This window comes from Wyeomyia smithii, chromosome 1 (genome assembly GCF_029784165.1).
Source record: "Wyeomyia smithii strain HCP4-BCI-WySm-NY-G18 chromosome 1, ASM2978416v1, whole genome shotgun sequence".
NCBI classification, from domain to species: Eukaryota; Metazoa; Arthropoda; class Insecta; order Diptera; family Culicidae; genus Wyeomyia; species Wyeomyia smithii.
Window position 1 is genome coordinate 190501434 of NC_073694.1, and position 72089 is coordinate 190573522.

Below are 72089 nucleotides of genomic sequence, written 5' to 3' on the forward strand. Positions count from 1 at the left end.
CTTCTCGGATTAAATGAGCGCGAGTAGCGGGGAAAAAGACGGATGAGGATGTGTTCAACAAAAGTCTCTATTGGCGTTGACGGTGTTGCTGATATTTGTTTGGTTTCTGCGTGCGAAAAAGAAAGAAGGAAATATTTTTGCTTTTGTCATCACGCACATTTTGACAATTACATACGAGAGTTCACGTAGGTGCGAACAGCCTTCGAAATCTCTTTCAACGCGAATAAACCGAATTAGAAAATAAAGCAAAAGGTCTCTATGCATGTTACCTGTTTTATTTTTTTTTCACAAAGAACGCAGGGTATTCTTTTAGGCGGATCTTTTTATTTATATTTGATTGATAGTTTAAAGACGAATATTTTTGTTTTGTTTCTGCCCTGTCGTGTTTTTCTCCAACACTGGTTTTATGAATACTACAGCGTTCCGATTGTAGAGTAGTTAGGGGCAAAAACTACACACGGGGCAGAAATTCGCAACGGGGTCCTAAAGTTTTAAACGGTTTTCTGATTTTTTTATATCAGCTGGAAGAATGCAATTTTCTGAGCAAAACGTGATTTTTAAAAAATGTTCAGCATTTTCCTTTGATTTTCAAATGAAGGATAAAAATCTGCTCGAAATGCCTAAAATGACAGTTCACTCATATACCGTACATGGGCGAAACGTCATCTTAGACCTTTCGAGCAGTTTTTTTATTATTCATTTAAAAATCGAAGGAAAACGATTAACGTTTTTTAAAAATCACGTTTTGCTCAGAAAACGCGGCTTTTTCGAATGATATATAAAAACCGGTATAGCTTTAGGACCCTATTGCCTTTTCCAAACATACAAGCAGACTAAACTGGCAACATTGTATGAATTTGCAGCATTATAATGTCAGTTGATCTCACATGTAAACACAGAGAAAAATCCGTTTAAATGGTGTGATGTTATGAGGTGCGTTGTGTTTTGAGCTGTTTTGATCGGAAATCACAATTTAGCTGTTCGGAAAATACAGAAACTCTAAAATTACAGAACCCAGAAAGCTCTTGTGTAATTGTGGTTTATATGGTGAATTTGCTTCGCCAAAAGTCTTTTGACAATTGTAATATAAAATATCTACTGATTTTATCAAACGAGTTGTAAAACTCACTGGGGGGCAAAAGTACGCACTAAGTTTCTGCAACCGTAAGAAAAAAATTGTTTGACTATTTTAATGATGATCATTTAAGTTTTTTCTCAAGGTAGATGATCCAATAGTTGTAGTAGCACCAATGGTTGCGGTATCACATATTAAACTTCGTCTTTGAAACTAATTACAATCGAATTGCTTATGCTACATCTGGAAGAAACAATAGATTGAATATAAGTACATATGTTACCATAATAATGTTTACTGAAAATATCCAAATAACTGAAAAAAAAAATAACAGGAGGGTTGTGTGCAAAGCCACGACCGCAAGGTTGAAGTAGAATACTTTTACAAGAAAGATAACCCGGCTGCTTGTGTGTCAGTCATTTTTTCTAGTGAATAAATGCTGACTAATCAGATCAATCGAAATTTGCGCTTCAACAAAGATTGACCATTTTCAATAATATAGTAAGTTGCTTGTCATGGTTGGGGCTTGACAGTTTTTAAATTTTGAAATTTTTTCGGATGTCGTGCTCATGACTGAAGGAAAAGATAATTCAGTACGTTTTGAGACACGGAGCTGAAGTAAAATTTATAACTTTTACAAATTTAAAAATGTGAATAATTAAAAAATATTACTTCTTCAATCAAGTTTTTATTTCATCCTGAAATGGACAATTTGTTGTTCATTCTACTATCGGATAAGATGCCGATCACATCTTTGCGTTATCACTGACAGGGCGAATAAGGTATTCCTTGTGATAAAGTAAACAATGAAATGCTGATATAACACTCGAAACTAGACGGCTCATGTGTTGTCAAAATGAATAAACTTTTCATTGAATGCATTTACTTGTGCCCACTATCGCACAGAGACTGCATTACACTAAAGTGCCTCACTTCATCAGCCGCTATCGATGCTGAGATCCGCTGCAACTAGTTCGCTATCCATTGCTACGCCACAGTCGTGGCCGCTTTCCGCCATCCCTGGTATCCACTGCACTGCTAGTGCTGCTGCTAAGGGAGGACGACTGCTGTTGTCGCTGTCTAGAACTATTATGAGCGGCTTCGGCTGAAACAGGCTCTAATATAGGCCAAATAGCATATTTTCAATTGCAAGGTATATGATTCTGTCGACCGTGCTTGGGAAGCAATCATATAACGACCAATCAGAGGTCGAATTTTTCGTTTTGACAAGGCTTGACTATTTTCAATAGTACAATAGTGTGAATAATAAAATTAAAATTATCTTCGTTTGAGAAGAATCTTAGAAGAATATCCAATCTATTGCTGCAAGAACGAAAGAAATCCATCGAATACTAACCGATTCATTAGCATTTGAAATTGGACATATTTTTCACTTTTTTCGGTTTTAGATTTTCATTTCACATCCCTATGTAGCCGAACTTCCTGAGAGAAGTATTCTACTTCAAACAGCATTTTTGAGAAACTCACTCGGAAGGCATCACTCCCTATCAATTTTCTTATTTTTTTTTCAGAAAGTTTTCAAGATATGTGTCTGGTTTTAGTACGATTTCTACTCATATAATTATTTTCCCAGATAACAGTCTATCATAGAAATTGTTCCACAGGTGAAGTCCGTTGTTTGATGATCACATTATTTATAGATTATAATAAATTTTTTAAATGATTAAATTATACCGATGTTGGCGCGAAATAGACCCCAGTGTAGTCCAAAGTGTTACCGATTAGGATACGAGCAACCAAGGGAAGATCGATGAGCCGATGAGAACTTGGTCGTATGCTGACAGTGAAGGAGGAGTTGTTCTCCTCGGAGGGCAGCTTGTATGAGCGTCTGCTCTCCATGTTAGAGGCGGCTCAAATAGTGTCTGATCCGGAACAGACGGCTGAATTACGAAATGCGGTATCTCGCCAGCTACAACCAGTCGCGAGACTTAGCATCCGCAAGGCAGATGCCGTAATTAAAATACTACGAACAATCAAGAATTGAATACAGACCAAAACAATCGACACGACCTAGGCGATGAAATAAGGACGATGGTTGGACGACGAGCTCGGTACATGGAACTGTAGATAGCTACCCTGGGTAGCGAAATTGGGTCTGCTGGATCAGCTAGAACCCCATTACTTCAACACCGTTATGCTCCAGTGCTTTGCCGAAAAATAGAAATGGTACGGAGGATTTGTGGCTGAATAAAGAAACGTGTTGTCTCGAACGCTATACCCAAGATGGCAGCCCCATCACGGGACTCGGTAGCGTAGCCCTAGTAAGGCAACCTACATAAACAATTACACTACGAACATTCAAGAAAATATAACTCGGAACATTCGGTATGGACCTAGGCAACGAAAAACGGACCACGAGTGGAAACTCGGTACCTGGAACTGCAAGTTGCTAAATTTTGTGGGTCGTGCAGCTAGAACCCCGCAAGTTCGGCATCGTGGCTCCGCAGGAGATCTGTCGCAAAGGTGAGAAAGTGTGGAAAGTCCGTGGAGGCAAGGCCCAGTTCTACCAGAGCGGTGGAGCAACCAACAAGCTGGGAACGGGTTTTTGTGTTATGGGCAGAATGCAGGATCGCGTGATCAATTGGAAGGCGATCAACGAGAGGATGTGTCTGTTGAGGATTAAAGGTCGTTTCTTCAACTACAGCATCATCAACGTGCAGTGCCCGCACGAAGGTAGATCTGACGACGAGAAGAAATCATTCTTCGCGCAGTTGGAGGCAACATACGACGGCTGCTCGTCACGGGACATCAAGACCGTCATCGGGGATATGAACGCCCAGGTTGTTAGGGAAGCGATGTATAGATCGGTGATAGGGCCTCACAGCCTACACAGCGACACGAACGACAACGGCCAACGATGCATCAACTTCGCAGCTTCCCGAGCCTAGTGATTAGAAGCACCTTCTTTCCACGCAAAGATATCCACAAAGCTACCTGGAGATCACCTGACCACCGAACAACAAATCAAATTGACCACGTTCTCATTGATGAGCGATTTTTCTCAAACATTACAAACATACGCTCCCTCCGGGACGCGGTTATCGACTCAGACCACCACCTAGTAGCAGTACATGTGCGCTTAAAACTATCCACGATATTTCACACACGTCAGAACCGTCCTCCTCGGCTAAACATCCGGCAGTTGACCAACCCGCAGGCTGCCGAGAGCTACGCGCGCTTACTCGAGGAGGCACTACCTTCCACGGAAGAGTTATGTGCTTCGACTCTCGACGATGGATGGGGAAAGTTACGCTCGGCCGTTGGAGAGACCGTATCCGCGGCACTAGGTGTGGTAACGTCGAGCCGACAAAACGACTGGTTTCACGGGGAATGCCAGCAAGCGATGGAGAGGAAGAAAAGTGCTTGGAAAAATTATTTGAACATCGCTACAAGAGAGAACGCGATGGCTACGATTCTGCGGAGTAAGAAGCGCCAGCAGGAGGACAGAGATCGTGAAGAGCTGGAGCAACTGTTTCGGGCTAACGATACACGCAAGTTTTTTGAAAAAGTGAACCAATCCCGTAAAGGCTACACACCGAGTCCAGATATGTGTAGGAACGTGGAGGGAAACCTGATCACAAGCGAGCGCGATGTGGTTGATAGGTGGCAGCAGTTCTTCGATGAGCACCTCAATAGCGGAGCAACGGAAGGAGGCAGAAGGGAAGTTATCCTTGGAGTGCCTACATACGACAGTAGTGTCCCAGTTTCTGATATCCTGGAGATCGAACGCGAAATTGGGTCATTTAAGAACAACAAAGCCGCCGGCAAGGACAGGCTCCCGGCAGAGCTCTATGAACACGGAAAAGAGGCACTAGCAACGGCACACCACTGGGTAATCTCTAGGATTTTGGAGGAAGAGAGACTACCGGAGGAATGGATGGAAGGAGTTGTATGCCCCATCTATAAAAAAGGCGATCGGCTAAAATGTAGCAACTACAGCGGCATAACGCTGATCAACGCTGCCTACAAAGTTCTCTCCCAGATCCTACTCCGCCGTCTATCTCCTTTCGCGAAAGAATTCGTAGGGCAGTATCAGGCGGGTTTCACTCAAGTACGCGCTACTACGGTTCATATTTTCACTCTCCGGCAGATCCTTCAGAAATGCCGGGAGTACAACGTGCCCACACAATATGTTTTCGTGGACTTCAAGGCAGCGTATGGTACAGTCGATCGAGACCAGCTGTGGCAAATAATGCACGACTACGGTTTTCCGGATAAACTTACCCGACTTATGAAAGCTACCTTAGACCGAGTGATGTGTTACGTGTGCGTGTCGGGGACACTCTCGTATCCCTTCGAAGCGCACAGAGGGTTGAGACAAGGAGATGGATTATCCTGCACATTGTTCAACATTGCCCTTGAGGGTGTAATCCGACGGGCGGGCATCGAAACGAGAGGCACGATTTTCAGCAAAGGTAGTCAACTCATAGGCTTCGCAGACGACCTGGACATTATTACAAGAAAATCAGCGACGGCGGAGACAATCTACGCCAGACTTGAAGTGGAAGCTAGAAGAGTTGGACTAGAATTAAATGCGTCGAAAACCAAGTATATGAAAGGAAGATATGAAAGGAAAGAAACTAACATTCGCCTCCCACGGACGGTGGTCATGGACGGCGACGAACTCGAAGTGGTAGAGGAGTTAGTATACTTGGGATTTCTGGCAATAGCCGACAACAACACAAGAAAGGAGGTCCAACGACGTATTCAAGCTGGAAATCGAGCCTACTTTGCCCTTCGCAGGATGCTTCGATCCAGGAGCATACGCTGCCGCACGAAACTGACGATGTACAAAACCCCAATTAGACCCGTAGTTTTCTATGGACTCGAAACCGTGACGCTGCTCACAGAGGACATACGCGCACTGGCCGTATTTGAACGGAAAGTATTGCGGATAATATTTGAAGGAGTGCAAACCGAAAGCGGAGAGTGGCGTAGGCGTATGAACCACGAGCTACAGACACTACTTGGAGAGATTCCCATTGCACCCCTGACGAAGGTCAGGAGTCTACGATGAGCCGGGCATGTCGCGAGGATGCCGGACGACAGTGCGTTAAAATCGCCTTTCTTCAAGGACCCCACCGCACAGTGGTCGGAAAAGGCAATTTAACGAACTTAATTCATTTGTGCTTAAACGGTTGCTGTTAGCCAAAGAGAATGTTCAAAAAAATTGTTCACAAAAATATAACGGAAATGTTGATAAGAAATTTTTTTGATCATGGTCTACTATCATAAAAATAAAAAAAATAACTTTTGATACAGCGAAGATACATGAATAGTTTCTTTAGCAAAGTTGTAGAACATTTCAAAATATGAAACTTTGCAGAAGATATTAACTTACTATGACATCTATTTATTGAAATACAAAGCATTGTCGCTGTCAACCCCCCTTGAATTTAGTTTTTCTAGCATAACTTTTTAAATATTGTTTTTTTCATGAACATTATGTTCTAGACAAATATGACCAACATAAAAACATAGGTTACTCTCGGAGACAGCATGTTGCTACAATCGCTCTATACTAAGTTAGAGCGTTTTTCATTAAATAATTTCCCAGTTTTAAATACATATAGGGGAGAAAGCGGCAAACTGGTGCACATCATCAAATAGTTTTTTTAAAGCTTAGAGCTTGTACTATAAGCTAGTTATACTTTGATACTTGACAATTCATGAATGAATGAGTAGAGTAGAGAACGATAATTTGTGAATTTATGAAACAGATAACTCGCAATACTTTCAAAATTAGTGAGAACACTTCTTAGGTATATTTAGTTGTTGACAGCCTGAACACCGTGACAATATGCTTCATTCCACTAGCGAGTGCAAGGGGAGGGGAGAGGGTTTGATTTTTTGTTAATTTTTTTCATCATTTATGCTAATTGCAGGGTGTATTAAGTCTTAAGGGTGTTTTATTGATGTTGGTTTCCAACAGATTTTCTTCGTTTTCACAAGAATGGATTGGAAAATTAGTTATGCCTCTATCAATATGGGGCAAAATTGTAATTATATCACGTGAACTATTGAACTATTGAAAAATGTGGAGACATGTTTTGAACTCAACAGGCTAATATTGGTATTTTCGAACAGAGGTAATATCTAAAGGCCAGAAACCAACCCAAGATGTCAAGTTGACATTCTCCGGTTTCTGGACAACATTCCAAAATGGTCCAATACCACCCAATATAAATCTGAAAATCAAATCTAGACGCCATATTGAAATCCAAGATGGCGACTTCCAGTTTTAGAAAATTATCAAATACCACCCAAATGATACTCAGCGACCGAAAACCGGCTCCAGACAGCATTTTCAAAATTCCAAAATGACGCTTTCCAGTTTACAGAAAACAGCTTGATACGCCCGAATACCACCCAACATCGTTACTTTTGAAATCGAGATAATGTCCAGAGACCTGGAATCAACTCTAGATACTATTTTGAAATCAAAGATGGTGACTTCCGGTTTCCGAAAGTGACCAAAGATTACCCAATATGGGCACTCCTGCAATCAAGACGATGCACATAGGTCAAAAATCGTCGTTAGACGCCATTTTGAAACTCGAAGTGGCAACTTCCGGTTGGTGGAAAACAGCCAAAAATAGTCATTGCAGAACTGAGATGAAGTACAGGATGGCGACGTTCGGTTACCGAAAATGACCAAACACTACATTGAATCGACTTCACTGACCATTTTGAAATCCAATATGATGGTTTCCGGTTTCTGGAAACCAACCTATAATGACCGAACACCAACGAAATGATGCCAAGAGACCTTAAATCAACTCAAGACGCCGTTTCGAAATCCAAGATGGTGGCTTCCGGTTTCCATAAATCACCAAATACAACCCAAAAAGGCTATATCCGTAATCGAGATAATGCTCATATGCCAGAAATCGGCCCTTGACGTCATATTCTAATTCGAAGTGGGAATTTCCGGTTATTGGAAAACGGTCAGAAATTATCATTTAGGAAGCGAGATGATGCCCGGATACCGGATACCGGTGAACAAATCCACATGCCAGTTTGAAATCCAAGGTGGCGACTTCCGGCTGTCGTGAAACAGCCTTCAATGGCCAATCACCACCCAATACCGGTATTGCAAATGGTGCCCAGAGACCGTGAATCAAATACAGACGCCGTTTCAAAATCCAATTATCCGAAATCCAGTGTCAGAAAATGACCAAAAATCATCCAACACAGACATCCCCCCAGACACTATTTTGAAATTCGAAGTGACAACTTCCGGTTGTTGGAAAACAGCCAAAATTCGACAGTCCAGAACCGAGATGATGCCCAGGAATCGGAGATCAATCCAGACGCTATTCAAAAATGCAAGATGGCGACATCCGGTTACCGAAAATGACCATATACCAATGATAACCAGCTGCCGAAAATCGACTTCACAGACTATTTTGAAATTCAATATGGCGACTTCCGGTTTCAAGAACACCACCCAATATGGGTATTTCTGGAATCAAAATGATGATAAGAGACTTTTAATCATACAAGACGCCGTTTAGAAATCCAAAATGGTCCGCTTTTCAGAATCTTCAAACATCACCCAAAATGGGTATTTCCGTTATCAAGATGATATACGTAGTCCAAAAATCGACCCGTGACGCCATTCTTCAATCCGAAGTGGCAACTTCCGGTTGTGGGAAAAAGGCCAAAAATATTTATGTCGTAGTCAAAATGATGCCCGGTGACCGGGAAACAATTCCAGACACTTTTTTGCAAGTTAAGATTACAATATCCGGTTACTGGAAACTACCAAATACCACCCAATATAGGTGTTGCATAGAAGCTAAAAATTGACTACAGATGCTATTTTTAAATCTGAAATTGCAACGTTAGGATGCTGGGAAACAGCCAAAATTGATAACTCCGGAATCGATATGATACCCAGAGATTGGAAATCTAATCCAGATGCCATTTTAAAACCCAAGATGGTGAAATCCGGTTTCCACAATACCGAACACCAGGCGCCAAATCCAAGATGGTGATTTTCGAAAACACCCAAAATGTTGGGGGATAGTTACAGACATAAACATGTTAATACAAGATAATCCATCATAATTCTTGAACTCATCTTTTGTAATCGTTCTCTAATGCAATAATGCAAGCTATGTTACAAACAGCTTTATGTAGTTTTAATTTGCAGTTGTGGCTTTGAACACAACAATACAAAAAAAAAATCTAATTAATATTAAAATAAATTGGACTTTTACTGATACTATTGATTTAGCGGATTCTGAAATACAATCAAGTTTTTTAAAAGATTTTTCACTACAAGGCATCAACTTTTTCATTACTAGATTATCTTATAATGACGGAAATAATAAATTGTTTACCATTCAACTTCAACAATTAAGGTAGTTATCACAATGAATGGATACCCATTTATTTGTTAAACGAATACACTCTTCAAATTATTTTTAATCGAAATAAACGACTTCAATTTATTCATGTTTGGTATGTGGGTCTTTTTGCACGTGTTGCTTGATTAGAGACTTGGATAATGCTTGAGCTATTCCTAGCCAAAATAATAAACTTAGTATCAGAACACTCCGTAAAGTTTTCAAGTTTCTTTTCGAATTTATTTGTTAGAGTTTTGATAGAAATCAGAAAATTGTAGAAACATGATTCAGAAAAACAGTTCTTAGGGCAGAATACGTAGAGCTTTATAGATATAACATGGCAATGTTAATATTTGTTCAAAATTATGTACATTCGATAGATATGCGGTGGCTGTAAACCTAATGGCGCAGCAACGCGGGCCAGGTATCAGCTAGTTATAAAATAAAAAGGTAACGGGTAATTTAAATTGGGCTCGTGGTGCCATATACAATCCACAATTCGATATAGAGAAAACAATAGCCTACTGGGAACGCAAGAGCTTCAATTCAGTGGCTAAGCAAGCCAGGAAAAAAGGGTCCGTTCTTCCTGCAAGAAAGCAGCGACTACATTTTCAAATAGAAACGTTGAACGGAAAATTTTGATAAGAGAAATTTTGATATGACCAGCGAAAGTTAAGTTAAAAGTGGAGCTAAGTTACGCTGTGGCAAAAGGACGAGTCAAGTATGACAAATTAAAGCTGAATGTCAATCCAAACCCTCATATACACGACTCTAAGAGAACTTTTCTATGTCCACGTGCTAGGATCCATTACGACTATCAGCTCAGTATGATTTATATAGGGTGTGGAAGAAATGTATGTGAAAATGTGTTGGCGAGTTAAACAATCTAAGCAACGGCTGAACGTACAGCTGTGACGTCATACCACAAATGTTTCTACATTCTCTTATGGAGATAATTCATAGATTTTTATGTTTATGCTTATATTACCAATTTTTTTACCAAAATCGTTTCCTGAATAGGGGAAAGTACTATACACCTTCTTAATATTTTTATTGAATTTTGATACAAACTAGCTGCATTTTTGCGATGAAAAATGTACTTAAATTATAAGATTATCTTGAATTTTTTTTATCTTTAATATTTTAAAACTGCATAAGTATACTAACTTGATAATAACTTCCACCAAACATCTGAAAGTATAAAACGTTTAAACCAATTTGAGATATTGTGTGCAATATATTATTTTTATTTAAATAATTAATTCTGTATCTTTTTATGTTTTTTTTCATCCTTGGAACCGATTTTTTCATTTTCAGATTATTTCCTTCGAAATTTAAGTCTATGCATTTTTTCCTTAATAACTTCTGGCATGTGCTTCACACGGATATTATTTCATATTCACATATATTTGTTACAACTTTGTAAGATGCCGATGATAAGGAATCGTTTTACAAGAACATTCTTTGGCTGTCAGAAATCAATTTATCGAGTTAAGGCACCCATATTGTGCAATGCACCATAGTATTGCTCCTACTCAACAGCGTCTTCCATCCACTCGACTGATGGTTTCACTAATTAACCAGTGGAAAGATTTTTTATATAGTTCCACATTTTTCCATTTTTGGTAAACCCTTCGAGTTCGTACGTACAGTTTTCTGCTCTTTTTTACGAAGCTATACAGCTATAAGTGTTAATTAAGAAAATTTGTATGCCAATCGATTTTATGCTCTCGATTTTTTTTTTTTTTTTTAAGGGGGGATTTGTTAGTAGCTTAAGTAGAGAGCTTATCGTAGCAATTGAGGATTGCAACGATTTTTGTCGAAAATTGTTAATAATTTTATTTGACATAGCTTCTAATGGTTCAACACCAGTAAGTCTATGTAATTCGAGTGTACCAAACCAAGGAGGACGCTTCAAAATCATTTTCAGAATTTTATTTTGAATCCTTTGGAGCGTTTTCTTCCTTGTTGAACAGCAACTTGACCAGATCGGTACAGCATAAAGCATTGCTGGTCTAAAAATTTGTTTGTAAATCAAAAGTTTGTTCTTTAAACAAAGTTTAGAATTCCTGTTAATGAGAGGATATAAACATCTCGTATATTTGATGCACTTGGCTTGTCTACTCTCAATGTGCTCTTTGAAAATAAGTTTTTTATCATAAATTAGTCCCAAGTACTTAACCTTGTCGGACCAACTTAAAATAACCCCATTCATCTTGACAACGTGATTATTGTTTGGCTTGAGGAAAGAAGCCCTAGGCTTATGCGGAAAAATTATCATTTGAGTTTTAGAAGCATTGGGAGAGATTTTCCACTTTTGCAAGTAGGAAGAAAAAATATCTAAACTTTTCTGCAATCGACTGCATACGACACGAAGACTTTTTCCTTTTACGGAAATGCTTGTGTCATCGCAGAACAATGACTTTGTGCATCCTGGAGGCAAATCAGGAAGATCTGAAGTGAATATGTTGTACAGGACTGGACCCAAGACTGAACCTTGAGGTACACCTGCTCTGACAGGAAATCTATCAGATTTTGAATTCTGATAGACAACCTGCAGAGTTCGATCAGTAAGATAATTTTTTAAAATTTTGATTAGGAAAATTGGAAAATTAAAAGTTTGCAATTTCGCAATCAAACCTTTATGCCAAACACTGTCGAATGCTTTTTCTATGTCTAAAAGAGCAGCTCCAGTGGAATAACCTTCAGATTTGTTAGCTCGTATCATATTAGTAACTCTGAGCAATTGATGAGTTGTGGAATGCCCATGGCGAAATCCAAACTGTTCATTTGCAAAAATTGAATTTTCGTTGATGTGTGACATCATTCTGTTAAGAATAATTCTCTCAAACAGTTTACTTATTGAAGAAAGCAAACTGATTGGTCGATAACTTGAAACTTCAGCTGAGTTCTTATCCGGTTTTAAAATGGGAGTAATTTTTGCATTTTTCCATAATTTGGGAAAATATGCAATTTCGAAGCAGCAATTGAAAATTTTTACTAAAAATTCCATTGTGCTCTCAGGGAGATGTTTGATTAGTATATTAAAGATTCCATCGTCACCAGGTGCTTTCATATTTTTGAAATTTTTAATAATTGATTTAATCTCATTCAAGTTAGTTTCAATTATTTCTGCAGGTAAAAAATTCTGGGAAGAAATTAAATTAAATTGACGTGTGACTTCATTTTCAATTGGACTCACAAAATTCAAATTTGAGTTATGAACACTCTCAAACTGCTGAGCAAGTCTTTGAGCCTTTTGTTCATTGGATACAAGAAAACATTCACCATCTTTTAAAACTGGAATAGTAAATCTATGTTTAATCTCTTTCTGTAAATCTTTATAAATAGTTTTAAAAACAGGGTCACGAGAACGTTGATATTGACGTCTGCGGACATGTTTCAAACGAATTAGAAGTTGAAGATTTTCGTCAATTATTGGTGAATCAAATTTCACTTGAGCCTTTGGAACAGAATAATTCCTGGCATCAACAATTGCACATTTTAATGCGTCCAAAGCGGAATCAATATTCACTTCGTTTTGTAAATCAAGCTCATTATTGAAATTTCTCTCAATATGAGTTTTGTATCTTTCCCAATTAGCCTTGTTATAATCAAAAACAGAGCTCATAGGGTTTAAAACTGATTCATGTGATAAAGAAAAAGTTATTGGAAGATGATCAGAATCAAAGTCAGCATGTGTGATCAAATCACTACATACATGACTTTGATCTGTAAGAACCAAATCAATTGTTGAAGGGTTTCTTACAGAAGAAAAGCATGTAGGACTATTCGGAGACAAAATAGAATAGTATCCTGAAGAACAATCGTTGAATAAAATTTTGCCATTGGAATTACTTTGAGAATTATTCCATGAACGATGTTTAGCGTTAAAATCGCCGATTATGAAAAATTTCGAACGATTTCTGGTGAGTTTTTGTAAATCACCTTTAAAATAATTTTTGAGCTCGCGTGTGCATTGAAATGGTAAATATGCTGCGGCAATAAATAAAATCCCAAGTTCAGTTTGAACTTCAATTCCCAAAGTTTCAATAACTTTCGTCTCAAGATGGGGAAGAGCACGATGTTTGATTCGGCGATGAATAACAATTGCAACTCCACCGCCGGAACTCTGAATCCTATCATATCTATGAACCACGTAATTGGGATCATATTTTAATTTTATGTTAGGTTTCAAAAATGTTTCAGTAATAATTGCAATATGCACATTATTTACTGTTAAAAAGTTAAAAAGCTCATTCTCATTGGCCTTCAATGAGCGAGCATTCCAATTTAATATTTTAATTGTTTTATTTAAAATCATTGCTAAATTTTAAATTACAAACAATTTTAATAGTAAAATTTGTGCCTATTTGAATGGCTTCAAACATTGATTTTGCCTGCAACATGGCGTTCATAAGATCGAACATTGCCTGTTGCAAAAAAGAAAGTTTACCTGCCGTAATAGGCCCCAGGCAGTTGACATTAGAAAAAATATTTTCGGCAGCAATATTAGCTGGAGTGATAGGTGTACAATTATTTTCTAGCCTGTTTTGCTTACCCATATTAACGGTCATTTTCGAACTACCAACACTAGGCGGTATAATGTTCGAACTACCTGTAACCTGTGCAAAAGTTAAACGGGTATGCAAAGGAGTAGGTAAACTATGCGTCACTGGTACGCTTGGAGAATTTTGTTTTGAAGTTGGTTTTAATTGAGAAATTGAATTTTGTTTACCTTGCCTTGCCTTAACAATTGCTAAACGGACTGGGCATTGATAAAAATTTGACATATGGTTGCCGTTACAATTCGCACAGCGAAAATTTTTACTCTCTTTCACAGGACATGTGTCCTTTTTGTGAGAAGAGTCTCCACAATTAAGACATTTTTGGTCCATGTTACAGAATTTGGAACCATGGCCATAACGTTGGCAAGTACGGCATTGGGTGATATGCTTTTCACCTCCGCCATACTTCCTATAAATTTCCCACTTTACACGCACATTATACAAAGCATGTGCTTTTTCAAAAAATTTTAAGTTGTTAACCTCATTGCGGTTAAAATGAATTAAATAAATAACAAGGGAAATTCCAGTTCTCTGACTGTTTTCGCCTCGTGATTTTTGTTTCATTAGAATTACTTGGGTAGGGGCTATGCCAAGTAATTCTGTTAAAGTAAGTTTGATCTCATCAACGGTTTGATCGTTGGTGAGACCTTTCAAGACAACCTTGAACGGCTTGGCGTTCTTGGTGTCATATGTAAAAAATTTGTACATCTTGTCAGTTAAATACTGAACAAGACGATCACGACCCTTTACTGAGTCGGCTAATAAGCGGCATTCACCTCTACGGCCAATTTGATAGGTAACTTTAACGTCAGAAACGAACGTTGAAAGTTCCTTTTTGAATATATTAAATTCAGAAGAAATAGTTACCACAATAGGTGGAACTTTCTCCTTTTTTAAAGTTTTTATATTTTGTATAGTTTCATTATTAATAACTTCCATTTCACCAGCTTCTTGCTCAGGCAAAATATCAAAAGGATTGTCACTACAGACACTCGATGTGTCAGAAAGAGATGCCTCTCTTTTCCTCCCCGCAGCGATGCGAGGTTTCTTTTTCCGTCCAGCCATTTCAGGTGATACGAAAAAAGTTAAAACAAATGTTAAATTCAAAAGTAGGTAGTCTTGAGAAAGACTGATGGGAAATAACTTTCAGGTAATCTTAAAAAGACACACTGACAAAACACAAACTTTGAAGCTATAGGCAGTCAAAGACCAGTCCACAAGCAACCGAAAAAACGTCTGATCTGTAGGACAGTTCAAGACGCACTGACTTTTATGCTCTCGATAATTTCATCGATGTCAGAACGATTGCTCTGGGCACCATAATCTCGCAGTTTCGTTTGCTTCACAACTTTTACTTCGTAGATGCATTGCCACAGCTCTTCAGTATCAGATCAAATGTATCTGTTCCTGTAGAAATCGTTGACTGTTCGAAAATTTGCAACGAGCCCTTGCTTATTTTACTCGAAGTGGCCGAAAAATGCAAGACGCAGACCGAATCCGAATTTATGCACTCCTTGTACGATTGAATAAAAGCTGTGTTAAGAAGTTCCTCCCAAGATCTTTTTAAATGTTTCGCTTGAAGTGAATTGTTCGGTCAGAGGGTTTTTCGGGTGGAGATCTTCGAATAGATGGAACGGCTAGAATCTTTCTTGTTTTAATGAAACGGTACTCTAACATTTTGTCAATACGTACCCGTTTGTACTATACTGTACTGTACTGTTTTTCTAGTCCTTTGTTTCCGTAATGTCTGTTCCTTCGAGAAACCATGTAAACTAGTACTTATTTTCTACACAATAGGCCGTAATGTCACAACAGGAGACTGTACACCTTGGCATTCCAGAATATCTTGAGTTTTTGCGGCTAAATATTCGAATTTATTTATCACTACACTACAGCAATTCAGGATAACGAAATAAAAACATTGGTATGACGTAGCATCTTTTCCTAGCAACGATAGTGTGAATAAAATCATAGCACTTATACACGCGCACCAGTACAACTATAATACTATTTCCACACCCTATATAAACCATACTGCTATCAGCTAACAGTGCGTGCCCCCGGAGTTGAACCAGGACTGACACTAACAGTGCGGCGAGATTACCGCAGATTAATATCCCAACGAGAGCCGTCGGCAAGAATACCGCCACGCCTTTGAGGTCACACGCGCTCCGTTTTGAGCCTGTGAAGGGCCGGGGACATTATTACCAGTAGAAGATATCGGCAGTAGTTACCAGTATCGACAAGAATCGATGCCTAATACCGCACAGCGGTCGAATCCCCGGTGCCAGTGAGATAGCGCCCGGGTGCAGCAGAACGGGAGCAGCAGCATAACGATCGGCCGACCCGTACATCGAGAGCACCGTGAGTAAGTTATAGGTTAAGGAAGCGAGAGTAGTAAAGAGATCTTGAGCACCCACCCCGGAAGCCCCCAGAGGAGTGACCAGGGACTTGGGGCTTTTTGAACAGCCCCAGCCCTTTTGGCAGGTCTGAGCAAAAATAATGGACTCCTGAATGACGATACAGTAAACAGAAGCGGAGCAGGAACCGACCTAGGAGCACCGGCAGCAGATGACGGAGTACCAGCTCCCGGTGTTCATGAGTTTTTTTGTGAGATCGGGAAGCTGAAGTACAACAAAGCCGCAGGCAAAGACGAACTGCCGAGCGAGCCAGTAACAAGCGGGATTAATGGGAGCCCGCCACCAGGAACCAGATCTTCTCGATCCGACAGATCTTATAGAAATATCGCGAGTTCATCGACTCCACAGCGGTCTGTGATACAATTGAGAACAGCTACGGTAGATCATGCACGACAACGGATTTCCAGATAAACTGACTCGACTGATCGTGCGTGTTTCGGGGATACTCTCCTTATCCTTAGAGTCGCGCGGAGGGTTAAGACAAGGTGATGGACTTTCCTAATTACTGTTTTTACATCGCCCTTGAGGGTGTGATCCGAAAGGCGGGCGTCGACACGAGGGGCACGGTTTTCATAAGATCTGTCCAACTTCTGGGGTTCGCGAATGACTTAGACATCATGACACGTAACTCTGCGACGGCGGAGGAAACTTAAGCCCGACTGAACGCCGAATCACAGGACGAATACACAAACGAAATACATGCGACTGAGAGTCACCAAGGAGAACAACATTAGTCTCCCAACTCAAGTCTCTGTAGACGGCGATGAGCTTGAGGCGGTCGATGAGTTCGTGTATTAGTGGTCACTGGTGACCGTCGAAAATAACACCAGCAAAGAGATTCATAGACGCATCCAGGCTGGAAATCGTGCCTATTTTTCACTTCGGAGACTCTTTAATCAAGCCTAGTGTACAAAGCCCTGATAAGATCGGTAGTCCTCTATGGAATTGAGACAACAACGTTGCTTGCGGAGAACTTTAACACCCATTGAGTTTTCGAACGAAATGTGCTGCGGACTATCTATGGTGGAGTACAGATGGACAACGGAAAATGACGACGGCGCATGACTCTCGAGCTGCACGCGCTACTTGGAGAGAACCCCATTGCACACTTGGCGAAAGTCAATAGGTTGTGGTGGGCCGGTCACGTGGTGAGGATTCCGGACGACACTCCTACGAAACACAGCCCAAAATCGAGCAATACGGCAACAACTTCTTGATACAGCACGAGCCACCACGGCTCTCGTCTAATTGGTAAGGTAAGGTATTTATATATTGCTTCGTCCACTGTTGGATCGCAAAACACACTATGCTCCTATAATTGCGGTATGCATTTCTGATTTACGTTATTTAAAAAAATGTATGTGGGACTACTTTTGTATATTAAAGACCCTCACCCCTAAAATGCTACTTTATTGATGTACGACCTCTTAATCGATGCTTACTCATTTAACGAGCCATCCGCAGTGTGTTGGTGTGAAACAATGAGAAACTACGCAGTAAATATGGAAAACACCCGGGCGATATCACAAAAGATCAATGTTACAACACTGCCGTGAGAAGACAAGGTGACGTAAGTGCAATTTTTTTTCGAATATGGGGTTTTCAGGCCAATTTGTTCATCATTCGAAGACCTATCTTTTGGTATCTTCCTTTTCGTTGTTATTAATTCGTACGTTGCATAAAATCGAAAAGCAAAGTGACGTAGGCACCCATTTCAACAGAAAAGTGCCAAGAAATTCATTCGTTTTTGGGCCGTACTAAAAAACTGATCACTTGGATCTACGTCACAATGTAATCTCACGGCAATACAGCCGCCAGATCGACAATTCTCTAGCATCAATGCGCATCATTTTCTATATCGCAGCGGACGATGAATTCGATCTACCACGAATTAAAACCTAGCACTAGATGAACGGGACTTTGTTTTTTGTACGATAGAAAAAAACCGTGTGATTGACTCAAATACTAACAGAGAGAAATAACGAGCTTTTGCGTAGCGGTGTGGCGTAGGTGATAGAATGAGAAAATTCGAAAAAGAGGGCGAATTGTGCTGCACATTGAACATTGAAAGCGAGAGTACGTTAGCTTTTCATCAACTGTATACCGTCAACAAGCATATCGTTGAAAGCACATAAAAACATTACCAAAGGTAACAATATGAATAAAAAGCCTTTTCGTAAGGAGTGCCAGTGCAGTGAAGTTGAGACTTCCGTAAACTTTCTGTTGCCTGGAGAGACAGGAAGTTGCATTATAATTTAAAAAATGATTTCATTAGTTAGAATAATTTCAGCGGTAACAGCTTCACAAGCAGTTTTTTCGAGTTTGTGACATACCACCCGACTGAAGATGGACGTATTTCATCTGTTCTAATTCCAGCAGCGGTGTTGCCGATTTACTTATTAAAACTTTTATTCCCTGCAATCGGGCACATAATGCAAGCAGCAGCACGAGTAGCAATAATAAGTTAATGCGTTTGCATTACATCCAACCCATTGGACCTGCAATCAACGTCCACCGTCAGCTTCTGCCTGAGCGGTACATGCTTTATCTTTTGCTAAATGTTGATGATGATGGCGATTTGTGATAGCACTACATACCTACCACTTTTACACTGTCCCACCACCTGCGGCTTGTCCGCTCGATGGAACTGCTAAAGACCGTGACCGCGAGGTTTGCATTTGCAAATATAAGTAGTGGGACACCACAGCGCATTCCGTCTCTTCGTGATTTTTTCTTATCTGGAGTCGCACGAACCGCTGCATGAAAAACAACGCAACGAATTATTGGGTCAGCGGAGAGGTCACCCGCGCTGTTCCGATATGCTTAACAAACTACAAATTAACAAAACTACTTGGTAGCTCAAAATCTATACTATAATTCATTTTTGCAGCTACTTTAACTAACAGGAAGTAGATACTTACACGTGATTGTAAATGATAGAGCTATAAACGTGCAAACTAGGACAACATTTGACGATCGACGAATGGTATGTGGTCCAACGTCTAACTTTCAACGCTAAACGGTTCATTCTGTAGAGATCTGTGATATGATGCCACCTACTCTAGATGTACACGGTTGTGTATATGTACCACTTTGATGCATCCACCTTTATTATGTTGTGAGGGTAAAATTCCTATCGCACACCTTATAATGAGCCTAACACGTAGATCAGCTAGTAGGAAGAAAAAATCCCATCATCCAGTTGCTTCACTTCCTTTCGAAAATAGCCATTACGAAGTGTGTTTATGTGCATATAGCGATGTTATGAAATAAGATTATCATAAAAAAACCCTTCAGCTACCCGACCTTGCATCGAAGACATCGCATCGAGAGTGCACAGAAAAACAAATGAGTAGCAATGCGCGGTAATGGAGCTTATTAAGGACCATAACAGCCTCATCAACATGATATGAATGCCGCATATTTCAGATTTGAAATGCTGCGCCTTTGCGCAGAGTTAAATAAACTATAAATCTACAGCTCGTTATACTGGGAGGAAGCCGCAGCCGTGGGCACGCATAAATGAGGGTTTGTGTGTATGTGTGCGTGTGTTTGCATTGGCGACGTTAATTGAAGTGACAGAAATGCATGGGTTACAAGTTCACATGGTAAAAAGCCGGGTTCCGGATGATGGGGCACCACCGACTGTTGAAAACGCGCATGAACCGGATCCTAATCGCACGGCAATTATGCAATGACAGTAAGAGAATTTGTGCTATAAATTCTGCGGCACTGACAGATCTGATGATGCTTTCGATAGGGATCGCGAGAAAAGGGTAATACTATATGGCTTCAGATATGCAGATGAAAGTACACAGATCGCGAATGAGTGTAATTTACAAACAGGTGAATGTGATTTTTAATATTATAGATTATGAATAGGGGAACGTTTGTAGGTACTTTCTCTGTAGCAGTCACTTTCGTATACAGTTATCTTTCACAATCAGTCTTGGACGAAACACGTTTTGAATAGAATTTTTGGGTACAGTTAGAAGATCTTATGCTTTCGAATATTCTAGAATGTAATGTGATTATTTAAATTTACAACCATGAGGCAATATTGGTCTGTAGGTTCATAAGATTGATTCAGTTTCTCATTTGATCTTTTGCTTACATTCACCGGTAAAAAGCCTAAACTAACACTTAACAACTCAGGACTAGCAATATGGGTCATTCCATACAGAGTGTACATGCCACTTGGATGGTAGAAATATTCATGTAGGATCATTTTGGAAAAATCTCAATTTTGGTGTCGATTGGAATACCCTCCGTTCTGTTGGACCCCCCTTTTGTCAACATGTCAACATGTGGTAAATGGCTGGACACGAGTAACTTGACACCCTAATGTAGTCATTCACCTCTGTCCTGCAACTCCTATACCAACCTGCCATGCTGACTGGAAAAGGTTGTCGTACGCGACTGTCTCCCTATGTTAGGGGCGGCGTACAACAGCGTCTGACCCGAATCATGAGGCTGTATCCCACCAGCTACACCTGAGATGGCAGTCCTATCAGCAGGATCCCAATTATAAGCAGCCGAATTACACTCTACTTCTAAAAAAAACTGTATGTAAGATTTGCAGGATCACAACTCGGTTGTGATTTATGGATTTTCTTCGTTCTCTCTGTTTCGTTAGCTAGGATTTTTTTTTAAATTAACCGGTATTGAAATCCCTCATTCCATGGACATATTGTTGAATTTATAAAATTTCATTTTATGATTTCGCTTCATTGAGAAAAAAATGTTATTTTATATAGATAATGTTGAGTACACAGCAAGCAGCAGCAGAATTTTCCACCGGAGGACGATTCGGACGGCGCACGGGCAGGTAAGTTTCACTCACCGATTTACTTTTAGACTCCTAAACTAGCGTACGGATATTTCCAGTCAGGTAAGTATACACGCGGTTACGGTTAACACTACTTTAATTTTCTTACTTTATTAACTGATAACTTCAACTGTAACTTCAATGATAATTTCGCTTCACTTTGTGCAGATTTTTTCTCTATGATGATGGTTGATGACGTAGCAATTGACAGCAAAAAAGAGGATTTTTATAGGGGGTCGACGGAAGACGATGTTACACCATGCTACCAATCGATAGTTGACGTTTGGCTCATTATCGTTGTTGATCATCGAGGGATAGATCATGCCTTATCAGCTTCGATCATTGACGCACAGATGGCAAATTGTTACTCTTTCGTGGTAACGAATATTCTGGCCCCTTCAGGAACATTGTTTCTGACATTCCAATTGATTAACCGAAGCCAGACTCTTTCTCGCTGATGCTTGTCATTCACACTGTCACTTCTCGGTCGATGAAATATAGTTGGATGAGTGTTTTGATTAGCCGATGAAATTGCAGTGTCGAATGTATGGATGGTTTTTACTGAATAAATTTAAATTGCAGGATGCGGTAATTAATACAATTCTGACCAGGATTCACGGCGATTCGTTGTTGGTGGTACTGCTTGGCGGTGTCCACTCCTCTGCAGCTGATGGTATCGGTAAGCGGCAAATATTGGTAACCGGATAAACGTAGCGGTTATTTTGTGTTAGGACCGTCACAACTCGGACGATGCCGTCTGGACCAGGATGAACTTGGTGGATTCTCGCCATTGGCCATTGGATCGTTGCGATGTTTTTGTCGCGAAAGACCACCGGTTGTCCGGTCTATAGTTGAATGGGTGGATTGCACCATTTGGTACATGGCTGCAATGTAGAAAGATATTCCAAGTGCCATCTCTTCCACAAATTTCGGAACAGTTTCTGAACTAGGTGCCATTGGCGGAGTCGGTTTGATGTTTGGAGAGGTCGTTTTGGAGAGGTCGGAATCTGGAACACTTTTGAGGCAGGATCCCGTCAAAAAGTGACCTGGAGTTAGCGGTTCGAAGTCGGTAGGATCGTCACTCAGTGGTAAAATCGGTCGGGAATTTAGGCAGGATTCTATTTGGCACAGTAGCGTGATCATGTCATTTTGAGCCGATTTACTGCTGACTAGATCTCAAAATTCGTTGTTCGCTCTAACAAAATTGCGACCGTTGTCGCTGTGCAGATCGGAACAAAGTCCACGACGAGAACCGGCGGAGTGCTGAGATCAGCAACCAGTTCCAAATGTACTGCTTTCGTGGAAAACCATACGAAAACAGCAACGTAGGTCTTTCCTGGTGCAGCACAGTGGTGAGTGTGCTCAAGCGGAATTGCTCCCCAGTAGTCGACCCCTGTTACAGCGAAGGGTCGAGTCGCGATAGTTCTCGAGAAAGGAAGTTCAGCCATAAATTGTTCCAGCATTCTTGGCCGCGCTCGAAAGCAGATGATGCAGCTGTGGACTAAACGCCTGACCATGTTTCTGGCCCCTATGATCCAGTACCGTTGTCGGAGAAGGGTTAGAAGCAGTTGAGGTGCTGCGTGAAGATGGAGTTTATGGTAACTCTGGATTAGGAGCGTCGAGAGTCTGTGTGAAGCGGGTAGGAGAATTCGATGCTTGCTATCATACGGTTGACTCGAGGTTTCTAGTCTGCCACCGATTCGAATTAGCTGCTCTGGAGAGAGGAATGGATGGAATCATTTGAGGCAGGATTTAGATGACACGGGTTGCGATTGTTGAAGTTGTTTCCAATCTTCGTTAAAGGCTTGTCGTTGCACCAATTTGATTAGCAGATTTTCCGCTCCAATTAGCTCTTCCTTCTTTTGTAGAATAGTTTTTGGGCGCTCACTGGACGGTATTCGGCAATTTTGGAGGAAACGGCAGCAAAAAGCGATGACACAGATGAGGCGTTGATAACTGGAGAATTTTCCAACTAGCCGGTCGACGAAAGATGGTTCAGTTGGCAACGATGTGACAGCTACGGTTGTTCGACGAGCTTCTTTCAATGCTTCAGGCGAGTGATCGGATGCATTCGTAGAGATTGACCAATTTTCTTGGGGTTGTCGAAGCCATTCGGGTTCTTGCCCCCAGAGATCGAAGTCGATGATAGTGTCGGCTGAGATTCCACGGGAAATGCAATCCGCTGGGTTTTCCATTTCAGCGATATGATTCCACGAGAAGTTCTGGGTGGCGAACTGAATTTTAAAAGTTTCGGTTAGCAACAAAAGTGTTCCAAACAGACGGTGATGCCTTAAGCCAGCCAGTCGACCCAACAGTAGCATTCTGCGTCGAGCTGTAGCGATAATTTTATTTTCCCTTAAAGTTGCACTGCCAATAGGGCCCCACACAGTTCAAGTCGAGGAATTGACTTACGCTTGAGAGGTGCTACTCTTGATTTTGCAGTGAGCAGGGCAACTTTGATTCTCCCAGATGCATTGGTTGATCGGATGTAGGAGCAGGTTCCATAAGCAAGCTGCGAAGCGCTGGAGAAAAAGGTGGATTTGAATGGTTTCCGGATTCGACAAGAGAATGCAGCGAGTTATGCGGAGTTCGTTGAGTCTGGGTAGCTGCGACTTGTATTTGATCCACCGGGTTTGATATTTGATTGGCAATTCCTCGTCGTCGGTTTTTAGAGTCCACAAGTTTTGCACGAAGATTTTCGCAGATGTGACGACGGGTCCTACCAAGTCAAGCCGATCGTAGAGACGAGCAATCAACGAGAGTGTAATCCGTTTGGTGATAGGCTGGTCTTCTGTGTCGGGTGGGAAGTCGGTTTTGTAACGAAGACAATCTGTAGCTGGTTCCCAATGCAACCCAAGCGTTTTAATGACTTGGTCTCGGTCTAGGTCAAAAGAAGTGAGGTGGAATCCCTTCAAGAACTGCCTCTTCGTTTGAAGCCCATTTGCGGAGCTGAAATCCGCCTTTTGCTAGGAGTGCGTCTAGTTGTTTGCGGAGTTCGATGACTCCTCTATAGTTTTGCCTCCGGAAAAGAGATCGTCGACGTGGACATCCTTCTTGAGTGCCTCGCTGTCAGCGGAAATTAATGCCCTTCATTAGCACCCGAGTGGCAAGGAACGGGGCGCTGGCCGTGCCGTACGTCACCGTTCTTAGTTCGTACATTTCCATGGGATGGTCTGGTGATGGTTTCCAGACAATAAGCTGAAATCGACAGTCACGATGGTCAACAAGAACTTGGCGGTACATCATCTTTGCATCGACAATTATCATGACTTGATGCATCCGAGATCGCATCGTGATCGATCTAATGTCCTCTTGCACGGTTGGTCCCACCATTAGGGCGTCGTTGAGCGAATGTCCGTAGAGTGTTTTACTTGAAGCGTTGAAGACTACCCGTAATTTGGTGGCTGTGCTGTCCTCGCGAAGATATTTGTCGATGAAGGCTTTGTACTGCTGGTGAACCTCGGGATTGCGAAGCAGACGATTTTGAAGCTAGTGAAACTGGCGAATAGCTATGCGTCGGTAGTCGGTAAGCTGACGTTGCCCTCAGAGTTGCGAGTAACGGTCCGCTAAAAATGCTCCTCACATGCTGCTTCCTCAACGGAGTACGCTGTAGATGAACTATCTTCCTCGATTGTTCAGAATTTTTCCATAAGTTGGTGAATAGAGAGAGATAGCGAGATGATAGCGACGATAGAAACAACAAGAGCGGTCGGCGGACTTTCCAGACACGACCCAACCAAAGACAGTGTTGACCAGCACCGGAAGATTGTCGCCGAGCGGAATTCGACCAGGAACCTTGAACAGATCGAAGAATATTTTGGCTCCGATGATAATATCTACGGGATAAGTGCTGTCGAACGACGGATCAGCCAACTGGATGCTGGGAGGCATATTCCAAGTCGAAGTGTCGACGGATGTGGCTGCCAAGTCGATTGTTAATTTGGGCAAAACAAGAAATTCGCCGTTGGTGGAGTACTCGCCAACTCGAGACTGAATCTTGGAGGAGAATGCTAGGCCTGAGTGAAGCTTGACCGATACCCGTGATCGGTAGGTAGATCTTTTTTCGCTGAACCTTGATGCGCTGCGAGAACCGTTCGGTAAAGAGGCAGCATTCACTTCCCGAGTCCAGAAGTTCGCGAGCGATGTGTTCGACCCCATTGTCGTCCAGCGGAAGCGCAACTGATCGACTCGACAACCGTTACAGATGCAGATGTGGTTGGAGGATCGCTAGGAGTGAGTGGGAGTGAGAAGTTTCGATGGCTGTGGGCTCGGAGACTTGAACTTCGAGGAAGCGGAATCATTTGGACATAGATCAGAGAATGATGACGTCCACGACACTTGCGGCAGTTGCTAGACGACGCACAATTCTTTGAGAACTGTCCCTTTCCTTCTCCTTTTCTTTTACCAAAAGTTTCGATAAACTCCCGCAAATGTATAAATGGTGATGATCAAAACAAATGACGCATTGCCATTAGTTTGGTTGGCTCTGTGAATCGAAACCGAACGCTGAGCTGGTTTCTTCGGAATGACTGATGATGGAATTTTAATATACTTGACCTGGATGGATTGCAATATACTCACGTGCCACTGAATGAAAGCAGTCAGGTCGATGAACGTGATCGCTGTCTTGGTCGAAGAATATTCCTCCCAATCTCGCCTTGTTGTCGGATCCACTCGAGTACTGAGCATACGAATGAGCAAAATGTCCCGAAATTCCGTGCGTTCGCCCAGTTGATGCAGCACCTTGACATTTGCCTCGAATTTCTCTACCAGACTGTGTAGCTCCGTTGTCGATTCCTTTTTTGATGCAGTGGAGTCAAAAAGAGTGTCTACATAGGACTGCCTCAGACGACTAGTATTCTGATAATGATCCATGAGAAGATTTCAAGCCACTAGATAGTTGGTTGCGCTTGTTGGGATTGACTGAATTAGATGAAAAAAGCTGCATTTGACAACGATGAACGTAGGTAATAAAACTTCTGGATACTCGAAAGACTAGCCGATGAGTGGACCAGCGACACAAATAAATCATGAAAATTCATCCAGTTCTCCATATTGCAATCGAAAACGGGGAGCTTAACATCGGGCAAACGCACCTCTGATAACGACGGAAGAAGTAGCACCGTTAGATGAGTTGGAGAAGGAATTGTGACAGGAGTTTTATTTCGGGCCAGGAGGAAGCCCTTAACGAAGTAGTAGGCAGATTCAAGGGCTGTCCGATCTTTTAGATGAGCATCGATCGCAGTTTCGTCAAGGGTCTCCAGTTCACTCTGGACCGTGCTGTAATCCGACCACAGCTCGATTAGACTCTCCAACTTTACAGGTACCTCATCAGCATGCGTTTCCTCATCGTAGCTGCCAACGAATGATTTGATGTGATTGAGCGACGTCACCAGACTTTTGAGCCGCAGCTTCAGCGACGGCGCTCGGTCGACGTTGAAGCAATTCTGTAAACAAGAATGAAGTAAAGAATTTGGAAAGTTCACCTGCTAGAGACAATTGCTTTGCCTTGTATTCAAAATCTAAGCAGGAACAAATCCGTGGGCGATGCAAGTTGAATCGAATGGGGCAGTAAATTTGCCTTGAATCGATTGTCTCAGAAGCAGTAGAAAACGGCACAATAGTCCAAAGGCAGCAATGGTGGCGTGTGGTAGAACAACTCCTTGTTCCTTCCCAGAGGGTGATATGGCGGAAACGTGATGGCGACTCACTAGGACTTCCGGAATAGCGGAGATTCGACGCTTTCCGGCTCGAAGGTCCAAAATGTCGAGTGCACAGCGAGCAGCAGCAGAATTTCTCATCGGAGGACGATTTGGACGGCGCACGGGCAGGTAAGTTTCACTCACCGATTTATTTTCAGACTCCCAATGTAGCGTACGGATATTTCCAGTCAGGTAAGTATAATCGCGGTTACGGCTAACACTACTTAAACTTTCTAACTTTATTAACTGATAATTTTAATGATGTAACTTTATTAACTAACTAGTTGGTCCGTAGTGGCTAGCCACTTTCAAATGCATTTTGGACTATTAAAACTTGGTATTTAATCTAAAATGATAAATTATTTTTTTGAAATATCGAGTTGAAGTTCAAGATGTAACTATGACATTATCGACAATTCGATGTAGATGGCCAGTGCTAGTTTAAAACTTAATTAATTATCTAAACTGCGATAAATCCTTCGTTCAGTAGATCGTGGATTGAATGCTTACTCGAAAACGAATCTGCATCTCGCTTCTTATACGGATCCTCTGCACAGCTGGTTTCTCCTATATCTAAAGACTTTTTCTCTATTATTTGATTATTTTCGAAAAAAAAATTTCTAACGTTTTAATTTTTTTTTAAATTTCATAACTTGAATAATAGTTGATTTTCTCAATTGTTCGATGTAACATCTGTTATATTCAAACTAAACTTACAAAATAACTAAAAATGAATGTGATTGAAAATAAAAAACACAATTAACAAAAACCATCGCTCATGAAAAAATGGATTGCTTAAAAAAAATATTTACACATGCAAAAGCTTGACTCTGCAATTTGTTATTAACAATAGCAAAGCTTGGAATAACGAAGTCTTTTAATCATTGATGAGTAGTTCAAATCTCTCTCTAATACTCCGATATGACTTCACACATGATAAATGATGCGCATGAAACAACTGTCAGCTGCGTTCATCACAGAAACCTTTTCTAGTGTTGCGTAACAACACAACAATCCTCATTCCATCACCCCCACCTTTGTCTACTTCTTTGTTTTCGTCTTCTTCTACATAAGCAAACAAATATTATTTGATAAAAAATAAAAAAAAGTTGGCTTACTGTAGCGCATTTGCAGGATAGTAGATAAACCTATGTTTAATTTTTAAAACTTTGCTTTATGTCAATATATCAAAATATCTTAAATCAAAACAGTTGATCAGATTTTACATAATGTTTAGAAATAATGACCAATAGCTTTACCCGATCCCGGCGGAGCGAAATCAGTTTTTAGCTCAAAAAATGAACTTCAAACTCTTATTACTCATCAACTATTAACACAATTAACATAAACTGTATTGCATATCAAAGATCAATCTGTACCTTACTGAATAATTTTATCGTGAAAATTTTCAAGTATAATTGTTGAGCTTGAATCAAAGTTTGAATGTCACCCGTCGGGAATGAGTTTATCTTATACTCTAAGTTTTTTTGAAACAGCTAAAATTTTCACGTATCAGCAAAATAATTATCCCTTTCTCCGTACATCTTGAACGTCGTAGTATACTTAAAGAATTAATTTGGGGTACAATATGTGCAGCATGTCTTGTGTAGGTTAAATGTCTTTTCTATTTTGAAAAATATCGAAAAAAATTATATTGCTTTATCTTTGAATACAACTTCTTGAGAACATTTTGGTAAATTTTGTTAGAGCTTTGAGTAATATGGAGCAAGTTGGATAGATTTCAAGTGCGGCTTGTCACGCGCCATAAGCTAAACTTGAAACTCGATTTGATTTTTTTTTTCTTCACAAATACACTCGATATGATGTTTTGCATAAAATGGCTTTGGCGAGTTACAGCCGGTTTTCTTAAATTTTTTATAAATGTTCGTTATTAACGTCCACGGTCGTAATTGATTTTTTTAATAAACAAACAACTTTTTGTTATCGAATAACTGTACTATTGAAAAATTACAATTTCAATGCATATTAAAATTGCTACACACTTTAAAAAAATCCAAACTGCTTATTTTCTCGAGCAAAAAGGTTTATAATCCCCATTATTTTCTTGACTCATAGTCTATCCTCAATAGGGATGGGCGAACGGCTCACGAGCCTTTCATATGAACCGGTTCTTAGAAAAGAGTGAAAGAACGAACGGCTCACGAAAAAGAGCCACGGTTCTTTGAGCGCACCAGAACTGATGGATTCGCGCGAACCCGAAGTTTACCGACAAAACACGAACTGTCAACGCTCTCGAACCATTGTGAACCATGAGCCGTTCATATGAGTCGGTTCGGAACGGTGAGTGAGCGGTTCAGAGCCGCTCTTGCAAAAGAGCCGTTTCGCCCACCCCTAATCCTCAATAAACTACAACAGATACTGCCTTATTCCATCCCTTCCCTAGTAACAATATTGGTTTTATCAAAGTTTTATAGCGCTCAATAAAGCCAAAACAGCGCTATAAAACTTTGATAAAACCCGTTTTGTTACTTGGGTTGACAACCTAATTTTGATGGCAATGCCTTGACATAACAGAACTTTTTGGATAGGAAACATTCATAAACGACGTAGCATTTGAGGGGGGAGGGAGGGGTTTACAGTTTTGTGACGAAATGTGACGAGGGGGAGGGGGGGGGTCAAAGCCAAGCTACGTAGCAAACATGAAACTAAGAAAAAAAATTAAGTTTTTTTTTAGTTGTTCTTTTTTATCACTGTTTTGTCTGTTTAGGGTCTTTATATTACTTCCTTGACTTTTCTTGTTCATTTATAATTCAAGGTATGTTCTGGATAGAAAAAAATTGCCAAAAAAATTATCATGTGGGGGGGGGGGGGGGGGGGAGATTGTTATAAAGCTACGTAATTATCTAGAGGGGGATCCTAACTTTGTGACGAAATGCTACGATGGGGGAGGAGGGGTTCAAAAAAACCTAAGAAAAAGCTACGTCATTGATGGATGTTCCCATATGGAACTATAAAGTAACGTTCATAATCAACCGACAGTGGTTTAGCTAACTTTAGATTTCATTTACATGCTTGATATCTTTGATACTTTGTCTTCCTTTCATCTTAAAATTGCCTTCCGCCCTTTATTATGTTTTTGGCGGTTTTTGCCGATGCACCTGCATCAGAACCTATAGCCATGTGCTTATTTAACACGTGTGCCGAATATTAGTTAAGACGCAGTTAGCTTTGATTTCCTTACGACTGGCTTCATACCAGGCGAAAGGAGGTGAGTGGAGGACTAAAAGCAGAGGTAACTTGTAGTCAAAACAGGAGTGTTTGCGTTGCCACACACAAAAAATAACAAACTTAAGTGTACCCCAGCTTCAGAGTTTGCTTGGGAAAAAGGCAGTTTGAGTAACTTTCGTTTGTCTGCGCGTGACTGAAAGACAAGCAAACTATATATATTCCGATAACTTCATTTTTTTCTCTATGATGATGGTTGATGACGTCGCAGTTGACAGCAAAAAAGAGGATGTCTCCTGTCCACCATGGGGCCATCCACATACCACGTGGATAGATTTTTAACGATTATAACCCCCCCCCCTCCCTTGAAGAAATGCACGTATAAATTTTTTTTTTTTGTAAGGACCGTGGACATTCCACAAAGCCCCCCCCCCCAAGCTGTCCACGTGGTATGTGGATGGCCCCCATGCTACCAATCGACAGTTCACGTTTGGCTCATTATCGTTGTTGATCATCAGCTTCGATCATTGACGCACAGATGGCAAGTTGTTACTCTTTCGTGGTAAAGAACAGATAATATTTGAATTATTATATTGACGTCTTGTCAAGAGGGAACTTTTAGGGTTTTTTACATTAAATAGATGATTTCACGCTTGAAACCCATCAATTGCTATTTTTTAGAGCAAGGCTTCACTTCTGTTCACTATCCTATTTATCAGCACTGTATTCGTTAGTATTCTATTATAACACAAACATAGGGTCGGGGTGAGCAGTTTTTGAGTGTGCGCATACTTCGCTTGAATGTTTGATCTCCACACATCTTGTTTACGTTATGAGCACCTAAAAGAAAAAGTTACCGATTGTTGACAACACATCGCAGATTGTATACAAGTTTGCACTTGTAGCTACAATTTTTGCATGCAAATCGCTCACCTCGACTTGCTTTCGCAAAAGCATTGCATTCGCACGCGAGTGATGACGCTGTTGCTATGCCAAGTATAGATGACAGTTCTACTAGGTATGCTACATTTTTGTCTATCCACGCACACAAACAAATTTCGTTTTGAAAAATTTCGTGTTTTGTATGGGATTCGGAACATTTTTGGAAATTTCTCGTTTTATGTTAATTTATATTTAATTTTTTTGGTTGGAGAGTGAATCTCCAGTTGAAACACACTAGAAATTGATATTAATTTATATTTAGTGTGAAAAATTGCGACAATATGTCGAAATAAAACATATAAAAATGATATATTTCTAATAGTTGGGGCATAATCTTAGTCATTGTCATAGCTCATGACTTTTGTTACTGTATGAAACATAAGCGACTCTATTTAGAAGCGCTATTAGAGTACAAGAAAAAACCAAAAAGTGCAAAAAGGTTACCGGCAAAATGATGACAAACAACATTTTTTACCTAAACCCCAGCATGTTTATGTATTTCTCTCAAATAAAACATGTTTCGACATCATTTCTATAACTTTTCAGGAAAGTATGTTTTATAAGTTTAGTTTAAAATGCATAATCATTTCAAATTTCATACAAAATCTGGAAAAGTTCATAACGCTCACTAATACTGCATCGACGTGAATAGCATACCTTGTAGAACTGTCATCTATACTTGGGTTGCTATGCAATTCGGGAATGACGAAAGAATATGAATGCAATAAACGATAACCAGGATGAGCCCTAAGCTTGAGTATTGACAAAAATGTCTACAGTTTCTTAAGTGCCGGCAAGTTTTAATCGAAATAACCAAATTTATTTGGTGATAACATTTTGTTAGACAACAAATTCCACGAGCTTCGAGTTAAACATGATTTTTCCTAAAATTGTAGCGGGTGATAATAGATTTTCTTTGACCAGTAATTAACTTCAAGGTCGAATATCTTCATACATTTTGTATGCGTTGTATTTGAAGATTATATTGCCAATGTTGGCTGCTTAACCTCGCTAGCTCGTACAGTTGTGTGTGCAAAGAGGATAAAAGAATATTCGTAGCGCGATTTCTTCAGAATTAATAACGATTTTTGTCCGAGTCTTCTCGTAATTGTGTAGACTTTGAAAAAAAAAAGCCAGATTTACACAAACTTTTGTCTGAGCAAGTTCTCATTAATTTTGATAAATGATTGTGTAACAAAAAATGATTCAAATTTTTCCAACGTTATACCGAGTCCATCACTAATTTGAATGCTTTATCGAAACCCATCGAATTTATGTTATTTCTAGACTTTCATGTGTGAAGAAACTAAAACGAACCATTTCTAGCCTCCAGAAACCAACAATCATCGCCAGCTAGCTGCCGTTTTGAGACTGTGTGTAACTTTCAGGGGCTTATTCATGACACCGCCGCCAGTCACTTTGATAGTGTCCGCGAGTTTATTTATTTCTTCGCCAATAAATTAACCTAACTAGATATGACCCAAAATGTTCCCGAAAATAGCCTGCAGTCCCGTTAGGGGTTTGCCTACAAAAAAAAAAACAAACATTTTGAACCGTAATTGTTTACTGTGGAAGCGCGATTGTAACGAGCTGGATGGACCCGACCTAATGGTAATGAGTGATACATTTTTTCAGGTCATTACACCGGTGATGATCCGAGCTGGCAAGTCTGCAACGCTGATCATATGTCCGTGAACAGACGCCAAACGCAACCGAAATTAACTGTTTCAGAATATGCTTGAAAACCAGCAGCCGAAAGTTGTTTAAGCAAGAACAATAATCCATTAATTAGAGTTAACACGTTTTTCATCCGCAACCTCGTTGAAGACACGCTTATCCCATTCCCGGACTGGGCAGCATTAGAAAGATTGATATGAAGCAGCAACGCTTCGTAGTGCCGAACCTTGACCAAGGTTGCATTCATTCGCCGTTCTTGCCGGACGGAATTAATTTTCCGGGGTGATAGCCCATTTACGAGGCGGTACTGTTTTGATTCTAAATTCATTCCTTTTGCAATTTAACATTTTCTTTGCCACCATGGCGACATTCGTACGGAGCCGCAATGCGGTGATTTCTTAATCCCTTGAAATAGCCATTGACGATTATGACGATCCGGAACTGGGTTGTCTCGCTGAATCTTTGACCGAATGATGATGCCGTTGGATTCCTGACCCGAGCTGTAGTGGTACAATTGTGGTGACTAGGCTGTTATGCTAGTAGCGTCAACTAAACAGCTGGCAGAAGAGTAGCGACAGCACCGAAGCGCACGAATAATATCGTTTTCATAATTTATGATCATATTTTATCTCTTAGCGGCTCCAGGTTGGAAGAAAAACGATGTCGAATTCATGTTTTATAGCCTGCCGACCGGAATGGAAAAAAGCCGCCGCGTCCCTATCGCATTAACCTAACCAGCCAGGGTTCGCGAGTCGTTGTTTGGCGCAGCCACCCAGCGCGCGGCCGGCTGTCCGCTATCATCAACTACGGTCGACCCGTGCAAAGTGCCAAATGATAAATGCAGCCTCCATTTGCAAATAATATTGTTTACAGTTTTTCCCCCTAAGGTTGGAAATATTGGTCAGTAAGAACACGTCAATGAGCTTCGAAGGAATGTTTATAGTTAACGAGTGCCGATGAAAGAAGAAAAAAGTGTAAATGTTTCAGTCTATTGTATAGAATAGCAGTTGATTGATTTTTACTGTTAATAAACGGAAAAACTAGTAAAATATTTTATTGTAAGATAATATACGCAATTTTAGACTATCCAAATGGTGTCCCGGATCAAATTCTATTATAGGAAATTATGCGGCCTTATTCTGGTACACCGAAATTGTCCTTAACAGTTAAAGAAGTGTTTCCCAAAATGGACGCACACCATTTTTTCGTATCTGAATGTTAACTATAATATAAAATATTCATAACCTATGCCTAATCTATTTTTTGACTCATCACTGCGACCAGAGACAGTTGATCTATTGTGATATTGCCCAGGTGTTTTCTGTACTCCGTACTTGATATTTTTGGCAGCATCACCATTGAAGTAAGTGATACGTTTATCATTTTATATCCGTGCTTGTGTGTGAGTTCTACCCTTCCGTTTCGCTCAGTTATATTTCTCTGAAGAGAACTTTCATACGTTACTCAGACCAGTTTTATTATAAGAGAGAGTTATTTTTGTTAGGAGAAGAGTCAACATAGAACTGTAGAATTCAGTTTAAAGAGCTTGGGAGCCCTAGAATAAACCCATGCAGCGTTGCCACTAAGTTTTGAATAAAATCTGGCAAAACGAAAATAAAAAGTCTGGCAAAAATCTGACATTCATTTTTGGACAAAATTGATGACCTTTTTTTTTGCTCTCGCCGGGTGTAGGTAGGCAAAGGCCAGGCACGGCCCATCTCGCAGTAATGACCTTTTTGCGAGACGACGCCGATGAAATCTGGCAAATATCTGGTTCATTTACAAATATCTGGCAGATTCTGAGGTTTATCTGTTTGTCTGGCGCGCAAACAGAAATCTGGCAAAATCCAGAATTATCTTGTATACTGGCAACGTTGAACCCATGTTAAAGCCCTTTGACAACCAGGGGGCCTGATTCTACTAAGGTTCGAACCCACAACCACTCGCTTGTCAAAGCAGACTTTGTAACATTTCGGTTACGACGCACCCCTCTTTTATTATTCTCTTATTATTATTGCATTTTATTATTATTATTATTATTATTATTATTATTATTATTATTATTATTATTATTATTATTATTATTATTATTATTATTATTATTATTATTATTATTATTAATATTATTATTATTATTATTATTATTATTATTATTATTATTATTATTATTATTATTATTATTATTATTATTATTATTGTTATTATTATTATTATTATTATTATTATTATTATTATTATTATTATTATTATTATTATTATTATTATTATTATTATTATTATTATTATTATTATTATTATTATTATTATTATTATTATTATTATTATTATTATTATTATTATTATTATTATTATTATTATTATTATTATTATTATTATTATTATTATTATTATTATTATTATTATTATTATTATTATTATTATTATTATTATTATTATTATTATTATTATTATTATTATTATTATTATTATTATTATTATTATTATTATTATTATTATTATTATTATTATTATTATTATTATTATTATTATTATTATTATTATTATTATTATTATTATTATTATTATTATTATTATTATTATTATTATTATTATTATTATTATTATTATTATTATTATTATTATTATTATTATTATTATTATTATTATTATTATTATTATTATTATTATTATTATTATTATTATTATTATTATTATTATTATTATTATTATTATTATTATTATTATTATTATTATTATTATTATTATTATTATTATTATTATTATTATTATTATTATTATTATTATTATTATTATTATTATTATTATTATTATTATTATTATTATTATTATTATTATTATTATTATTATTATTATTATTATTATTATTATTATTATTATTATTATTATTATTATTATTATTATTATTATTATTATTATTATTATTATTATTATCATTATTATTATTATTATTATTATTATTATTATTATTATTATTATTATTATTATTATTATTATTATTATTATTATTATTATTATTATTATTATTATTATTATTATTATTATTATTATTATTATTATTATTATTATTATTATTATTATTATTATTATTATTATTATTATTATTATTATTATTATTATTATTATTATTATTATTATCATTATTATTATTATTATTATTATTATTATTATTATTATTATTATTATTATTATTATTATTATTATTATTATTATTATTATTATTATTATTATTATTATTATTATTATTATTATTATTATTATTATTATTATTATTATTATTATTATTATTATTATTATTATTATTATTATTATTATTATTATTATTATTATTATTATTATTATTATTATTATTATTATTATTATTATTATTATTATTATTATTATTATTATTATTATTATTATTATTATTATTATTATTATTATTATTATTATTATTATTATTATTATTATTATTATTATTATTATTATTATTATTATTATTATTATTATTATTATTATTATTATTATTATTATTATTATTATTATTATTATTATTATTATTATTATTATTATTATTATTATTATTATTATTATTATTATTATTATTATTATTATTATTATTATTATTATTATTATTATTATTATTATTATTATTATTATTATTATTATTATTATTATTATTATTATTATTATTATTATTATTATTATTATTATTATTATTATTATTATTATTGTTATTATTATTATTATTATTATTATTATTATTATTATTATTATTATTATTATTATTATTATTATTATTATTATTATTATTATTATTATTATTATTGTTATTATTATTATTATTATTATTATTATTATTATTATTATTATTATTATTATTATTATTATTATTATTATTATTATTATTATTATTATTATTATTATTATTATTATTATTATTATTATCATTATTATTATTATTATTATCATTATTATTATTATTATTATCATTATTATTATTATGATTATTATTATTATTATTATTATTATAATTATTATTATTATTATAGAATTTTGACACTTCTCAGCAGATTTGCTGGAAAATTTCACCTACCCCGGGCTATCTGTTATGCCAAAGGGGTTAGGCTCTGTGGATCTCATTAACCAGTTAACTTACATCCTAACGTCGTTTGCTTCGATGGATCAGTTATGATGATTCAGGAACCTTCGAACTGTGTTGCAGGTCCCAAGAATCACCGCTTTTTGGATGTTAGGTAGTTCTCTTCGCAGTTCCAACTCATCAAGAGAGCGCAGTAGAGTACAGGGAACTATTCCAGTGGCGGAGATAATAACTGGAACTCTACGCACTTCCTCAAGTTGCCACATCTGCTTCAACTCCTCAGCCAAATCGTGGTACTTCGTTATTTTGGTTGAGAACGTCGACTGAAGATTGCGATCTAACGGCACAGCGATATCGATGATGGTTACTCGTTTCATTCTTTTGTCGTAGACCACAATATCAGGGCGATTGGCACGTATGAGGACATCCGTTATAATCTCGCGATCCCAGTACAGTTTGATGCAGCTATTTTCCAAAACCGGGTCTGGCAGATATTTGTAGCAGGGCACATACTGGTTCACCAGATCGTGCTTCAGTGCAAGTTGTTGGTGCACAATCTAGGCAACCGCATTATGCCGACCGAGATAGGCTATCTCAGCTAACGCTTGACAGCCTGCGACGACGTGCTCGATCGACTCTCCTACTAAATTGCACTTACGACAGCGGTCTTCTATGTTTTCGTGCAATATATACCTGCGGTAGTTCTTCGTCGCAACGACCCGGTCCTGGATGGCTACCATGAAACTTACTGTTTCCGAAAAGAGCTCACCTCGCACCAGCCACGTATTTGATGCCACTTTATCAATCTGCGCTTGCTCTAACTGATGAGGGTGCGTCCCATGCAATTTCTTCTGCTTCCACGATGCGACCTTCTCTTCTACAGTTTTCAGGTCGCAGTTCAGCTGATGCAGATGCAGGGCGCTGAATCCATGATCTGCTCGACAAACAGTGCGATAAATATCATGACGGTTCTTGCTCTCTCTGAAATATTGTCGCAACTGCTGGATCTGGGAAACGCATAGCGCTTGGATATCGGTGACACCAATTCCGCCTTCAATACGTGGCAAGGTGACTCTTTCGGTTGCTGATTTTGGGTGGTGCGAACGGTATTTGGTGAGCGACACTCGTAACGCTCGTTCTATCGCCTCCAAATCCGTTTTGGTCCACTTGACCACCCCGAAGCTGTATGTCAACAAGGGCACGGCAAACGTATTTATCGCCTTTATCTTGTTGCCGGCGGAGAGGAGCGAATTCAATATACGGTTGACACGATGCAAGAACCTACCCTGCAGCTCTTTCTTGATCACCGTGTGGTGAATACCTTTCAGTTGCAGGAATCCAAGGTACTTGTACGATTCACCTTCAACCTTACATCGTATCTCCTCTCTCTCGTTGATGCGGAAACTGTCGGCGTCCACCACTTTACCTCGATGGAGGTTGACTAGTCGACATTTATCGATACCAAACACCATACAAATATCGTTGCTGAACGTCGATACCAGCTGCAGTAGAAGTTGCAGTTTCTCCTTAGTTTCCGCAAACAGCTTCAGATCGTCCATGTAGAAAGTGTGGGTTACTGTTGTACTCGTTGTCCCACTTTTCAATTGGTAGCCATAGCTGCATCGGTTGAGTGCTCTGCTAAGGGGGTTCATTGCAAGGCTAAACCAAAGCGGACTAAAGGTATCGCCTTGGAAAATCCCCCTTCTTATGCTGATAGTTCTGGACCGCAACACCGTTGCCCCGTCGGTAACGTGGAGCGACGTATTCCATCGTCCCATTGCGTGCTGCATCAACCTGATGACGCCATCGTCTATTTTATACAACTCAAGTACCTTGATGAGGTACGGATGGGGTACCGAGTCGTATGCCTTCTTATAGTCGATGTACGCCATGCCAAGGTTTCTCTGTTTCCGGCTTATTATTATTATTATTATTATTATTATTATTATTATTATTATTATTATTATTATTATTATTATTATTATTATTATTATTATTATTATTATTATTATTATTATTATTATTATTATTATTATTATTATTATTATTATTGTTATTATTATTATTATTATTATTATTATTATTATCATTATTTATTTTCAGTTCATCCGACTTGTAGTCTTAATGAAGTAATACTATGATATATGTGTATGTGGCTGGGAAAAGCCGCCTTGAAACGCGCGAGAGGCGGTTTCAGGCCGGCGCAAAAACCCAGCATCTTTAGAAGTGTTCCCCATGAACTCCAATATTTTTGCAGCAAGATACATGGTTACAGCTGCCATGTTGAAAGGTACTCAAGCACCAACGCACCTAGTTTAATTTACGCAGCATACAATGAATTCAATATTATTGATGTTTACCATAAACAACCAGCCTTTTCATTTGTTTGCAGTTCTTTTTAAGGCAAACGTAAAAAAATCTCTTACATTTATTCCGGAGGACGCATTTATCTCTACATATAGGGGTAGTTTTAAAAATATGTTATTTTTTGCACTTAAGTAAACTAATTTCAAAACATTATAAATTATTAAATTCTTCGGTATTTTTTTAAACAAGAAACAATAACTTTTAATTTAATCTAAAAACATCGGAAATTGAATATAAATAGAATATATCGAATGGAGCAATTTTTTTCTGTCTACCTTATTACAGAGCTGGTTACCCAAAGTGCTTCAATTGAACTCAAAATAGCAGGAATTGCTGCTCATCGAAAACAATAAGACCTTTTTTTATTGGATCTTTATGGTAGCCAGTTCCGAAAAAAGGGTGACCGATTCAGGAATAGGGTGGTCAGAAGACGCGGCTTTATTCGATACATAATATTTTCAAAAACTCGTATTTTTAAACCAATTGATCGATTTTCGATGCTTTTAGATCAAAGTGAAGGTAACTAATTATATCAAGTTTTAAGAAAAAAACACCGAATAATCAGATGTGTGTACTTTTGAATGCAAAAGGTACATGCTTTGTTTTTCTTCATGTTTAATTTGCTCAGATACAATAAATATTATATGTAACAGCTTTGTGGAAGAAAGTTTTTTTTGTTGAACAGCCTGGCTATCGAATTCTAGATACAAATTCCTCCCTTAACTCGGTTTTTGAATCATTTTACAGTGGTTTTGAACGAAAAAAAAACCTCAGCCTTTTGAGTGTTAAAATTCCATTTGAATGCTATAATGTTTTCAAAAATGCTTTCGTAGTTCTCAAGGGACAACTTTGGATGTAAATAAATTTTCGATTGATTCTCCTGAGAATCAGATTTTTTTTTGTTGAGCTACAAAAACTTTCTCGAATACATCATAGCATCAAAAGGCATTTTTATACTCAAAGAGCTGTCGATCACGTTTTCCACGTTTTAAACCTCTGTGAATCGTGCAATGTAAATTGCGACTGAACGAAACAGCGTTTTTACGATGAACAGATTTGCTATTTGTCTAATGAACAAAAAAATATACCAAAAAAAGTAGGAGGGTGGTATTCAAGACACGACCGCATGACGTTGGACTACGGTATTCTTATATTCCATTAAAACAAATAATAGAGAGAATTGCAACTCTAGTATTTGCTGCAATTTTATCTAACAGTGCATTTCTGGATGCTGAGACGTTAAAACGTTATAAATAATAATATATACTAAAAGAATGGATATTTTTTATTTAATCGCTGTCATTTCATACATATTCGAATCAACCTTTTGTTTGCTGCACTACCAAGACAATCATTTAATTGAGCGAATTGGTAAAATTTTCCTATCTAAGCAAAAAGCAAACTTTACGAAACTATCTGAAATTGGAGCCCAGAACGATTCAACCGAAAATTTTAAATTTGAAAACTGTTTGACATTTAATCGATAAAACTCATGCTAGGTTAGTTCCAGCCCAGCTTATAACTTCATGTATTTGAAAAAAAAAAAAACGTTTGGTTCAATAACTCAATATAGCAAGAGCTCAATCACACGTTTTTCGGTAGTTGTTATCAAGGTTTTGGCGAGTGACAGGAAAATATCTTAACTTCTTCAGTTGTGATTTAGAGCATTTCTAATTGTTTTGTTATTTTTCACGATAGCGACAAGTTTCTTTCTCTGTGTGCGAGAAACAAAATCAAAACCGCGCACCGAGAAACAAAAACGAAAATTTAATGAATGCTCATTGAGAAAACTTGCAACTCTTTTTACCAATAACTTATGATACTCAAAAGAACCCGTTTTGATCTAAATCAAATTTCTAGTAAATAAGTGTTGATCATTCATAGGTAGTAATTTTTCCTCGATGAATAAAGACTGGCTGAAGAAGTTAAAATCGCTGCTGTAAAATCAAATTCACAACTGTGTTCGTTAAGACGTTTTAATATTTTCAATGACAATAATAATCTTCGATAAACACCCGCTATAGTTATTCACACACATGCTATAACTATCTAAACACGCGTTAAAACTATTCATACACACGCTGTAGCTATAGCTATCCATACACACGCTATTCCTATCCGTACATCCGATGCAACTATCTATACACACGCATAAGCTACCCAACCATGTGCTATTACTATCCATACATACGCTATAACTAATCATTACACACGCAGCAGCTATTCACACTCAAGCTATAACTATCCGTACACACGCTGAAGATATACACGCAATAGCCATAATATGCTACACATGCTAGTGTCTTACACACGCTATAGCTAGCCATACACACGCAGCAGCGCCATCCCTATCATCGCAAATGTCATAGCAATACAGATGCACATACGCTATATGTGCACACTGCACACACACACCCAACGTTTTCACCCAACGATATCTGAATTGGAATACCGCTGGTGGGGTCCAACTCAGATCGAAGGAGCACCGAACTGAATGAAGAAATGGAGCTTCCCACTACCTCCGCCGCTGCTGCCTGATACCACCGCTCTGGTTCTGCTGCAGCTCAGTTTGGCCGCTGGAATCAGCCACCGCTGCTAATTATACAAGACCGGCCTGGTGGCCTTTCACTTGTTAACTGATGACTGCTATGAGACGACACAGGCTATTATATAGCCCAAAGCAAAAATCCATCCGCGAGCAAACAAGAAGCGAGCTTGTGATTGGTTGAATGTGCACGACTTTTAACACAACTTTTAACTAGTTTAGTATCGAAAACATATTTAAATTATTATATGACAATCTTGCGCAATATTTCCCCTATCAATCAAGCCATTGGTGTTTAGAATCTGTTCAGTGGTAATGATAAAAGAAGCATTTTAAATCGGTGTTGAAACACCTGTTGCAGCTACCGAAAGCGAGCTCGTTATTGGTTGAAAGCTGTGAGACTGTTTACAAAGTCAGATCGGTTGTATCCGTTAGTGTCGACTGTGCTTGTGGAGAGAGGTGGTGATTGGTTGCTCGGTATGATTTAGACAATCGATGTGATTTATCAATTTTTCAATAGTGTATCTCGAACAATAGGTTATTTTTGTTACATAAATTCAACCGTAAAAGAATTTCTGATCTGTTGATGCCAAAACCTCGAAATTCTGAAAAGAAATGACTGATATATAAGCGCTCAAAACCTGACCACTTTTCCCTGGTTTTCCCCGGTTGAATTACTAGATTTTCAAATTCAGGTGCCTAACTTCGATATAGACGTTAGTCCAACGTCAAAATATTAACGCTACAACTAGACGGCACGGCATAGGTGATAGAATGAGGAGTAATCGAAAAAAAGGACGACCACTGCACTGCGCATTGCACTCGCGGTTTAAAGAATGGACTGTTTTCGGATGGTGGCAAAAAATAACTAAGATAGAGAATTGAGTTTGAAAAATTTCCTTGAAAGGTAATTATGTAAGCTTAGTTTACTCGACGGGTCGCAGCTTGGGGACGCTGGGCGGTTTCGCCAACTTGGGTGCCACATCGATATTCAACTGCTTCATAACCACCAACAATTGCTTTGAGTAATAGGCCGACGCCAGATAATCAAGTGCCAGCCACAGCAGCACCTTCTTGGAGAACTTGGTGTGTGCAATGAACTTTACCTCGGTACTTACTTTCTTCGTGGGGGAAGTAAAATACGAAGTGCCCTGCCAGTCGTTGCTACCAGGGTGAGGTAGGTCTTCTCCTCCATTCTCACTACCACGATGCGATTCGCCTGAAAAATCAAATCAAAATGACCATCTTATTTAGCCGCTCATTGCCTACAGCTCGGAGGCGAGACTGCCGCTTCCTGACATGTATGTCCATTAGGGTGGGGAAAAATGATCGATTTTCCAAAACCCAGCTTTTTTGGTTCCTTTTGGGCCCCAAACAACCCTAAACTTACCGGAAGTCGATTGGTTTTGTCTCCGCTTGGCGCATTTAATTTCAAATTTGTATGGAAATTTATATGGTAAAAACCTACTTTTTTGCATTTACCTTTCTAGAGAGCTCAATAATACACGAATGATACACTACATTATGTGAAAGTATAGTATTTTAGATGCCTAACAACTTTGCAGAAGACACTGAAGAACTAGGATGTCCCTAAGAAGAGCTATAGCTGTTCAAAGTTGAGTATGTCGATTTAAATGCAGAAAATCTTGTTTTCTGCCAACATTACCAATGTACCGGTCTCAGCAGGATTCCCATCAGAAGTAACCTGTCGTAACGAGTTTATACACTCAGCTGTATCAAGCAAAAAAAATTAAGTCAACATTCTAGGCGTAGGTAGAATCTACAACGTGTTTCTGAGGTCACTTCTAATGGAAATCTGACTGACGCCGGTACACTGGCAGTGTTGGCAGAAAAAATGATTTGCAACATAAATTTCGACATACTCAACTTTGAACAGCTCTAGTATTTTTTTTGGGACATCCTAGCTCTTTAGTGTCTTCGGCCAAGTTGTTAGGCATCAAAAAACCTACCATTTGAGCCATGGTTTGAGCCATTTTGAGCTCTTTAGAATGGAAAATGCGAAAAAAGTTGGTTTTTCCATACAAATCTCCATATAAATTTGAAATGCAATGCGCCAAGCGGAGACAAAACCAATCGACTTCCGATAGATTTAGGATTATTAGGGGCCCCAAAAAGAACAAAAAAAACCTTGGTTCTGGCCTTCTGCTATCAAGTTTCGTTTTTTCCATATAACGATTCCCCACCCTAATGTCCATGTTTTCTACTGTTTGTCCGGTCGCACCGACTTTCCGGAGGAACTAAAACTGTTACGAATACCATTCTGATTATTGAGCTAGATCGAATTAGGTGAACTGAAATTTATTTTTTGCTGTGATTTAGTCATTTCCAGGGTGTCTAGCGTCTGTAAAAACCTGAAATCCCTGAACAATCGGAGATTTTTTTGAATCAATCAGAGAATTTTTGCTGTTTAAAATGTATTCTTTCCAAGGATTTGATTTTACCTTTAGTATATCGTTTTACTCTTTGTACATTTATGTACATTTTGAAATAATGAACAATTCTTTTTAATCCATTATCGCCATTGACGACTTATAAGTGTAATATTTTTAAAAAGCAACAGATTGATGAAGAACTTAACCAAATATCACCGATGTCAAAAAGAAAACAGGTCAAAACACAACATGAGAAATGATTATCTACAGTTTTTATATAAGAAAAATAAAGCGAACTCCATACGTCATGATTAAACCGAGCCGAGTAAGGTGATTGTATTGATTTAAGACCCTCCCGCTCTATGGTAGGAAGGGGTTTCATACAAATGAAATATAAATTTTTGTATAGCGCAAAAATAATCAAGTAAATGGAATCAAATTCGGCAAATGGAGGTTTTGAAACAAAGGTGGTTTGACACCTCTTCCTTTTCTGACTCCATCCAGCAGTTCTACATACATTTCCGAGTTTATCCTGGTAGAAATGGTACAAATCGCAGTTTTTCCGTGAAGCGGAAAACCACCCAAACCATGAGTGTTCCGCCTCCAAAGTTTTGGCTCAGTTTAACCTCGGATTTCTTTCCTAAATCATGCCAAGAGTACGCGCAACAGTCAGGGTCATCTAGATCGAATTTTTTTCCATCTGAAAATATCACAGTATTCCATTCGTTCTGCCATGTCAAATACTTTTTGGCAAAATCCAATCTCATCTGAATATGACGTTGCGTTAGAATCGGTTTTTGACCTTTTTTATATACTTAACATGTACAGATCTACTTAATAACTATGCAATTCGTTTAATAATAATCGGGAGTCCAAGTTACTTTTTAATATCCGACGAGTTGGACTTTTCAGTGCCAGCCAGCTCCAAAATGCGATTCCTGTCACGATTACTTATTTTGGTACTCCCCTTAGCTTTTTTCTTAACACCGTATTTATCACCTTTCTTGAGCAACCACGAGTTGCATCAGTTGCTGGGAGAACCACTCATCGTTCAAACGGCGAAAATCGGGAGACTTAGGTGGGCTGGGCATGTCGTTAGGATGTCGGACGACAACCCGGTGAAAATGGTTCTTGATAACAACCCGACTGGAACAAGGCGACGGGGCGCGCAGCGAGCAAGATGGCTCGATCAAGTGGAACACGACCTGCGGGGCCTCCGCAGACGACATGGCTGGCGAGCTGCAGCCATGGACCGAGTTGAATGGAGACGACTTCTTCGAACAGCAAGGGACACTTCGGCCTGGAGCTGGCTGGTAAGGTAATTCCGAGAGCTGTTACACTTTTCCATCGTTTTATATTTTGGTCACTCGCTAGAATTTTTTTTTTTTTGTCACGGTAATTCCAATAAATTTGGAGAGCTGGCTAAGCTTTGAGTTCCTTCTTGATTTTCGTCAAACATTTTTGGAATGTACTGATGCAAATGCTTGCCGAAGATGCTTTCTGGAACTATCCGGAGTCACGTTAGATAATATGTCCCGCGTCCACTTGTGTCATACGATCATCATACATATTGTTCACTGCTCTTTTGTATTTCTAGGCAAAATATAGAATTCTGGGTGTTTATTTTTATTCTCGCTTATTTTCCGTCGGTCTATTTCCGCCACTGTTGTGGCCAATTACCGACGCCCAGGGAGGTGACTCCACACCCAGGTCCCTAACTCACGATCCGTTTATTAACGGACCGGCGCCAACGGCTTTACTTCCTCATGCGATGGAAGGCGTGATCCCAGAGATTTTTCGCCTCAGAAAATCTCCCGGTGTCGGCTAGGATTGAATCTAGACCAGTTGGGTTGGTTGTGAGTGGATCACGCCACCTCACAACCATCGACACCTATGTCGGCGGTGGGATTCGAACCAAGGCGTCGAGCGTGGTTGGCGGAGACGTTACCAACCACACTAGGCCCCCGCTCTATTTCTGGGTGGTATTTTCATTAAAAAAGATTGTTAATTTTAGAGCTGTTTAATAGATTTTCCCCGTTTTAGGATTAAGTTAGGTTAGGTACACTCTTGCTCCTAATGTGGATCAAGCACATCTTTGCTTCTAAGTTTAACCCTCTAGTGCCCAGTGCCGCCTCTAGGCGGTCTTCAGTCGAACCTCTAAAAAGCTTCAATAAGAACTTAAAAAATGTTTATGAGGCTCAATAGTGATTTCTTTCGAAGTCCGTCTAAAAATTATTTTGGGTACTAGAGGGTTAAGCACTGACTAACAGACACAACACTTCGAACAAATTTCAATAAAATCATCGTTCGGACGATTGCAGTACTTGACGTTAGTAACACTAGCACCATCTGTTCCCATGTTCGCGCTGCGTCATGTATTTCGACATCAGCGCTAGCGCTACGGCATGTGTCAAATGGGGAACCCAAGCGGCGTTGTCGCGCGAAAACTGTTATTGGATAGGGAATTTGAAATGATCGTTTTTTGTGACGATTGAGCTTGGTTCCAGTGCACAGTGGTCCAGGAATACAATCTAGCGGAACAAAATTAATAACTCCCGATCGTGTTGGTTCTTTGAGATAGTGTTTTCGGCAATGTTCATGAGGATCATCAAGGAATATTTTTGTATGGAAATATTTTTACTAAACGTGTACTAAACTAGTACTAAATTTTTTTTCTTTAGTTTTTCAATTTAAAAGGATGGTTTCTTTTACAAGGTTGTTTATAAGCCATTAATATAAAACTTTTCCAAAGTCACAACTATTCAAGAAGCCATAGTGTATGAGATATTGATTTTATTGGACAAAATGGACAAAAAAATTTTATTTTTATTTATTTTTTAATTGTACTAACGATCTCTATGAGTTTCTAACTCTAAGCCTCTTGACCATTGAACTTTGCCGCAGAATTAGGATGGCTATGGCCTATAGTTTTTGAGCTGTTTAAAAAACGGAAATTTCGATGATTTTTTTAAAATGTCATATCTTCATTAGCGCACAAAAGCGCAATATGAAACTCTCATGGCTGAAAGCATATTCAACTAGGTATGTGTAAACAAAATTTCAGCCTGGAACTCCTTGGAACTTTTGCTCTGTGAGTAATTTTGTAAAACTCTACAAAATTAGCAATAAACGTGCTATTCTTTATCCAATATAATGCCAAATGTCTACGGAGATTTCAAAGAGAATTATATATGAACTCTTTTGGTATAAAAATATTTAGTTCAATATTTGCAATGTACTGTTTAAGTCGTATGAAATGCTTTTTTTCAAATAGGATACTTTTTAAGATGCTGATTGTTTCCACCGACAATTTACAGACTATTAATCTACAGTACGGTGCCTCTTGGTATGATGTCAGAAAAGTTCAGAAGAGGCAAAATTCCGTCAAAAAAGATCGAGAATTACGCTCAAATTTAACCAACTAGTGAACATCGAAGATGTTTTCAAATGCCTTTTACTCACATACGATCCGATAATTTCTCCGAATCACAGAAGAAAAAAACCATTTAATTGATTATCTTCCAAGCGAAGTCCAAAATCTTAGATGGAACATTAGGTTTAAAAATAAAGTTTGAATTTAAAAAGTAACGCTTGGATTTTAAAGTTTTTTTTAATGTATAGAGAAATGAAGAAGAATAGGAACAAATCAGTATTGAACAAAAATACCTTTATGTTATTGATTAGTATTTTGAAAAGTATCCTATTTGATTAAAAATCATTTCATAAGACTTAAATAGTTCATTTTAAATTTTATTGAACTCAATATTTTTAGACCGAAAGAGTTCGTATATAATTCTTTTTAACATCCTTGAAGACATTTGGCATAATATTGAAAAAAAATAGCACTTTTTTGAAATTTTTGGGAATTTTACAAAATTACTCACAGAGTAAAACCTCCAAGGAGTTCCAAGTTGAAATTTTGTCTACACACATTTAGTTTTATATTCTTTCAGCCCTGTGAGTGTCATGTTGCGCTTTTGTGCGCTATTGGAGATATGACATTAAAAAAACCATCGGAATTTGCGTTTTTTAAATATCTCAAAAACTATAGACCATAGCCATCCTAATTCTGCGGCAAAGTTCAATGGTTAAGAGATTTATAATAAGAAACTCATAAAGTTCGTTAGTACACGTACAAAAAATAAAAATAATAGTTTTTTGTCCATTTTGTCCAAAAAAATCAATATCTCATACACCATGGCTTCTTGAATAGTTGTGACTTTGGAAGAGTTTCATATTATTGGCTAATAAATAACTTTGTAAAAGAAACCATCTTTCTAAATTGAAAAACTAAAGTAAAAAAAATTAGTACTAGTTTAGTACAAATATTTTCAAAGAAAAATATTCCTTGATGATTCTCATGAGCATTGCCGAAAACACTGTCTCAAAAAACCAATATGATCGGGAGTTAATAATTTTGTTCCGCTGGATTGCATTCCTGGACCACTGTGCAGTGTTACGTCTGTTAGTCACTGGTTTAAGTATAGTCTCCGGAATCTGATCCGTACTAGAGTGTGTAAATAGATTTTAATTGATTTTAACACCTCAATTCTATCTCACACCTACACCTTTTAATTTGTTTTTGTGAATGTTTTTCTCAAATTCTCGATCGGTGCTTACTGTCAAACTGACAACTTCTAGCATAAATCCTGCAGGCGTGCGTTCGACACCTAGGGGCTCTAGTGACACGGTTGTTGACTAGCATCTCGCATGCAATCCACTTTGACGGAAAAAAGTGGAAATGTTTACTAATCGACATGCAGTGTTGCTGGTTTTCATAAAACTCCTGGAATTTCGCGGGTAGAGGCTTCAAGATCATTTTTAGAAGTTCGTTCTATAATATTTGAAGCATTTTCTTCATTTTCAGTGGTCCAGGAAGACAATTTAGGCGGACATGAGCTTTTCGATGCGATTTTGAGGTTCAAGAGATATAGTTGCTTCTGGAAGTTATTTTTTATAGTTGGGACCTTATTTTGGTATCAACGTAAAATAGGGTGGTCCTAAAATCAGCGAATTAGAAACACTAACTTTTTCATTTAAAAAGATAACTATACACGTCCTTCGACAAAGTTGTAGCAGAAGAAATTTTAAGCAACTTTGCTGTAGAAAGTTTTTTTCTATCTCTAAATTTGAGCTATTTAGAGACACTTTTTTAGGGTGGTGCCAAAAAAAGTTTTTGCGCTTTATATTTTTCAGTTCGAATTTTTCAGCAATGCTGTCTTCGAGAAAGTTTCAGACCTTCAAAAGATGCAACTTTTAACGTAAAATGGTCGTGAATATCTTTTGTTGGTAAAAAGTTACAAGCATTTCTATTTTCAAAATACGCCATTTTCAAAAATCGATAACTCCTGTGGTCGCACTTATAAAAAATATTTTACGATACCATTTTAAAGAGCAAACATTGATTTTTACTATATGCAAAAACTGGATACATGTTATTTTTTTATTTGGAATAAACTGAATTTTAAACTCTTCTGTTTTCCAGTTAAAATGAATGACAATTTAGGCGGACATGAACTTTTCGATGCCATTTTGAGGTTTTAGAAACATAGTTGCTTCTGAGAAGTTGTTTGTTATAGTTGGGACCTTATTTTGGTATCAACGTAAAATAGGGTGGGCCCAAAATCAACGAATTAGAAAAAGTAACTTGTATATTTGAAGAGATAATTATACGTGTCCTTTGACAAAGTTGTAGCAGAAAAAATTCCAAGCAACTTTGCTGGATTTTTTTTTCTATTTCTAAATTTGAGCGATTTAGAGACATTTTACCAATTTTTGTAGGGGGGTGCCGATTTTTGAAAATAGAAATGCTTGTAACTTTTTATCAGCAAAAGATATTCACGATCTTTTTACACTAAAAGTTGCGTCTTTTGAAGGTCTAAAACTTTTTCGAAGACAGCATTACTGAAAAAGTAGAACTGAAAAGAAATAGAGCGAAAAAACAATTTTTTTGGCACCACCCTAAAAAAAGTGTCTCTAAATAGCTCAAATTTAGAGATAGCAAAAAACTTTTTACAGCAAAGTTGCTTAGAATTTCTTCTGCTACAACTTTGTTAGAAAAGTTAGTGTTTCTAATTCGCTGATTTTAGGACCACCTTATTTACGTTGATACCAAAATAAGGTCCCAACTATAATAAACAACTACTCAGAAGCAACTATATCTCTTAAACCTCAAAATTGCATCGAAAAGCTCATGTCCGCCTGAATTGTCTTTCTGGACCACTGTGCAATGTCTAGAATTCCTATTGATATAAGAGTATGAATATTTTATAACTTTATGTACTTCGATTCTTTATGTGTTCCTTGATAGTAAGATTCATATAATGAATTAGTCCTGATTATTTGATCAGGCCAATTTATAAGCGTTAGTTTTGTTAACACTGATTTGAGGAATGTATATCTTTCGAGGAAATAGAATTGATTCCGATTGTGATGCATTAGGAGAAATCTTTCTTTCTGGAAGTATACATGTTGGCAAGAATAATGGGAAAAATTTGTACCACTTCTGACCAGTCCTCATAAGATTACGTATTAGTGTTCTTCAGAATCTATCGCTGCCGTCGGCTCTTTTCGAAATCAATTTTAACTTCAACCAGATGGAGCCTAACTACTGGTGAAGTGAAAACCGATGTCTTAATCGGTACGATCTATCCAACAAGAGAAAGTTGCAAAATAATTTAAATGTAACATCTTCATGCACTCTCCCCCCGGTAACATAAACGACGATTTTTCGATCGATTGGGTGCCTTACAGTGAACCTATAACCATCGTATTTTATCTTTTTGCTAGAGTATTGTTTTTGTGTGCTGTCGGCAGGTATTTGAATGAATATGAGAAGCCCCTGCAGCACAGGTCGTTTTTCATGGTCCTGGCTGCCTCTTGTGGACTTCGTGGATGTGCCCACGCTCCCCGCCCCAGAACCCTCTTCGTTAACCTTTCCCGATAGGGAATCGGTCCACTGAGTTGGCCGACGGCTTCGACGGTGGTGAAGTGCAACGATCAAGATATATTTGTGATAATTTTTATCTTTGTCTCTCTATCGCGAAATAAAGAGGTAAAGATCGTGTCTGGCAGCACGCGGTTCGGTGTGATTATTCTTATTCGATTCAAATTTCTTTCTTCTATTAAATTTATTTATAATCAAATGCAAAATCGTGTATCATCAATATAGCGTATGAATTATTAATATGTGAATCGCCGGCAAAGCGCTAGACATTTCGGAATGTTGTCTGCCGCCTGGATCCACCCCAAATCAGTACGGTACGTACGGAGGAAAAGCGACAGTGATAAATGGGTCAGAAGGGAAATCTCTTGCTATCGGTTAATGTTGTCCCTTGCCCGGTTGGTGTTGCGGCGAGCATTGCTCTTAGACTAGAACCGATCTATACTTTTGCGAATATACGATAATTACGAACGAATATAGATTTGGCAAGAGCTTAACTGAAGTAATGAAAATATGTGGTAATTAACGAACCAGGAAAACCAAAAACACCATATCCCTTTGCAGTTAATGTTACGCACAAATTTCAGAAACAGCTTTCAGTTTACCATGTTGGACAGAAGAAAAAATCATAGGAAGGTTGTATGCAAAGCCACGACTGCAAGGTTGAAATAGAATACTTTTACAAGAAAGATAACTCGGCTGCTTGCGTGTCAGTCATTTTTTCTAGTAATTAAACGTTGGCCGTTCATTGGCAGTATTGTAATTTCTTTTTGTTTGATATTTTGAATGAAGGTCATTGAATATTTTTAAATTTTGTGCAAATGAGAAGTTGAAGTGCTGCCGAATTGTAATATGCACATTTAATACGACATCATTAAACGGGAACGGAACAAAGGCTACGGTTATGCAGAACGCGAATGCCGGCGCGATGCGATTCGCCTTACCGTGGTGAAATGTACAACTCTTTTTAAGGCGAAGTAGAGCTATACATTTCAACAGATTTCGTCTTGCCGAATCGCATCGCGCCGTTATTTGCGTTCTGCATGACCGTAGCCAAACACTAAGCGACGCAAACACGTAATAATAATCAGAGTATGCATGTAGATGAAGATAATTAACTTTGGATTATAGCGCAAAACGAGAAAATATTAACTCTTCAAATAATCATTTGTGTTCTTCAAATTTCAGTTGTTCAATTTAATATCCGATGAAATGTTTGTTTATTATCTGATGAAGCCTTTATATAGGCCAAATGATGCATTCCCAATTTACTAGGTCCATAACTCTGCCGACCGTGCTTGGGAAAGCGCGGTATAACGACCAATCAGAGGTTGAATTTTGTGTTTTGACAAGGCTTAAGAGTTTTCAATAGTACAATAGTTCGAATGATAAAATTGCAATTTCATGCATTTGGTAGGAATCTTAGAAGATTTTCTAATCGATTGCTGCAAAAACGAAGGAAATCCATCGAAAACTAACCGATTTATTAGCATTTGAAATTGGACATATATCTCACTTTTTTCAGTTTTAGATTTTCATTTCACATCCCTATGTAGCCGAACTTCCTGAGAGAAGTATTCTACTTCAAAAGACAGAAGCCAACTACATCCATTTTGTGACACAATTTGCAGTTGAAAGAACGCATTAGCTAGAACCGAACTCGTAGGAACGATGCTTGAGCGCGGCAGTTTTTCAGCCTAACCAAAGGGCCACAACGCTTGATGCGCAAGCAAATGACCTTCAATCCAAGCAGCACTTAACATCATGTAATGACCACCGCCGCCGCGCGCCGCCAAGACACCGGAGTAAGTGCAGAGGTATCACTTGCTCCTAGTATCAACGTCACAGCTAGGGTTCATTGCTTCAGTTGCGTAATGCAACTGAGTAAAATAAAAGAAATCGACGGAAAACATGATGCTTAAAACGTCTGGCTAACTGCGCGGTAAGTTCGTCGCTCTTTCGATCACCAAATGACTTACAGCATATATTACGCCGCGGCGCCGCCGGAAGCAAAATCAACGTTTCGGCTGTCGTCACTGCAGTAGCTATCAAGCTAATTTTGTAAATTATGCGATCAGGGTTTACACTTTGCATTACCTAGCTGCGCATCAGAGAGATGGATAAATTAACCGCTGTTAACGTAATTAAAAAACTCTCTGCTCTAGGATTTTGCGTTGGCTCCAAGCCAGTTGAGATGAAGTGCCGATGTCTGAGCTAGGGGAGACGAAATGTGCTGTACTTATTCCGATTTGAAATAATTAGCTGAACAGTTTCATCGAACAATCGTGGAATTGTGTTTGTCATTCATGATGGGTAAATTGGAGATTCTTAGAGCTGGAAGCGATGATCTCTGTAGTCACAGAAAAAAATACACTGTTTTTCAAGAAATATTACACGACGTTTCATGCGAAATGTTATAAAATTGTCGTATAAAAATAATAGCAATCTACGGTGAAGTAAAATACGAAAAACAATGTCGGCTAAAACCTGTCTGCCTCTGTATCTGCAAGTGTTCCTTCCAACTGCGCTACCTAATAACTAGATTCAGTTAGTACCTTTTATTGCTGCGTCGATGATCTTTGGGTCTCTACCCAACTGCAGCCATTGAAAAACGTTATAAATATAGGGTGTCAGTTTATGGGTGCACTGCGGCACGATCTCGTTAAAACGGTCACATCTCGAAAGAACAAATTGCCACTCAATGAGTGCATCGTGATTAGACTGGTGTCCAAATTAGTGAACAAAATGCTTTCTACAGCGGCGAATAGAAATAAGCGTCGATTGATGCAAATTGGTGCGTAAGATTTTAACGACAGAGACCTCGCCTCAATTTGATACAAATGTTCTATGCTTGAGGACCAATTTGCTCTGAGCTGCTGAATTGACCCAATAAACCAGGCCTATGAAAAGACGCCATTTTTCTATGACCGAAAAATAACAAGCAAAATATTGGAACCACAGTGGGTTCGAAATGGAAATGGAGCCACAAAAAAGTCACATACAACCCAGTGCAAAAGCATAGGCGCGTCTAAGGCCTGCAATAAACATAAGTGTCAGGAATTCTCGAAACAAAAGGCAGCTCCAAATCGGGATGACGCACGTTGCACCTCCGCAGAACGAATGCAGATGTTATTCAACGGCATCCCGAAAAAGGAGAGAAAGTTTGCGGTGAAAGGATGGGTCATTAGTGAAACAAAACAGTTTCTAGCCACAATATAAGAAGTAGGCTCCAGCAAAGTGGTGGGATTAACTGCACCGTCGTTCAATGATAACATGTTCATCAGAAACGAGCCGCGTCCGCTCAAATAGGGATTCGCAACGAGGTGTACGCATGCCGTATGGTGTGGTGATTTATCACCTCTCATTTTGGTTAATGGTTCATAATGGTCACGGTTCGCCTGTGCTTGATGTTTCCTATCATGTGCATGGGAAAATGAGCTAGCTTGTGGATGTAGTCCGCGCCACTGACATTGCATAGCGCTTCCATGTGTCACTGGGAGTCTCGTGGCAAACAGATTAGCAGCATATTTAGAGCAGCATGGCATTATAATTGCGGTTAAGACCAGGATAAATTACATCTATCCAACAGAAATGATCACGCCGTTCGAAGTACGAAAGCGTGAGGTTTACTGGTAATGCGAACGAACAGTTCTCGAATATGGTTCGTGCCACATACTACATGGTCTGAAACAACCAAAATTTTCATGATGAAATTACTGTTTTATGATGCTGCACGTGAAGTCTTTCAGAATAATCGCTTGTTTTCAACTCTACCACCTCTGCATTCGCGTGCCACAGGGTTGCATTTTCAACCGGGAAAATAGGAAATAATCGCTAGGGGTTAAATCTGTCGCATACGAAGGATGAGGAGCCAGTGTGTAGCGCAGTTCCTGCAATTTATTGGTCGAGTCGCAAGCAGTATGAGCGGGAGCGCTGTCTTGGTGAAGGAGCACTTTTATCTCCCCCTTATTGTTTTTTATTGTCTGGATTTTAATGTCCAATCGATCCAATAATGAGTTAAAGAGTGAAATTAGAAGCAATGCGAACATGATTACCAGAATTACACGAAAGATTCCCATAACACCAGGAACTGAGGGACGGCCATCGAAACGACCCCGTATTTTGGTGGACCCTCCACACGATGAGTATAATGCTCCTAAAATGCTTTGCGGGGATAAAGAGCCAGCGCACGGTTTGTCTATCCCGGTTTCTTCGTGCTCATTGGCATCTACAACTTTGTTGACTGCTCGAATACCTGCAAAAAACAAATATTATATGATGTATTACCAAAATATGAACAGCATCAAAGGAAGCGAACGCCAAAAAACAGTCTACATGGCCGCAATAGAGCGTGATATACATGTTTTCGCTTCTACAGAAACTTACCTTGATTCAACTGTAACAGGTAGGTCACATTTTCCTCCGCACTTTACCGTATATTGCTGCGACAGAAACATCTCAAATAGCGATAAAAAATCCGGCGGTGGTGTCTTGATTGCAGTCCACAATCATATTGCTAGCACAGAACACGCAGTGGCTGAAAACAATGAAGCGCTTTGTGTTAAACTTTCAGCAGCCATCGGGTCGCTCTATTTGTGTTGCGGATATATTCCACCTACCTCTAGTGTTGATCGCTATCGCTCTTTCTGCTCGTTCGTTGAATCAATTGCAGAATGTATAGGACCAAATGATGACGTGGTTGTAGTCGGTGATTTGAACCTGCCGAATTTAAATTGGAATCAGATACATTTTGATTCAAATAATACTTCTTACTTACCAAACCGAATCAACTCTCAGGCCGAGATAGCTGTTGTTGACAGTTCTCTTTCTGTTGGACTGCTGCAAGTGTGTAGTTTACCAAATCAAAATAATTGTTTTCTCGATTTGGTGTTCACTACTGACACAGATAGTTGTCAATTGTCTTTGACGGATCCAGTGATTAAAAATGAAATGCATCACAATGCGATGTTATTAATCATCAGGGCAGATGAATCAGATAAGTATAAACCAGGGGTGCTCAAAAAGTGTTTGAACTTGTGTGTAGGTATACCTATATCCTGGGTATAGCCTACCAGGACTTTCTCCAGAAAGTAAGATTAAACTTACTTTATTTACACAAAAGCTTAAATAGTACCCTACAGGTAACTCAGAGCGAAAGGCTTTTCCCCTTCGATCCGGTCACCACATACCTAGCTGTTCTATACTGGCCTGTGCACAGTGGGGCGACTACATACAAAGGCTGGCCAAGCAAAAAAGTGTCGATAAATGCGACAAAAACTTGGTATTTACATTATTTTGGGGCGCTGAACACGAATTTGGCATCCATTTTCTGTTTGGGGCCGTCCATAAAGCACGAAAGCCAATTTTAATATTTTTTTGGCCCTTTTTTCCTTTTTTATAGAATTATATGATCTTTGATTACAAGTAGTGCCACCGGGCATCCTTCCCATTGAAAAAAAAAAAACGTAATTTATGGACGACCCCTCGAACTAAACAAATTTTTCCTAAATATATATTTTTTTATTAACTAAAACAACATAAGTAATACGTCATCATCTTCCGCTGTGATCGCTTTAATCTCGTGTTGAATTGTTTCCAGAAAATTTGAAGTTCATTATACTTTTTTTTTAAGTTTTAAATAGTTTATTTGACACGGCACGATACAATTTATGTTTAACTGAGCCAAGTACATTTTTTTTTAAATTCTAAATTAGCAGGGAAAAGAGGGAGGCCTTTTCTTTATTCTCGCGGCCGACTACGAGTTAGTGGGGATTTAAGGTGAGAGGAGGGGTGTTACAATTTTGTTTTTAATTATTTTATATTACAGAATGTATTCATTTGTACGTGGCTAACCAGTGATGTTCTGTTTGAGCAGTTTTGGTCTGAGGTGTCTGCGTAAACATAGAGATGCCGAGTCTTCATTTTAGTGTCTCCAGCCGGGTGTATCATTCTCTTTCAGTTTGTGACAGAAGTTGTATTCTAGCAAATAGATAAAAGAAATCAAATTTTAATGCCAGCATTTTTTATAAACCCGTATAGTTGTGTCATGTACTGGAGATCACCGCTTCCCAGAATGTCTCTAACGGGTACGTTCGGTTGTTTTCCTCGGGCCCGAAGGGAATCTATAAGCTCAGACCTAACACCACAGTATTCGGTACACGACCAAACAACATGCTCGATGTCATGGTAGCCATCGCCACAAACGCAGTGATTACTGTCTACAAGCCCTATACGAAAGAGATGCGTGTTTAACGTATAGTGATTGGACATAAGTCTGGACATCACGCGAATGAAGTCCCGACCTACATCCAACCCTGAACCATGCTTTCGTCGATACCTTAGGAAAAATGGAATGTAGCCACCGTCCCAGTTCATCTGAGTTCCATGATGATTGCCAACTGTTGAGTGTTCTCTGACGCAAAATGCTATAAAATTCATCATAAGCAAATGGTCTTTCATAAATATCGCCGTCAATAGCACCCACCTTAGCTAAAGAGTCAGCCTTTTCGTTACCCGGAATCGAGCAATGAGAAGGGACCCACGCTAAGGTAACCCGGTAATTTTTATCTGTTAAAGCACTTAAAAACCGCCGTATTTTCCCCAGGAAATACGGGGTGTGCTTCACAGGCTTCATTGATCGCAGAGCCTCAATGGCACTGAGACTATCTGTGAAGATGAAGTAGTGGTCTATGGGTAGGGTTTCGATGATTCCAAGAGAGTACTGAATAGCAGCAAGTTCTGCGACGTACACGGAAGCAGGAGCATCGAGTTTGTAGGAGGCGGTAAAATTTTCGTGGAAAACACCGAAGCCAGTGGACTCATCTAGATTAGATCCGTCAGTGTAAAACCTTTTATCATAACTAACATGTTTAAACTTATTGGAAAAAATCTTAGGGATCTCTTGGGGTCGCAATTGATCCGGGATACCAGAAATGTCTTGTTTCATGGTGGTGTCGAAGAATATAGCATTATTAGAAGTAGCTAAAAGTGCGACATTGGAGGAATCGTATGAAGAAGGATTAATATCTTGAGCCATATAGTCAAAATATAAAGTCATAAATCTGGATTGAGATTGGAGGTCGACCAACCTCTCGAAATTTTCAATTACTAATGGGTTCATAACTGTGCATCGAATTAGCAACCGGTAAGAGAGATTCCAAAAACGATGTTTCAACGGAAGAATACCCGCTAACACTTCAAGACTCATCGTATGGGTCGACTGCATGCAACCCAAGGCAATACGCAAACAACGATATTGTATTCTCTCTAATTTTATAATGTGCGTGTTCGCGGCGGAGCGAAAGCAGAAACAGCCGGACTCAAGAACTGACAATATCGTTGTTTGGTATAACCTTAGAAGGTCTCCTGGGTGAGCACCCCACCAAGTTCCGGTAATCGTACGAAGAAAATTAATCCTCTGTTGGCATTTTTGTGTCAGATACCTAATATGACAAGCCCAGGTGCATTTAGAGTCGAACCAGACCCCGAGATATTTAGCGACTAAAACCTGAGAGATCGTTTTACCCGTTAGTAGGAGCTGCAGCTGAGCTGGGTTATGCTTCCTAGAAAAAACGACCGGTTAGTTTTCTCCGGAGAGAATTCGATACCCAGCTTAAGAGCCCATTCAGACAAATTGTCTAAGGTATCTTGCAATGGTCCTTGCATATCGCTAGCCTCGCTACCAGTAATGGATACAACGCTATCGTCTGCAAGTTACCTTAGCGTGCATGAATTCGCAAGACATTCATTGATGTCATTGACGTAAAAATTATATAAGAGAGGACTTAAACATGAGCCCTGGGGGAGGCCCATGTAACTAATTCGGGAAGTTGTCGAATCGCCATGTGAGAAATACATATGCTTTTCTGACAACAAATTGAGCAAAAAGTTATTCAAATTTGGTGAAAGTCCCTGCGAATGAAGTTTCGCGCTTAAAACTTCTACAGAGACAGAGTCAAAAGCCCCCTTAATATCCATGAACGCAGAAGCCATTTGCTCTTTTCGAGCAAAGGCTAGTTGAATTTCAGTAGAAAGCAACGCTAGGCAATCGTTCGTCCCTTTGCCCCGGCGAAAGCCAAATTGAGTATCTGAAAGTAACCCGTTTGTTTCGACCCATTTGTCTAACCGTAAGAGGATCATTTTCTCCATTAATTTCCGGAGGCAAGAGAGCATCGCAATCGGCCTATATGAATTGTGATCAGAGGCAGGTTTCCCGGGTTTCCGAATAGCAATGACTTTTACCTCCCTCCAGTCATGCGGAACAATATTTAGCTCAAGAAACTTGTTGAACAAATTCAACAAGCGTCTTTTTGCAGAGTCGGGTAGATTCTTCAACAGGTTGAATTTTATTCTATCTAACCCTGGAGCCTTATTGTTGCACGACAGGAGAGCCATTGAAAATTCCAACATCGAAAATGGAGGCTCTTCCGTAGTTACTATAAACGCGTCGCGAAAGGTTTTCTGTTCCGGTACAGAGTCCGGACAGACCTTTTTGGCAAAATCGAGTATCCAGCGATCTGAATACTCCTCGCTATCATTCGAAACGTCACGGTTCCGCATGCGCCTGGCGGTATCCCAAAGAGTGCTCATCGCTGTTTCCCTCGACAACGCGTTTACGAACCGCCGCCAGTACCCGCGTTTTTTCGCCTTTACTAAGCTCTTCATCTGCCTGCCCAGTGCCTCGTACTTTCGAAGCAGGTTGACAGTGCCGTACTCCCGGTAGTCCTTATACGCCGTGGACCTTCGCGCGTACAGCTCAGAGCACTCTTTGTCCCACCATTTGTTAGGAGGGCGCTGTCTAATCGTTACCCCGGGTATCGGTTTCGTCTGAGCTTGAGTCGCGGCGTCGATTATCAAGCCAGCTAAGAACGCGTATTCTTCCTCCGGAGGAAGTTCCTCGTGAGTCTCGATAGATTGTGCTATAATAGACTAATAACACTTCCAATCAATATTACGTGTAAGGTCGTAGGAAATATTGATTGGGTTCGGGGAAGTTGAACCATTAGCAATTGATATAACGATTGGAAGATGATCACTACCGTGGGGATCGTTGATTACTTTCCACCGGCAATCTAACGCTAGTGATGTCGAGCAAAGGGATAGGTCAAGCACGCTTTCACGTGCTGGAGGATTAGGTACACGTGTCGCTTCCCCAGTATTCAAAACTGTCATATTGAAGTCGTCGATCAAGTTACAGATTAAAGAAGATCGGTTGTCGTCGTACAGCGACCCCCATAGCGAACAGTGAGAATTAAAATCTCCCAATATCAAAAAAGGCGCGGGAAGCAACTCTGCTATATCAGTGAGATGCTTCTGTTCAATCCGCGCGGATGGAGGCAAATATAACGAAACAAGGCATAGGTCTTTTCCATTCATATTCGTTTGAATGGCAACGACTTCAATATTCGAGATCGAGGGGAGGTCGATTCGGAAGAAGGAATAGCACTTTTTAATCCCTAAAAGTACCCCTCCACCGTGTGAGTCTCGATCTCGACGAATAATGTTAAAATCGTGGAAATTGAGTTGATCGTTTGAATTGAGAAAGGTTTCACAGAGCGCAAATGCGTCACAATTGTATGTATTTATTAAATGAGAAAATAGATCGAATTTGGGGATGATACTTCTGCAATTCCACTGTAATACAGTGATAAAATTCCTAACCTCTTTCGCTGTATTAGTCATCGAAAGATATGATAGCTGAAATGAGGGGCCAAGTTGCTGCTAGTTGCATCAAAAAGGTTTTCACTGTAGGAAGAAGGGCAAGAAGAATATTTTGTAGGGAATCTGGTATGTTGAATGTTTTAAATATCCAGTCCACAATATCAGAAAATTTTATGAACCCTGTTTCTTTTTTATCTTCTGATCGAGAAATGGGTGCACGAGGGGTTTTTGGTGCCCCAGGAAGCGGTGGGTACTCCTGGTTTGATTTAAAATTAAAACCGGGAGGTACTTGCTTCGGTTTTTCTTCACCGCTTCCTTTTTATGTTGGCTTATTGGTCATTCCGCTAGGGGTTATCTTGCGACCTTTGCGAGAAAGATTAGGAGAGTTGATCATTCTCCTCTTCCTAGATCCTTCTGGCATGGCATAAGAACACCCTTCGAGGGGATCGTCAGATGTACCCTCATCGGTTGGCAAAAAGGAAAAGATGTTTCCTGTCGAGGGTGGCTCAGCACTCTTCAGCATTTCTGCGAAAGAGCGCTTTGATCGTTCCTTGAGGGAACGCTTTATTTTTTCCTCGCGCTGCTTGTACGCGGGACACGCCGAAAGGTCATGCCGAGTTCCCTCGCAGTAAAGACACTTTTCAGTATCCTCACTGCAAGCGGTCTCAGCATGATTGCCTCCGCACTTGCTGCAGCGTGCCTTGTTGCAGCAGTAGGTGGCTGTATGACCTAACTGCTTGCAGTTTTGGCAATGCATGACCCGCGGTACGAACAGGCGTACAGGCAGACGAACCCTGTCCAAAGAGATGTAGTTCGGCAGTGCGGATCCGGCGAATGTTACACGGAAGGAATCCGAAGGGAAGAATTTCTTCTTCCCTTCTTCGATGGATACTGAATGCAATTGCTTGACATCCAGTATCTTTACATCTTGAATCAGGGGGTTCTTGAAGCAGCCAACCCCGTGACGCAAAATGTCATCGACCGTGAGGCTTCCTTCGGTAACCACACCGTCGATCTCCACGTCCTTGGCAGGGATGTACACGCGGTACTCTCTCGTGAAGAGCTCGTAGCTAGCAATTGCGTTTGCTTGCTTCAAGCTACTCACAACAACTCGCAGTTTGTTCGGTCTAACCTTTGTAATTTCGGTTACGTCCGAAAACTGTTTTGCCAGGTCCTTGCCGATTTGAATTATATTTAGAGGCTTCTTTATGGGCCTGAAGTAAACTACGAACGGACCTTTCGAAGCATCTGGGTAAGCTTTCACCCGTGTTGCCGGTACCTTTGGTACGGGGCTAGGTAGCGGGGAAGGTAGAGGGGAATTGATGGGGGAGATCTCAATCTCTTCCCCAGTTGTTTCCACATCCAGGAATAGTTGCACCTGTATGTCGTCCATTTTGCGGGAGCGTTACGCTCTACCGCACACAAACGATAAATATTCGAATGTGAGGGGGGGTCAAGTAGTTGCTATTAAATTTTAAAAACAATTTTTCAAACTACAATGGATCAAAATAAAAAAAAAAGGCAGTAATACTAATACTAATAACAATAGTTATAATAATAATAATAATAATAATAATAATAATAATAATGATAATAATAATAATAATAATAGTAATAATAATTATAATAATAACAATAATAATAATACTATTAATAATAATGATAAAAATTCTAAAGTGAATACTTCACCGAACGTCTAAGTCACGACCTCACGGCTGATAGTAGGATTAATCGAGCGTCTCCGCAGAACAAACAATGACGATCCAGCTTCGTGTTGTGACACAGTGGCCGTATCCTACACGCGACCTTGTAGATGCCACTTGTAGTTGACTTCCACTCGCTCGATCGTATGGTGGTCCGTGCTGCTAGCGGGGTAACAGCGGTGCGGGAGAATTATTCTTGCTGATATATCAGCTGCGTATCGGATCACTGGCGGGGTAGCCTGCCCCTACCAGTGTGCAGAAGATGTTTCTGCCGATATATTGCAGGCTATTGTTATCGCACACAAGAACTAATCGAAAAAAAAAACACCCGTACGATAACTCGTGTATTGTTATTTTGCGAATCAAACGGAGATAAACAATTTGCGTCTAATCAAGACGAAAGCAAAACAACGAATGAAGTTCATTATACTTATCAGCAGGAAAAATGTCTTTCGCTGCAATTTTCATTTCTTCTTGTAATTTTCGATGTTCCATTGTTTCATACATATGTTATCTTCCTAATTCGGTTTCTATGGTTGAAAGAGGACATTTAAATACATGTATAACACCATGAATTGACAACTTACTAGACATTGAATTAGGTGGTGCTGCTGAAGTTGAAGGCTCCATAATAAAATTCAACGAATTTATGAATTTGAAAACTAAGACACTGGAATGACACAACGTTCTAAATGAATACGAAAAGATGCGGAGGGCGACGACTGTTCTTTGTTTTTTTCTCATAAAGCAAAATGTGTGCTTTACTTTTGTATGCAAACTAGTGCGAAGCAAAAGCAATCTTCAAACGGGCTATTGTTGGCCGGAGTTTGATGGTATGAATTTGCTGCTAATATTTGACACTTCAATCAGTTTGACGAATTTCATGATCATAAGTTGAAAAGGGTTGAATGTGTTTAGTATTGTTTTAAATTTGCAGAAAGTGATAAAGTTTGAGATAATTACCTTTTCAGATTTGTTTACTGTTTTCTTTGATTAATTTTGTGATTTTTGCCCGAATTTATATTTTATCCTTATGGATTGAGTACGATATCATAAATTCTCATTAATGGGGTATCATGGTTATGATTAAAATTAATCCTGGATGAAATTTCAACTTCAAAAATAAAAACTAAAAAAATCTGCTATCGCTTTTTTCACTAAAGTGACAATTTGCGCAGTTTTGCGCAGCAGCTGACAATATGCATTTGAAAGCTTACGTTTTTACCTAAATTTTGAATGTAGTCACAACCGTGGCAAACTGCGGCAACTAAACTTTTAAGCTACTTTTCTACAAAAAATCACCTTTTTTTTATTTTTTCTAGTGTCAGGCCTACTATGACCGAATTTTACAATATCTAATGAAGAGGGTTTGTTTTGCACAATATTTACAACAACTTTTCCTTTGATGTCAAAAAAATCCAAGTTATCATTGAAGCTACAGAGCGTTTCAAAGTAATGTACTTTTTTTCGAAATAAAGACAAAAACCGTCAGTTCGCCAAGCTTTGAAAAGTCATAAAAATTTAGATTTTATGATATTGCGCCCAAATTTTGGATTTAGACACTTGAATGTTATAGCAATAAAGAAAAAATATTATGAAACAGCTAACGAAAAAAAATTTTTTTGGCTGATGGCCAGCGATTCCCCACTGTGCTGTGGCATTTCTTGGCCTGTCTCTTTCTCGTGCTTAACTTTTAGTACATTTTGAGCATTCTGATTGAGAGCGCCATAACATGTGTTTCCAAACACGTGCGCCGTCGAGTTCTTTTTGTTTATTCAATGCCTCGGTAGCTTAAGTGACTATTCATCGCGGAAGGGAAAGTGTTTTCGCCAACGTTTGCATAGCTGAACCGTTCGCGGTCTTTCTTCAAGATTTTTCCTGTTTTCTCTACAAATGGTCTTGTTTTTTGGTGGACAACGGCTGACGGCCGCGTCCTGGTTTACACTCTACCTGTTTTCATTTCATTCAACAGAAGGCTTACTTTCTTTCGGACTAAGCTAAAACTGTACCGTATGACAAAATCCTACGTGACGGAACATAAGGTATCTTTTGCGCGGGGTGTGACGTCACACTTGAAAGCATTAAATGTCGCGAGCGTGCGTGAAAGCCTGAGCAATGTTGACTGGAATAAAATTTTTATATCGGAAGCAATGTTTTTTTGTAATGTCGAGGTATACCAGACGCAGGCGATAGAAATGGTTACTTTTCATCGATCAATTGGCGTTTTTGACGTTGACGTTGGCGATATCGCAAAAGTTAATAACTGGGTGGATTTCAATACCTTACTGTTTTGTTTCACAGTATTTGGTATTCTTTCCCGTCATACTTTTGTGATTATGGAACGTGTTGAGTATGATCACAAATATCCCGAATGGTTTTCTCCAGCGCTGATAGAGCTTATGAAGAGCAAAAGAGCTGCTTTGAAGAAAATACGTCGTGCGAGATCAAACGAAAATGTAACTCACTATAAACAACTGCTGCGTATGTTCAAAGCTGCACACAAGGAGGAATATCAGGTCTACTTGAATAAAATACAGCGTGATTTGAAAAATAATCCTAAAACCTTCTGGAACTTCATAAATAATCGAAGGAAACATTCTGGGATCCCAGAAAATATGAGGTACAGAGGCGCAACCGCTACAGATACTCAATCGTCAACTGGCCTTTTCGCCGAACATTTCCGTAGTGTCTTTGCAGAGCAGCCTTCAACGGTGCGAGAAGGTATTCTTTCGAAAGTGGCTTGGAAGTATTTCAAGTATCTGAAACTGATGTTAAAAATGGAATCCACAAACTTTACACAAACTCGTCGCCTGGCCCTGACACTCTCTCTAACAGCCTCTTCAAACAGTTCCAAGGTGAGCTTTTAGTCCCTCTTACCAGTTTGTTCAACGCGTCACTGGCTTCCGGTTACTTTCCTTTAATTTGGAAAATTTCTCACATCACACCTGTTCATAAAAAAGGATCTCGCTCGGATGTAGAAAATTATCGTGGTATAACAATCCAATCTGCTACTCCTAAGCTTTTCGAACGGCTAGTGTACGATTCTCTTTACGAGGTAGTCGCTGAACGCATTTCTTCTGTGCAACCCGGATTTTTGTAGAAGAAATCCGTTACCACGAATCTTTGCGAGTTTACTCCTCTAGTAATCGATTATATATGCAAAGGTTTTCAAGTCGACTGTATTTACACAGATATGAGCAAGGCATTTGAAGCGGTTAAGACGGACAGCATTCTTCGATCGATTGTGACTTCGGTATTGGCGGTCCACTCTACAATTGGTTGCAAGCATATTTGGTGGGAAGAGTTCAGTATGTTAAAATTAAAGGACACGTCTCTGATTCGTTCACTGTGAATTCGGGAGTACCTCAAGGAAGCCACTTAGGACCACTGTTATTCGTACTCGTGATGAACAAGCTCCCAGACAAATTGACTAATGCTATGATTCTGAGTTATGCTAATTTTGTGAAAATTTTCTTAACAAATGACGATTGTCTTAAATTACAACTGGACTTGCAAAGTTTTGGACAATTTTGCTCGAATAGTGGTTTGAACGTTAACGCTGAAAAATGTTCAGTTATGACATATTCTCGTAAGGTATCTCCTATCGAGTTCAAATATCATTTCGATGGAACTGAGTTACCACGTAAAGAAGAAGTTCGCGACCTAGGCATCACATTTGACCGACAACCTTCGTTTACGGATCATATTGGCAATGTAGTTACAGACAGCTTGAAATTGTTTTCTCTTGTGCAAGCTGGACTTTGCGAGCGTTGTTTGGCGCCCTCAATATGTAACACATATTCAACGAATTGAAGGAATTCAAAAAAAGTTCGTGCGTTTTGCCTTACGGAGCCTTAGATGCAATGGTGATCAACTACCTGCCTATCAAGACTTGTTTGCATTAGTTAATATTGACACAGTACATTGCCGACATAGGATTGCTGACATAGTATTTTACACTAATGTATTAGCAGGAAGGACTAATAGTCGAATTCTTTCAGCCCGAATACATCGTAATAGCAATACGGTTACGCTAAGAAATCCAAGAGTGTTTAACCCTCCGCAACGAGCTCGGAATTATTCACAACATGAGCCTACATGCCGTTTCATGAGATCATTTAATGAACTACAGCATATTGTTAACATCGACATGTCGCCTGCAATCTTAAAAAGCAGACTAAGTTTATATTTAAGAGGACAACTTCATGAGTGTTAATTGATTGTATTTTTGTCTTTAATTTATTGTATTTTAATATTAAGTGTGGATAACGGGCCTAAAGCCCATATATATTCCATAAGAAATAAATAAATAAATAAATAAATAAATGTACAAAATTACATATTGATTGTTCTACCACGTTCAAGATAGTCGATGACACTGGCAACACTGGCTGATTGTTGCGGTTTTGAGCCCTTCGGACGACTCTCACCAGACAAAGGCTATTCTACCGACTGTCGGTTGGACTTAAGAGCGTAATGGTGGATCCGCTTCCTGAAGTAGTCCGATTTGGGGTTGTGCTGGAATTTCTGATACAGGGCGTAAAAATTCGCCTTGAGAACCTATATTCTCACCTGCGTTCCTGCAGTACCCGGCATTATATGTAACGAGCGATGAGTTAAGGTACTTGAAAATCGTACAAAGAGCCAGTATATGTCCTTTCCACTCATCACAACGTTTGTAGAAGGCTGCCATGAAGACCAACATACTCCAGAAGTAACCGTTCGCTTGGAGAACCTGAACAAGGTGTGGACCGATTCCCCTTTCTATTTAGTTGGAACTGGAAGTTTTGGATGAAGCCGGCATGGATCAGCATCTAAAAAGTCCAGCCCCTCACGAATCGGCGTACTGCAAAATCGAAGGTTTGTGTTCAGTTAGATTATTAATACCTTAACATTTTGGAGCAGTAGAAGTATGACGGTAACCCGCCGACAGTCCGCCAGTCTACAATCAGAAGCGACGCTGCAAAAAATGCAAAGAAACTAGCAACACGGTTTGCGAAAACGCAATCGACTGTCAAATACGTCAAACATACGAATCAAACCAAAATTTCGTTCCTTTCATGTGGAGCAGTCATCAATTTTGCACCGCGAGTAAAGAACTGGCGAAAATAAATACCATCGATAAGGTATTCAAAAACGGTAAGGAGGAGTATGTCGAGCTACTGTGGTGACACCTTCTATTGTGGAATTGTTAAGAGGCATCGTAGGCGAAATTCTAGACGTGGCAGTGAAACCTGAAAAATAAACTTTAGACCAAGCCTAGAGTCAAGACCTTTCGGCGAGGCAGGAACTTGAACGAGTAAGAACAGTGAAGACACTGGTAAAGAGAGCCACGGAAGAAAGGTCGGAAAATATCGTGTATACCGACGAGACACTTCTTACCGTACAGCACTTTGTGAATAACTAGAAAGACTGATTTTGGTTTCTAGAAAGATCACGATCCTATGCTGATGGCTACCAGGCCACAGAAACCGGAAGGACAGGAATCACTCGTGATAGTTGGACTTTGCTGGCGTTTTTTTTTGTTCATCTATAATTTATTTGACACGGCACAAATACAATTTAATGTTTAACGGCGCCAATTATATCTGGTAGCTTACTTTCTAAAGTATCTTAATAACTAAAAGCAGAAGAGCGGGGGCCTAGTGTGGTTGGTAACGTCTCCGCCAACCACGCTCGACGCCTGGGTTCGAATCCCACCGCCGACATAGGTGTCGATGGTTGTGAGGTGGCGTGATCCACTCACAACCAACCCAACTGGTCTAGATTCAATCCTAGCCGACACCGGGAGATTTTCTGAGGCGAAAAATCTCTGGGATCACGCCTTCCATCGCATGAGGAAGTAAAGCCGTTGGCGCCGGTCCGTTAATAAACGGGTCGTGAGTTAGGGTCCTGGGTGTGGAGTCGCCTCCCTGGGCGTCGGTGATTGGCCACAACAGTGGCGGAACTAGACCGACGGAAAATAAGCGAGAATAAAAAAAAAACTAAAAGCAAATTTTTTATCCTCGCTGCCGACTACGAGCTGAAACTAAATGTAACTTAAAGCTATAATATTTTGCATTAAAAGCACTGGTTTACTGTATGATGGTTTTCATTGCCATAGGTAAGCACATGTTCCGCTGCTGGGTCAAGATATTACGGACTGGCATATTGGGTTGTCTCCCTCGGGCCTTGAGAGTATCGTGCGGGTCTGATTGCTGTTTTCGGATCCGGGGTCTTAACGTGTTCTTGTCATTAGGCTGGATGCAGGCGGAAGGGGGTAGGACTAAACTGGGGCGTGGATGGATTTCAGGAAAACGTATATAAGGGACATGTAGGATAGGTCACGGCTCGCCAAGACATCACGAACAGGAACAGCCGGCTGCCTACTTTCGGCCTGCAGGGAAGCTATTAATTTAGACCTGGCGTCACGGTGTACAGGGCATGACCAAACAACGTGGTCTATGTCGTGATAACCTTCACCACAGGCACAGATACCACTCTCCCCGAGCCCAACACGACGGAGATGCGCGTCAAATCTATAGTGATTGGACTTAAGCCGGGACATCACGCAAATGAAATCCCGACCTACATCCAACCCCTTGAACCACGGGTTCGCCGACACCTTGGGGATTATGGAATGTAACCACCTTCCCAGTTTCCCTCTGGTCCAAGCATTTTGCCAACTGATGATCGTATTCTGACGTACAAATGAGAAAAATTCATTAAAGCCAATTGGTCTTTCATAAATTCCACCGGAACAGTTCCACAATGGAACTGAGACTGTCCGTAAAGATGAAATAATGGTCCGTGGGCATTTTTTCGATAATCCCTAGGGTGTACTGAATTGCAGCCAATTCTTCGACGTAAACAGAAGCAGGATTATCAAGCTTCTGGGAGACGGTTAAATTGTTATTGAAGATACCGAAGCCAGTGGACCCATCAAGAAGTGATCCGTCAGTGTAGTACATATTGTCGCAGTTGATGTTTCGATATTTATTGGAAAAAATTTTAGGGATCTGCTGCACGCGTAAATGATCCGGGATTCCACGAGTTTCTTCTATCATGGATGTATCGAAAAACACAGTAGAATCAGAAGAATTTGATAAGTTGACACGATCTGGAATATTCGAAGAAGGGTTAATATTTTGGGACATGTGATTGAAATACAATGTCATAAAACGGGTTTGAGAATTAAGTTCGATTAACCTTTAAAAATTTTCAATCACAGGACGGTTCAAGACCTCACATTTGATAAGAATGCGAGAGGACAGGCTCCAGAAGCGGTTTTTCAATGGTAGTACTCCAGCCAAGACCTCCAAACTCATCGTATGGGTCGACTGCAAGCAACCCAAGGCGATACGCAAACAACGATATTGTATTCGCTCCAGTTTGATCAAATGTGTGTTTGCTGCGGAGCGGAAGCAGAAACACCCGTACTCAATGACAGACAATATCGTTGTTTGGTAAAGCCTTATAAGGTCTCCTGGGTGGGCTCCCCACCATTGTCCGGTTATTGTACGAAGAAAATTCACTCTTTGTGGACATTTTTTCATCAGATACCTCACGTGACAACCCCAGGTGCCTTTAGAGTCGAACCAGACACCAAGATATTTGTGTACCAAAACCTGAGAAATCGTTTTACCCATTAATTGTGTTCGAAGCTGAGCAAGTTCATGCTTCCTAGAAAAACTACTATCTCAGTCTTCTCCGGAGAGAATTCGATACCTAACTGTAAAGCCCAAGCAGACAAATTGTCCAAGGTATCTTGCAATGGTCCTTGCAAATCGGCAGCTTTGGCTCCTGTAACAGAGATTGCACTGTCGTCTGCAAGTTGTCTTATCGTGCATGAATTTGCCAGACATTCGTCGATGTCATTTACATAAAAGTTGTAAAGAAGGGGGCTTAAACATGAGCCCTGGGGAAGACCCATGTAGCTAATGCGAAAAGTTGCCAAATCGCCGTGCGTAAAATGCATGTGCTTTTCGGACAACAAATTGTGCAAAAAATTGTTCAAAATTGGAGAAAATCCTTGTCGGTGAAGTTTACCCGAAAGAATGTCAATAGAAACGGAATCAAAAGCCCCCTTAATGTCCAAGAACGCAGACGCCATTTGTTCTTTGCGAGCATACGCCAGCTGAATATCTGTTGAAAGCAACGCAAGACAATCATTCGTCCCTTTGGCACGGCGGAAGCCAAATTGAGTATCTGATAGTAGACCATTTGATTCGACCCAGTGGTCTAAACGACGGAGTATCATTTTTTCCATTAATTTCCGGATACAGGATAGCATTGCAATCGGCCTATAAGAGTTGTGATCAGAAGCTGGTTTTTGGATGACGATCACCTTCACTTGCCTCCAATCCTGCGGTACAATGTTTTGCTCCAGGAACTTATTGAACAAGTTCAACAAGCGCCTCTTGGCATTGCCGGGTAGATTCTTCAACAAGTTGAATTTGATTCTATCTAACCCAGGTGCGTTATTGTTACAGGACAGGAGGGCAACTGAAAATTCTGCCATCGTAAAAGGTGATTCTATCGCGTCGTGACCCGGAGACGTATCGCGAACAAAGTTTTGCGCAGGAACAGAGTCCGGACATACTTTCCTGGCAAAATCAAATATCCACCGACTTGAAGACTCCTCGCTTTCGTTGACCGTTACGCGATTCCGCATTCTTCGGGCTGTGTTCCAAAGAGTGCTCATCGATGTCTCCCTCGACGTCTCGTTCACGAACCGACGCCAATATCCGCGTTTCTTTGCTTTAGCCAGGCTTTTAAGCTTGGTATTAAGCTCCGAATACCGTATATAGTCGTCGGGTATACCTCCCTTCTGGAAGGCCAAAAACGCGTCGGATCTTTGCGTGTAGACATCGGAGCACTCTTTGTCCCACCACGGAGTTGGAGGCCGCTCTTTGATCGTTACGCCGGGGTATTTCTTCGTTTGGGCTTGCAACGCGGCGTCGAGGATTAAGCCCGCGAGGAGGTTGTATTCTTCAAGTGGTGGGTGATGTTGAATCGACTCGACCGCTTTTGAAATCATTTCCTCGTATAACTTCCAATCGACATTCCGTGTGAGGTCATACGGAATGTCAATGGGTCGCATGCGAGTTGAACCGTTAGTAATTGAAATAAGAATAGACAGATGGTCGCTACCGTGAGGAACGAGGATTACCTTCCATGTGCAATCCAACCGTAGCGACGTCGAACATAAGGATAGATCCAAAGCGTTTGGGCGCGCTGGAGGTTTCGGGATACGTGTCATTTCACCGTTGTTTAAAATAGTCATGTCGAAGTCATCGCAAAGGTTATAGATTAAAGAGGAGTGGTTATCATTGTAGGGGGAACCCCAAGCCACACCATGAGAGTTGAAGTCTCCCAAAATCAAACGTGGCGAGGGAAGAAGTTCTATTAAATCAAAGAGCAGCCGTTGCCCAACCTGTGCTCTGGGAGGAATATATATTGAGGCAATACAAAGCTCTTTACCATGTATTGTCATTTGACATGCGACAACTTCGATGCCTGGAATCGAGGGGAGGTTAATACGATAGAAAGAATAGCACTTTTTAATCCCAAAGAGTACTCCTCCATATGGGGTGTCTCGATCAAGGCGAATAATATAAAAATCATGGAAGTTGAGATCAATATTTG